Raw genomic sequence first — 72089 nt, forward strand, 5'->3', positions numbered from 1 at the left:
GTCATTTAAAACATACTTTATAAATAAAAAGAGAAATTAGCGTATTAAAAGTAGAAGAATTTTATCAACAAGATGCTAAACAAAACAGTATTATATTAATTATTACCTAAACATAAACAAAAAAGTGTTTTTTATATGGATTAATTTTATAACTTAATTAGAGTACTTTTTATTTATTTTGTTGTATGAAGATTTTTTTCTGATCTAAAAAATAGATAACAAAAAGTAGTTGTTAACAATACATTGTCAAATTGTTTTATTGTTTTTAGTGAAGTACAAAAAAGTGGAATGATTGGTCCACTTCAACTTTTAGTATGTATATTATATATTATGTTAAAACAGCACAGATTGATAATAAGAGTGACATAAATTTATTCGTAGGTGATGTTAAAATTTTTAGTAAGTTAAATAATACTAATGGTAACAATTATACCTTGGTAATATTTATCAATGGCTTAAGCAAAAAAAAGTCCTCATAAATGTTAAATTACTAATATTTACAAAAGCAAACCTAACTAGTAAGTATATTGAGCACAAAAAATTCAACGCTCAAATACTTTGGTCAAACAACCTAGTGTATAAAAAGACCTTTTCTGTCATTGAGCTATACAATAGCTGTTTTTTTGTCTACTTTGTGTCATAAAACAAACCAAATATGTATAATTTAGTATTGATACTGGTAATTATACAAAAACAAAATAAATAAAAATAAGAAAAATACACATCTATAAAAAAACAAAACACTATATGATATTTTTGGAAAATTTTTTTTTAGAATAACTTATCATGAAAAAAGAAAACAGTTATACAAACGGTGTTTTAATTCTAGGACAAATTTTGCATAGAACAATAGCTTAGGCTTATTGAATTGTTTTAAACTGTCTATAACTGTAAATATTTACCTATATTTATAGATTTAATTATAGATTATTCGAGTTATAGATTTAACTATAACAGCAAAAAAAACAAAAAACTAGTTAAGATACTTTAAATTTTTATTTTTACTGTAAATTTGTTAGTACTTCAACTATTTAACATTTTTAAAGCAGTTATATCAAATACTTTGTGTAACTGTATAGAAAAGTTAACGTATTAAATGAAACTTATTAGTAATCTAAATATAATTTTTAAAAAATTGGTAGGTGTCAGAAATGCATGATTGTCACTTCCGTACGAAGCGACTTTTTTGCACGCTGCGACACTTCTGCACTTTAGTTTAGTCAAAAAAGTCTAATTTAGAATAGCTATTGTTTATTTACTTTATTACCACGTTTTAAAGAAAAAGTCTAAAGTTATAAAAGTTCTCAATTACATTGATCTCTTAATTTTTTATACGAATGTACTATAGTCACAATATTTAAAATTTTTGGAAACTACAATATTAAAAAATTAAAAAGAAAACAATCAGAATAAAACAAAATAATTTGCATTATTATCGTCCCAACTAATATTAATACGTTATAATTGTTATAACAAATGTTCGTTTTAAGCTTGAGTTCAACACTCCTTTTTGGTCCTCAAATCTTAAAAAATATTCTACAAAAATTGAATCGAAATGATACGATAATTTACACGTTTAATATGCAATCGTTGCAATATATCTAACATATCATGTAAAGAAAGGTTGACTAAACTTGGCTTAAAGTCTCTGGAAATTAGAAAATGGAAATTTGAGGTGACAACTTTTTTTAAAACTATAGATGGTATATATGATGTTTTTTTTAGATTTTTTCACAGAAGTATGTATTTAGAATAAACAATAATCAAATAAAACGTAAAAATTATTTAAAAAAGTTTTTTATTTTACAGAACAATAATTTTTTTCGAATAAGTTAATAAAAGATTTAAATTCGTTTTAAAGGGTAGAGCATTTTCGTTCAATGCTTAAAAAACATTGATCTGTAAAAAAAAGATTTCTGTAAAATTGGATAAAAACTAAATGTGAAGTTATAAAGTCCTCAATAACAAACTAGCATTAGATATTCTGGGGTTTAAAATAAAGATCAGCAAAAAATGCAGCTTTAAACTTGGGGTGAACAGACTTTTTTCTATTTTAGTATGCACAAGTTTTAATTACCGCGAAGACCATTGCACCAAATACTCTTTGGTTTGTATTAAAGATTAAAAAAGTCTGAGGTGTGATTAAGGGGGAATAAGAAACTTACTAATTTCTTCGAAAAGCGGGCGAATACAAAAATGAATTTGGAATACCCTGTTTTAGAGACTATCTCCAGCATTAAGAGTGTATATATTAACCAAAGTTTTTAATAAAAAAACTAGATTTTTTTTACTTGATAAAGCTAAAAAGAGCATTAACAACAATCTCAAACTTAAACTGACATTGTCGGAAGACGCTGAGTTGTGATGATATTTTTGCGGTAAGCTTTCCGATTTTAATAAAAAACAGATTGTTTAGTGCTGAAGTACTAAATCCTGCTTACTTAGACAAATACAACGGTTCAATGTGACGACGTCTACCTTTTGAATCCTTATTAGGACAAATCAAGGTTGCATATTGTTACTTAAAAGGTTTTCAATGGTCATACACTTCAGTTTAATGCGAATAAAACAACAAAATTTAGAAAGTACTAACTTACAGTGCATAAACTATTAACAACACACGAAAAACTTAAATAATAAACATAACAAAAGTAAACAAAATTTTTAATAGTTTTTGACAAACAAATTGTTTGCTTAATACTCTATTGCAAAAATTTAAGAAAAAAGAAGTTATCATTAGAAAATATTTATTAGTTTTTTGTTACAAATACTACTATTTTTGTGCGCAAATACTTTATGTAACTAACGACTTTTTATTACCCAAAAGTATGAACAGCTTTACGGGGATTTAAAAAATACTATTACTCTTTTAAGAGTTACTCGAATATTACATTTAAAGAACTTAAGATGTATATACCTTGTTTCATAGTTTTTTTATTCTTTTTTAAAACTTTGCTTAGTAATATAATTTATTTTGTATTTTGTTTAAACTTATTCTTAACATAACTTTAATATTCAATGCAACCTTAAAGCTTTCTTAAACTGGCTTTTTTTTTTCTTTTCTTCAAAAAACAAACATTTGTCTTTTAGTTTTATATAGTTATTAAATTGCGCTGACTTAGATATAATTTTCAAGTTATAATAGTAAAAAATGATGTAGTTATTAGTTCGTGAAAAAAAAACTATTTAAATTAAAATAACTACAATATATTATTAAAATAAAAACATTTTTTAAAAACGATTCAAAAATATAATCATCGATATGCTTAATTGTTCTTCTTTTTAGACCATTTTTCTTAAGCATGATTTCTTTTCAACAATTTATTTTAGAATACTAATTATTTTTTAACCAGATATGGTTTCTACTTATAATAAAATATCAAACGGCCATGTTTAGCTTAAGTTGTTTGAAAAATTTTTAAGTGGAAATTTTTCAATATTTTTATACGTACATATTAAAACTTTAGTTTTATTTATTTATATGATTCTAGTCACAAGTGTACTATTAGTAGTTAGCAGTGAACTTATGATAAACATGAACTTATAAAAAGTCAAGCTTAACAATAAAAATAAATTAAAACAGTTAGTTTATAAACTTTTTGGTCTTTCTTTGATAAAAACTTAGTATCATTAGTCTATTAATGTGTAATATTAGGATACATCTACATAATTTAAAAGGAACTGTTTTAGTTGCTATTTTAGTCTTGTTTTGACAAGACTATGAAAACTTAATAATAAGATTTTTAAGTACAAGCTAAGTAACTTAAGGGAAGTATGTTAACAAGCAAAATTTTCGACAGATTTTTAAAATAAAAAAAGAAAAATATTAGGTAAAAAATTCAGAATCTTATTATATAAAATAGAAAAAGTAATTACAAATACTTTTTTAGATGAAAATTTAACAGAAAAATTACAACAGTTAAATTATAAGACAATTAAAAAAAAAACTTAAATGTACATCTTTAGCACAACTTTTTGAAATTAGTTATAAAAAATAGTATTAATTAATTTTTGTATTTCAGCATTTAATAAGTGACTAAATATATTTATTAAGTTTATATAAATTTTTTTGAACGCAAACAAATTAAAATATCATTCTATATAAAAAGTTTTACTGCTAGCTAATTAAGTACAAATGTTTAATATTAATGAACATTTTGTTTACAAAGATATTTACCGATTTAAAATGAAACTTAGTTTTAAGATCTACTTCTAAACTAAGTGTATGAAATATTACCAAGTTAATAATAAGAATAATGAACTTTTTTCCCTAATAAACTTATGAAGGTTGTAAAAGTTATTTTAAATTAAAGTTAAACATCTTTTTGAGTCATAAATGTTATTTTTACTCTAAATTGATTTTAAAAATAAAGTGGTAACAAACGCAAGCTTAAAAAACCATTCAATAAAAGTTTTATATCAATTGTATTAGCAGGCTGATAAGAATAACACAATTTTGTCACGTGACTTAATCTAAATGACGTACAAAAAACCCTTTGAGATTAATAAGATGAGAAAGTCTACTTTAGTAATTTCTATATTATTATTGAGCTACTGAAATCTGTGCATTTGCTAGCCAAAACTTATACGTACGTGCATTTATAGAACAAGTTTAATATTTTTTTTTGATTTTTAGTATCAAATGATTTTTTTTGTTGTGGACCAATGAAATCACTTATATACTAAAAGAAATAATCTGTTTGCTACATTAAAAAAAATTAAGTTTATGTTAGATAGTTTTTGTTTAAATATAAAGGGAAAAATCTGTTGTTTGTCACTTATCGATTGATATTTTATGTAATATATTAAATTTTTTTCAAAATAGAAGAACTTTTTTTTTGTCGAAATCGAGTAAATTCTTTTAAGAATACTTTAAACATCTTGTTAAATATGTAAAACAAGATTAAAATACAAGATAAACTTAAACTATCACACAATAAGAAAAAAACATTACCTTTTAAAAAAAACTATCTAATTTATTTTATAAATCAGAAATCTTTTTACAAGCAATACTTAAAGTAAAGTTTTGTTAGTTTTTTAAACAAAAGTTTCAAATTCATGGTATTATTGAACTGTTTTTATAGCTCACTAATAATAAAAGCTAAGTATAAAAATTATAAAACTAGGTACCTAACTAATGTTTTCCAATTATAAAAAAGAAAGTTTTACTTAATCAGTTTTTGTAGTTTTTGTAATTCTTGTTATTTAGTTTATTTATTGTACTTATAAAATAAAAACAAATTTTGTTATGCAAAAATGCGCACAGAAAACATTATTAAAAAAGTTTTCTTTAACTTCCAGTTACTTATCACTAAACTAAAATAGTTTTATTGAATTTTTTATGTAGTGAAAAATTAAAAAATTACATATTTTATAATCGAAGTGCTTTTTTAATTTTTTATAACTAACAGTTTTTAACTATTATAAACATTTAAATTACTGAAATACAACAGAGAAACTTATATAATTCTAGATTAATACGCTAAGTAAAATGTTTTTTAAACTTTTTAGCAAAGCCTAGAAAAACTTTTTTGAAAATTTTATGGCAATAGTAGTTTTTATGAAACAAAATTTATGGTATAGATTGTTCTAAAAAAAGTACAATGGATGCAATGAGGCTGATAAAAACTCCGGGAGGAAATGAAAACTCCACTGAAGAAATAGAAAACATCCTTTCATGTCCAATTTGTTTGGAAGTTTTCACGAAACCGGTTGTAATTTTGCCTTGTCAGCACAACTTGTGCCGACAATGCGCCCAGGACATGTTTCAAAGTCGAGGAAGTACCCTCGGAAACGGTGGGAGGTTCAAGTAAGTTAACTATAGCTTTGTATTTTTTGAAAAAATTGTAATAAGAGTAACCAGTAATTCTGAAGTGTTATATTAAGTAATAAATAAAAACTTTTATAAAGTATGTTTTTAATTAAATTTGTATATGTGTGTATATTAGGGTGCATCTGTTGCCCCGACCTTGGAGTTAAGCTTAGGGCAACTTTTTATGCGTGGCAAACCATATAAAAAACAGCACAAAGTAAATTAGCTTCCTAGCTTTTACAATATTTGCGTTTTTTAAATTTTTCTGTAAAAAACCCGTATTTAAATTGTATGGAACCTTAAAAGTTTAATCTTCAAGTTTATGGCTAAAAATTTTTGTACATGTAGCAATTATCAAAAAAAAAAGTATTATAAGCGTTTTAAGACGATTTAAATAAAATTTCATGAAGATTTTTTTTGATTTTCTGTACTTTTTATCATGTTTTGTTAATTTTAAGTATTTTTATAAAATCAAGAAGTGCCTACCTAAAAATTTCTTTAAATTGTCTTAAAACGCGTAGAATAAGTTTTTGAGATGATTGCTACATGTACAAAAAATTTTAGCCAAAACTTGAAGGTTGAATTTTTAAGGTCCCACACAATTTTCATAAGGGTTGTTTTCAGAAAAATGTAAAAAGCGCAAATATTTTAAAAGTTAGGAAGCTAATTTTTTCTGTACTGTCCTTTTATGTTATTTGCCACGCACAAAAAGTTGCACTAAGCTAATTACTTAAAAGTTGATATGAAAAATAGTTGTTAATAAAACTAATTGCAATACATTTTTTTTTAAGGTGTCCAACATGCAGATACGAAGTTTTGTTGGACAGGCACGGTGTTTATGGATTACAAAGAAATCTTCTTGTTGAAAATATAATTGATATGTATCATGCTTCACAAAACACTTCTACAATTGACCAAATAAAAAACAGAAAATCTAATGTTAGTTGTATGCTTGTCGTGAACGTTGGTTTTTTGTTTTTAATAAAACACCTGTATATTAAAAAAAAAAAATTTTTAACATACTTCATTTTTTAAGTTCTAAACTGAAAAATATGACAGGATGAAATAATGTGTACCGAGCATACAGAGGAGAAAGTAAACATTTACTGCGTAACTTGTCAGAAACCTATTTGTTCTTTGTGCAAAATTTTTGGTAGCTGTATGAACTGTGAAGTTTCCACATTCAAAGAAATGCACAGCACACTAAAAGTCTGTTTGTAATTTGTATTCATCTTTAATATTTTGTTTTTTTAATAACATAATATAAAGAGTGACAAACAAACTTTTACGCTTTAGATAAGTTAATTTTTAATTAATATTTACTGTGTATAGATAATAAATTATTTTTACTAAGAAAATAAAAAAGTATTGGGAAGTAACTATTTTCGAGGTTATTAAAATAAACTGTATATAAAGCTAAAAACTTAGTTTTATTTTAACAGGCTGAGTTGTCAGAATCAATCAACAAACTAGTAACTTCAAATGACCAGCTTTCTGCCGCTTTATCGCAAACGGAAGAAATATACAAAGTAACAGAGGTTCGTTTTTCTAACTTTTTTGTATTTAAAACTATTCTGAACCCAAACTTTTGTTTAGATGAACGGTGAGGCGGTAAAAAACAAAATAAATGCAGCATTTGATAAACTTAAAGCATTGTTGGAAGAAAGAAGGAAGTTTATGATCGGAATTGTTAATAAAGATTTAAAAAAGAAAAAAGATGTAAGTGGAAAGTGACAGGATTTACTTAAATTAGCTAACAAATCATTAAACATATACAATTTTAAAATAACAAAAAAACTGAAAAGCGAAGTTAAAAATTTAAAAGGTATCTAAAAAAAGTTTTTGATACCGATTGTCTACATTGTTTTTTATATATAATCAATGTGTACAAAACTTTACTTTAGTTCAAGATACAAAGGTCTCTCCACAAAAATTTAAAAATGTATTTGATTAAAAAACGTTTGAGCTAGACTAATAATCATATGACAACTAATAGTAGTTTAAATAATTTTCGGTCATAAGACTGTGTGAAAGTTAAGCTTTTACGTGTTAAAATATCGTTCAATACAAAAATTTCAACAAAAATAACAGTATTCAGATCGCATTACAAGAGGCCTAAAATCTCAACAAAACGTTGCAGGAGAGATTATGGATGCTTCTCTTAACCTTGTTGACGTAAAAGATTCTGCTTATTTTCTTGAACAAGCAAGACTTCTTATTGATAAGTAATTATTCATTATTTAATTAAACATATGTATGCATAAACTTTTTAAAATAAGTTTTTACAAATTTTAGAACTATTACAAACACTTTTATTAAGCGTTAGCAATAAATCTCTATAGTTAAAAAAACAAAAAATATTACTAAGAGCTTAGAAAATATTTTTTTTTGTACGTTAAGCAGTTTATTTTTTATTTAGTTTTAATAAATACTTTGTTTTAAATATTGATCATTTTGTTTTAATAAATAAACATCAAAAAATTGTAAACAAAAATAAGTATATTAGTGAAAAATACTAAACAAATTAAATTGTGGAAGAATCAAACTTACTTTATAATTTTATATAGAGTTGAAGACAATGTTGAAGTGACATATGACAATGACACCTGTATGGACTTGAAGAACATGGATAGATTCAAGTTTAATTTTCATCAAGAAGAAGAAGTCATTAACATTATTAACTTTTTAGCTTTTAAAGGTAAAATATGTTTATTAAGCTAATTTAATTTGTTTACTATTAATATTAAATTAGTTATGATTAATTTGTATCTAAAATAGTTTCTAATCTAAAACTATAGATTCAAAATACTTTAATTAATTAACTCTTTAATCTAAAAAAACTATTTATTACTTATGATAAACTAAATTTAAAGTTATAAAATTTTTCTTAGCTTCGTTAAAATAAAACATGTAAAGCAAACTTCAGTATGCATTTATTTATTTGAAAGCATTTATAAATTCTTAAGCTAACTAAGTTTATAAATAGTTCTTTCACAGTACGGATTGTACTTTAGAGTTTAAAAAGCCTAACTTTACATAAAATTTTTGTTTAAATATTTTCTGAATAAGATGAGATAATGTTTTTAACATTTATTGAAAAACTACACAAATGGGAAAAAGAAGAGTAATTACAATCAGATAAGTTTTATAAAACGGGAAATAGAAAATAAAAGTTTTCAAAGTTTTGTTATGAGGTATTTATAAGCTACACATAGTTTTTTCTGAGTTTTTCTACTTATTAGTAATCACTTGTTACGTTTTGCTTATATTTTACGAGAAAAAAAATTAATCACTTCATGTTAGTTAAACTAAAAAACAGGGGTTTCAAATATGAAAAATAGTTTTTATTTGACAAATGGTTAACAGAAACAAATTTTATGATAAAAAAATTATAAAACATACAAAAATGTATGTTTAATAATAAAACTCTTAAGTGTAGTAAAGTTTTAAATTTAATATAATAAACTTATTTAAAATTTGATAAAAGCAAACTAAATAGCATTTAATCTTCGTTTATCAAACTGTTTTTTTTAACAAAATATTTTTACACGTTCGTTTACTAAAACACTTTTGTTATGTATGTTCGTTTTTTTGCCACAAATTAATTTTGTTACTGTTTATTAATTTATTTTTAAGTAGAGTATATAAAGATTATCTAAACTATCTACTTGCTTAATTCTTAAATATTTGATTGAAAGTTAACAGCTTTACTGTTTTAATACAAAAGAATGTACGAAAAGTTAAGATACATAAGGAAATACACAATGTCATTTTAATTAATTTTTTTTTGTTATTCCTTGAAACTAAATATCTTAATTTGAAAAACAAAAAACATTTTAATGAAAACAGTTACCGATGTACCGTCGACGTCTAAAGATCTGCAGCCCTGCGTACAGTATCCCTGGGACGCCCAGGACACGGATGATGACGATAACAGTTCTTCTGAAAGCGAAGAAGAAAAAGAAGAGTCTGCCGAAGAAGAAGTTAAAAATTACGAGGAGGAAAAGTCGCAGCAGGAAGAAAACAAAAACGAAAGCTCAAGTAGCTCAGAGGAGTCGTCTTCTGAGGAAGAAGAGGAATCAACTCCACAGAAGTATTCGTGGCAATCAAGGAATTTCAGATCACCAATTTATTTATCTTCCCCTTCTCCAACAAGTAACGAAGCAGCTTCTAGTTCTAGAAGCCCAGAGGTAAGTTTGCGTAAATTTTTGAGCTTAACTGGCTTAAAATGTTTTACAACTTACATAGTTTTTATAATTATACTGTAAGTTACATAAATTACGTCGTAACGTTTTTATGACTAACCCTAAACTTTATAAATATTTAACTTCTAATTTTATTTATTTTTATGTTGATATAACATTTCTAAACAGATTAGTTTACCAGTATCTAAACCTCGAGCGTCTGTGAGAGTTAAAATCGACCCGCCTAAACCGATGACTTACCAACGACCTTCGTACAAACCCAAGCACGCTGTTCGTTTCGCAAATCTCGAACCGCTACTCGATTCCGACGACGACTTGATCCTGTCTTCCAGAAGAAGACTCAAAAACCGATACTCGAGTTCTGGTAAATACTTGCCGGGAACTGCTTTGGCAGATTTAGGTCTTGAAGCAGGAACATCTTCGCGAAGCAACTCTGCGTCTCCAAACCTTGATGATTCGGTGGTTGAACTCAGCGGAGGAAGGAAAAGGTCTAGCGGTCGGGATTACTGCACACACAAGAGACGTACATGGTCGCATTTGCTTGATAAAAAACCGTGAGAGTTAAAAGGTGATTTGGAAGTAATTTTTAGTAATGAATGATATGAAACAGTTATGAGCTACTTAAAGTATTTAAACAAGCATTATGCTTATTTCTATTTATCGAGAATGTTTTATTCACGTCAAAGTAGTACTTAAAAGTTTCTAGGAATGGTTTTAATAAATCATCATTTTACTAAAGTTTAAATGTTTAGAGTAAAAAAAAACAAAATTTTATTACAAGAATAATTATCAATTTTTAAAAGCATTTAATATAATCGAGTAATACGTAATACCTTAAAAACAATTTATTTCTTAACATGGTATGTTAAATCTAAGAATAAAAATAAATTAAATGTAAATGCAAAAGTAATAACAAATTAGAAAGTGTGTGACGCATATTCTATAAATATGTGAAATAACGCAGACATGTCTAGCAAAGTAGTCTATTATGTTTGCCTTGTTTTTGTTTTTTAAAGCTATCGTTTTAACAAATTTAATAAATGTAAAACAGTTTTGTTGAATTGAAACATATTTAAAATGTATTAAAACTAAGTTATTTTATTAAGTTTGACGTTTTTAATTAAAAACTTCAATAACAAAATTATTAAAATAACATATGTATTGATATGCGGTATACTACTACCAATATCTTATGTATTTCTATTTAAGTATATTATAAAATTAAATTTAGCGATGTATATATTTGTTTTAGTATATATTACCCTACTTGAATGTTTAGTTGGTCATTAATACTTTCTTAACATTATTTAAACTGTTAAAAAACTGTCATTGTATTATGTTTTCGCTTAACATATTTAAAACCAATACCGATAAAATTTAATAAAATACTGTTCAAGATGTTGTTTTTAAAGTTTTCTCCTAATAAAATACCATTATCAAAAGACGTAACCTTTACTACTTTTGATTTAGAGCAACTCATATACCTTATTGAATTTATTTGGATATTACTCATCTTTAACAAAGTAAAATAAACTGTTGTATGAATTTCAAATGTTATTTTAAAAATATTGTTTAAGTTAAAAAAAAGGACAAAAGCCTTCCTAATTTTTTTATTGATATTCTTATACAACCTTAATTGTAGTTTTGATCTAAAATAGTAAAGTTATTTTAAAAACTTTAATGTAATTGTAAGAAGAACGAAATTTTGTAAACAATAACTTTGCTTTAATAAAAAAACCGTTTTAATACTTTATTGTTCATTGTCATTGATTTAAAAAGGTTTATATCGAAATTAAAACAGTTAAAAACATAGTAAACATCTAATAAATAAACAGAAAAAAAAACTGTTAAAGTTTAAAAAAAAATTAAAATGTAAATCAAAAAACTTATTAAGACAACAAGATTTAAATTTTACTATAACTTTTCGAGTACTTTTTTAGTGATTAGGAAGTAAATATAGACAATTTTGTTTTTACTTAATACCTTTAAAATACATACAAAATCTTGAACTTACCTTTATTTGATAAATTTAAGTTCCAACACTTAATACGTTTTATTTGTTTAGTTCATATATTTATCTATGAGACTAGTATTAAATTTAAACCAATATTTTTTTTAAATGTAATATACTGTAAATGACAAAAAGTATTATCTATTTGGTAAAGTTATGAATACTTAGTTAATAAAAATATATAGGTATACATATCTTTAAATCCAATTTGTATGTTAAAATTTTATAGAACAAATAATTTGTTGTTTCATTAATTGAAAATACATAAACTGTTCATTTTTTTCTAAGATTTAAAAATTTTAGACCTTGTTTGTCTGTGTTTACAATATATTCTCTTAACACGTTTGACTTAACACATTGTTTATTGAAGATAAGTTAAAGTTTGTTTATTAGTTTTACTTAATCTTGTCTGGTTTGTTGATAAATGCCGTAGTTATATTTTTTAAAACTCATAACTCTTTGTTTTCCCGACTAATTTAGTGAAAGCTTGCGACAGAAATAATATTTCACTTCGATTTTAATCAATAAATTTGTTCATGCCCATATTCTTTGCAACCGCCATAGTCAAATACTATTATTTGTCAGCATCTTTTATAAATATTTATTTTTGAAATTGAGTCTACTTTGATGTTTCAAATCTAAGTCTGGTAGTATACAATAATTAAAAAAATAATTACAGTCTTAAGCTACAGTATTTTTTAAATAAGTATACATCTAAATTACTATTCTATATTTAAGACAAGTAGAAATATTATTAGACTAAAAAAAGAGTTATTACTTAACCTGGATTTTTTTTTTTCAGGAATAATGTAAAGAAGCCCTAAAGTTTTAGTGTTTGAGGAACAAATCAAATTACTCAATTCGTGTAAAGAGTTTTGTTTTGTGTTTGAGTATAACAACTAACTTTTTTAGTTAAAAGTTCGAATTAAAAAATCATTGGTTTTTTAAAAAAGTATGTGAGTTTTATCGAATTTTTATATAAAAGGATACAAACTTATATATAGTTTTTAACCAATAATGATAGTGTTATAATAAACTAACTTTTATAGTTTAAATTTAAAAGAGAATAGCATTTGAAGAATAAATTTTACCTAAATGTTATAAATTTAAAATTTTTATTTTGTTTAACAAATTTTTAATGTACAAGTATTTATAAACGTATAATTTAAGAAACTTATTTTTCATATTATTTTAAAAAATGTTTTGATATTTTAGGATAAGTGTTCTTTTTTATAACAACTCAAAGAATAAATGCTTTTATAAGTCTGGTTGTTGTTGATTTATAAGCTGTTTACTTTTTGTATTTGCTAAATTATTTTTTACTCAAATAAACTACACTAATTGTAATATTTTTAAACTCATTTTTTCAATAACCGATAATACAAATTTCAAAATAGTATACTGCCCATTAAATGCTTTTTTAGCTTTGTAAGTTACTTTAATTGAACTTAATATATTTTCAAAGCATATTAACATACATTAGTAGTATTACTTGTTATCTTGTTTTCCCAATGGAATTTGTGTTTATAGGTTTATCATACTTTTTGACTAGTTTTCAATAATTAATTTCCGAATTAGAAAAATAAACATGTTTGTTTTAACAATTAATTAATCAAATTTGTTTTATATGTATAATGATCACTAGTAAAAGCTGTTTTTAAGTAGAATTCAATAATAATTACGTTTTGCAAGATTAACACTTCTCAGTTCTAATCAGTGGCGTCGCGTGGTATTTTTGTTAGAGGATGCTACAGATGCATGTTAGATGTCAAGTTTGAAGCATTTAATTCCGACTTTGAGGTATTTAAATGAAAAAAATAAATGGTAATAAAAAAATAGTCAAACTTTTAAGCAAAATGATCTTTTAGATATTAGTTTAAGTACATCTTACATAAAATATAAATATAATTATACTAAAAAAAAATATCATTACCCTTTACTGATTCGAGTTGCCCAGCTCGAGTTGCCTCTGCTCGAGTTGCTTCTGCTCGAGTTGCCTCTGTTCGATTTCACCTGCTCGAGTTTTTCCTGCTTGAGTTTCAACTACTCAAGTTTCTTCTACTTGAGTTGTTCCAGCTCGAGTTGCCTCTGGTCGAGTTTCCCTCCTCGAGTTTCTTCTGCTCGAGTTCAACTTGTCTTATTGTTCTCGCGTTGTAGTAAATTTCAAACAACGATCATGATTTAATTCACATGGTGCTGAAGGTTCATGCAGCTCCAGAATTCAACTTTTCAACATTTTTCTTTTTGTATTGAAAACTTGTAAACCTTTAAGATGCAGCTGACACAGGTTGAGCTTGCAGCTCTAATTTTACTAACATTATGAACGTCATTTTAAACACATTTAGCTGTAATTTTTGTACAACTACATGATAACATATTGTTTTTTGTTTTTTAAGCTATCATAAACATTTTTACATCATTTTAAAGCTCAATTTCTAAGCTTTAACATTAAGTTATTTTGATGTAGTTTAGGGTTGTACAGCTGAAGCAGGGTCCCATTTAAAACAGCGTGTTTAAAAGCTTAAACTCTAAAACTTAAACTTTTTGTACGCTTTATTTTTCATTTTTTAGGTGGAGCAGCAGCTCCAGCGTTCCACCCCACGCGGCGCCCCTGGTTCTAATGAATATTTATTTCATAAGTTTCAGAAGTTCTGAATCAAAAATTTTTATGATAAAACTTTTACTTTTTTTTTGCTTAATTTATGTGACTTTTTTTTAAAGTCCGTTGGTATCAACAACGTACAAATGAAAATTAGCACACTTTTTAACAATTGTTAACACTCTTAAAGGCAGCAATCTAAATAGCGGGATAAAGTTAAAAGAACGTTAAAATCCAGCTAAGAGTTATAAATCTAAGCGGTATTAAAACATATGATATAATATTTAATACTTTCTTATAAATTGCTTTAAAAATTCTGTCTTGAAAGCAGTATTTAGGCTTGTTTTAAACAGAATAAACAAGTAATCACTTCAAATTTATTATTTCTTAGATTTTTGTTTTCACTACCATGAATTCTTTCATAATGATTGTTATTTTACAAGCCATCTATTCATGATTTTATTAGTTTCAAATATATAAAAGTAAACTTGTTATCGAAAAACCTTTTTTTGTATATTTTAATGTAATCTTATCTATAGAATTATTTCAGAAACTTTTTTTTTATATTTTTTTAAATAAAAAGACTAGCATTTTATATCTAAGTTACATTTAGAAAATACTACATCTAGCATACAAAAAAATTTAAACTTAAAAAAATGTAAACAACTAAAATAGATGATTTATCGCTGAATTTTATCACAGATAGAAATGTTATAAATTAAGTAGTAAACACGATAAAAAACTTTTTGTGTAAACATAATTAAATGATGTATACGTAATTGTTTTTATATAACTATGTAATAGCTATTAACTATGTAAGTTATTAATAAAACTTAATTAAAAGTAACGTCATGAGTATTTTCGTGTTCTTAAATGTATTAGTTTTCGTAATTCACTATGTTTAAAATAATTCTTCATTTTTGTATATATATTTTTAAATTGCAATATTTAACAATAATTTAAATACAGAGTTCAATAAAAAAAAAACTAGTAAACTTTCACCTCGAAATTATGTAAAGGAATTTGACAAAAAGTTCTAACTACAATACTATTAGCTAATCAAATTAAATGTTCAATAAGTTATTTATTAAACAATCTAAATCAGCGTAAAATTTAAAGTTTATACTTTACGAAAATATAAGTATGACTTAAATATAATTTAAAATAGTTTAACGAAATAGCTTTTAATTCACTTAAAAAATTTAAATAACAAAAAAATTTAAGTAGTTTGTGGTATCCTTTTATTTAAAAGTTTTTAGTAAAGGTTGTTTACTACTTAATAATTATACATTAGTTTTAGTTATAATATCCGATCTATTTGTAGTGGTATACGACTCGATAACCGAAAGGTTCCTTTGTACACCAGGTCCTTAGACTAAATTTTTTGAGCGCTTTTTTTATCGCTCAATAAAGAATATATTTTAACTTATTTTAAATGCAAACATATACGTATGACTTTTAACAGCCAACTTTTAAGCAGTAATTCAAAACTCAATCATAAGGGCATTATAGACAATTATACCTGATTGATTGTATGAACGTAATAAGTATGTAAACGATAATTTTATAATTTAACGAGTTAACAATACACAAAAGTCCTTTTTTCGTTGAGTTTTCGCCTTTCACAAAAGGTGAGAATATTACACTACACAGAAAAAAAAGGCTATTTTAAAACACAGTTATCTTTTATTAAAGTTTAAAATATAAATTTACTCTTTCAAGACTTTATTTTACAAACTAAGTTTCGGTCAAAGACCTCTTCAGTGCTAAAATAAATCTTATTCATTTATTTGAATTCAAATATATTAAATAAGATTTAGTACTTAAGTTCAATTATGCTTGGCATTAACGACCATGAGTTATACTCGTGGTCGTACGCTTCAACAGAATTTAAAAAGTCATCCCCACCTGAAACCACCACTGTTTCTTGGATCACTGTGCTTGCGTGGTGATACCTTGGCACTTTCATTTTACCAATTTCGTAAAAATGCATCAATACGCATTTTCTGGTGTCTAACGCAAAACATTCGTCTACACTCTACAGATTTTTCAGTATCATTGTCACATCCCCCGATAAAAAATATTTTATCCATAATAACACAGATTTTTTCATAACAATTGTCAAAACTGGCTACAAAGTTCCAAGCTTCAGTACTTATGAATTATTTTTTCAAAACCTTCACTATCTATTTTATCACAAACCACGTGAAGCTCGCAATTAATATAAGCAACATCGTAGAAGGCGTCCATTTCATGGGAGAGTTCACCAATTTTTTTATCATTTTTGAAATCTGTACGTTTCACCTGGCTTAAAAAATATATTTCTCTCCGTTTTGTATACCGCCTACGAATAAAAAAATAAATTTTTGCTGTACCTACAAGTATAGTAGCAGTCAGACTTTTGAAGATAAAGTTCGCCATTGTTGCACAAAATTACGTTGATGACTGCGAGGGAATCTTTAGTTTTACCAAGCCAAGAAAGCAAAGAGAATTTATTTGAACTCTTTTAGAGAGACCTGCAAAACCGTAATTATTTTACTAGAAGGTTCTCCGTGCACTAAGTCCTAGGACCAAATATTTTGTGCACTTTTTTGTCGTTCAACAAACAATAATATCATTGAACATTTTTTAAGTAAAACTTTATTTTATAGTTTTAAGATATTGTATTACCAAAATTTATCTACTTACAGTTACACAGGCATTATTTATTAAAAACTTATTCTTTTTTAAATGTGCTCTCATAAGTTTTAACTTAAGTAATTATTAGAAATTTAGAGATTAAACATAGTAAAAGCTTTTTAAAGGCTGCTTTCTCAAACAAACACACTTGTGCTAATATTTATTTAATGTTATGCATGCATTTTAGTAATCAGTGTGTAAATTAACATTCAACATTAAAAAGTTAGTTAGAAATAACAAACATGCTTAATAGTATAATTGAAGTTTCTGACTTAAAAACTTTCGACCAACAATCAAAACTTTATTTATTCCTTAAAAACAAAGGGTAGCACAGGATCTAGGAAATAAATCAAGAGTTAACCCTAAATGGTAATTTTTTTAAATAATTACCAACAATTTTACTTAACTTTTTCAATAAGTGTTAAGTAGTTAACTGTATTCATAATTTTTACATTTTACAGTTGTATTAGTTTAGAAATATTTAATAATTTCTAAGCTTTAACCGTAACTATTGTTCAATAAGCTCATAAAAAAATTGTCTCTATTGTTTTGTTGAATCTTAATTTTGAAGGGTAGGTAAGTTTATAGTTGGAAGTTTTTTTTTTTTAATTCGAGCTAAGTAAAAATTGATAAAAAAACTCATTTTTTCTAAGGGGCCCAACATTAAAAGTCAAGCCCCAAACCAATGGATTGTTTTTTATATTAAGCACAAAGGACCGTTCTCTAGAATAAAAAAAAAGTTTTTATTTAGCTATTAAGATAAGGAAAATAATTGGATCTAAAGTTTGGACATTTTTTAAAAATTCTTGAAAATGTTACCAAGCTAATTTCACACTTAATAAGTATTGCAATATTTTGTATAAGAGCTTTCATTTTATTTTTATAATAAATAAACTGCCTGTTAAATATTTAATGTGGTTATATAGCTTAAAAAGGTGGTTAATTAGCTCAATACAACAGTTTCAACCTAGGGGAACTAAGACACAGTGAACGAAATGAAGCGTTTGCTAATTAGTTTATTTTGTTCCTCTTAAGTAATCAGTCACTTGTAAAACACTTAATAGGAGGAGTAAGGAATGAAGTTTCAAGAACTGTAGTAGAGCATAATCTGGCGGTTGTAAATGTTGTATTGCATTAAACTAGTCAATCGCCTAGTCTTGTCAAATTAGGGTCAAAAAACAAAAAGTTTTAGAACAACTAATTTTAACTGAACTTTATTTATAACTGCTCTGCTGTGAAATAATGTCTATGAAAATATCTCCAGAACTATTTAAAATGATTCTTTCTGGCAAGTACGATTTATCGGGATTTTAAATTTGATTAGCAATTACTAATGTTAATTAAGCTTACTTTATTCTATCAGAAATACTTTGAAAAATCAGGTATACAACTTTTATAAAACAAATTAGCTTAAAACTATTTTTTTATCATTCTTGATGTATTCATTATTTGAACTTTAAATATCATATTGATTTATAAAGTGAGAGAATAATCTACAATATAAATATATTTGTAAGTACTTTTTTTAATAGAAAAAAATGTGTATAGAATAAGTTTATAACAATTTTTGGATTAAAAATTATCACAAAAAAGTAGTTTTTTATACTTTAGCGTATAAAATGTAGACAAAGAATATATATATTGATAAATAAGGATGCTATGTTAAAGTTTCAGAACGTAAAAGATAACAGCGCATGAGTATTATTTAGCAACTAGCAATTAACTTAATAATAAAGGATGTGTGTTCAGTATGAGATACTTCAGAAAGCAATATAATTCATAGTGTTGACATAGAATATTTAAATAATAAAAGATAAATACTTTAATTAGGAGATTTTTCTTTAGAGAATGCTTATATCTTAAAAAGGCGAAAACTAAAGAAGTTTTTATACAACAATTTAAGCATTAAATTTATCTAATCACTGCGTTGCAATAAAAACATTAGATAAAATAGGAATACAAAAATTAAACTTTATTATGTTAGAATTAAGTTTTGTTAACTGATGTTAATTCATAATAAAATAAAACAAAAAAAATGTTTACGACATTTTACCACTGATTTTTAATTTAATTTAAACTGTTTGAAAAGTTGACACGATAATTTATATTGTACAAACTTTGATAAAAGTATATTAGATTGGTACTACTTCAAACTTTGCTTTTTCATCACACTGACCACCGTTTTTTGTATCCAGTAAAAATACTTTAAGAAATCTTTTTTCGATTGAAAGAACCAGACCAAGATCTTCAGAATCGTGCTCTTTTATAAAACCATGCACTTTCACACCATCTTTAGGTTCATTTTTTAAACTAACAGTTGCAAACGCACGTTGCAAGCAAAATACATTGCTCACTCCGTACGTCAGTACATTTGCAGCATCCAACAGAGTAGTTGTGGAGAACCAGAAACTTTCATCACCTTGCTTGGTCAGTCTGAATATATGTAGAGTTTCAAGGTTGCTGAGGCAAGCTAGAAAACGACTGTCCATTGAAAAAACCAGCTGTTTTATGACTGCGCACTGCAGCAAACCTCGCCGCAGCTCATGCGTCTTCGATGCTTCAGAATCGAATATTCTTATTATAGTGCCTTTTGTAGACGAAGTTGCAACGAGAGAAGCGTCTGAGTTGAAAGACACGCAATTCACGCTGCTGTTATGAGCTTTGACTGTCCAATCTGTAACATCTGCTTTTCCTTCACTTACCTTCCAAATTTTGATCGATTCATTTTCGTTCCAGTCAGGGCAAATAACCATTAACGATTGTTTTTTGTTTTCTTTCATTATGTCCACGTTTTTCGAGTTGAGACTGCAAAGGTTAGTAATTTCCGAACAAAGTCGTATTCCAGAGGCACACTTGGGATCTATAATTTTGTAAACACGTACTTTTGTATTCATTACAACGGCAACAAAATCTTCACGGACTTTTACAGCTTTTATTTCTTCGCTAAAACTAAAAAAAAAATTATATGTATAATTTTGAATTTTTTGTTAAATTTAACAATAAAATGTGTCAAACCGTTTGCAAAAGTGTTATATTCTTTACTTCCTGTTCATTGTTAGACTAAGTTAAAAGTTATTATCTATATTAATAATTATTTGTTAAAAATTACAACATTTATACCACAGTTGCAAACAAAAAAAATTATATTCTATATTGCGGAAAAGGTATTAAAAAAAAGATTTTAAAATCTTAAATTGATGTATTTAAAATAATTTGTTTTTAAAATGTTATTCAAAAAAATAACATAAAAAGCAGGGTACAGTTATTAAAAATTATATATTAACTTAAGTCTATAAATGTTTACCGATATCGAAAGCTTATAAACTTAAAACAAAATTTGGCTAAAACTTTTTTTCAATATAAATTTAAACGGTAAAGTAATTATTCTTGTTTTGAATAACGGTTAAAGTTGTATTTAGTGTTTATTGTTTATAAATGTTATTTCTTTCAAGTATTAATTTAAGATATTTTAAATTTAATTGAAATACAGTAAATAGTTTGAATAAAAAACTAAGGTTTTGTTTTATGTTTATACTTAATAAAAAAAGCTTTAACAACTTGATAAATAAAAAGTGTTTAAAATTTTAGAGTCATAAGTTTGTAAATATTATAGGTACATTTTAAAGTACAAGTTTACAATCTAAAAAAATAAGTTATTATCATTTTTTATTTTAGCTCCACATAAAAGCAAATCGAGTAAGTACAAAGAAAAAATCTTTTTTATAAATAAAACAAGAGTTTAAAAAACAAATAATGCCAAACACAACTTTAGATGTATTTACGAAATACTATTAACAAAAAAAAATCTCTAAGATGTCTTCAAAAACAAGTAAAAAACTTTAAAATTTAAATTATGCTTTAATACCAAAAAATTTTATATGTTATTTTAATTTTTTTTAGTTAAATATAATATAAATTTTTTTTTTTTAAACTAATAAAGCTATTTTAAAAAATCATGCAAAAATAAGCAAAAGTAACTTATTTAAAAATACGTTCACTTTTGAAGTGAGTTACTTTATTGTGCTATAAGATTAATTTTAAGTATTTAAAAAATTTTAGTTTAATGAAAATTTAACAAAAGTACTCACTGTACTTTTTTCACCAGTCTACACGATGATTTTTCCCTAAAATAGATGATGTTATTGTGTTGACACAATACTATGATTGCTAAAAACTCTGTTATTTCCATCATTATAACTTTTTCTTGAATAAAAGGATAATGCTTCTGTAAAAGTTTTTTTTTACTATAAAAAGTATCTAATTTTCAATAAGTGGTCCAATCTTATTAAAACGATTTTTTTTAAGTATTTAATTTTAAAAACAAAAACAACTTTTATTTGCAATTTCCAAGACTCATTTTTCATTTCTATTTTCATTTTTCCCATTAAATGCTTTTTGGTGATGTGTAACTCACTAGCATCTTTGTGTTGAGAAAATAAGTAAGTATAGTTCTCTTCTGACATATCTACTGTGTATTATGCTAAGTGATTTTAGTTATGAATATTTTAAACTAGTTTTCGAAAATTCAAGGTGTAAATAAAAAAAATTTCAACAGCACATAAAAAAGTTTAATATTCAATTAAAAAGTATTCATCAATATTTTTAATCAATTTATGTTCTAAATAAGTGTTTGTTTAGCTAATTCGTTCAAATTAACTACAAACATACAAAAAAGAATAAGTTTTAATTTGTAACAACAAGTTAAAGTCAGTGATAAAATAGTCACATTGAAAATACTTTCGTAAATTTTTGAACAGAAGACTTTTGTACAAACATTTACAACTCAAAGTTTTAATTTTTACAGTATTTTGTTCAAAAATAAGTTTACAACGACATATTTTGTAGTTTAACTCGTTAGTTATAAAAGTTTTTATTAGTGAACAGAACAATTGTATACAAATACATATAATAAAATCAACAAAACCACAAAACTATTTCCATAAACTGACGAAAAGTTCGATACTTAAGTAATGCAAACAATATATTTGTTTTGTAGTTTTTACGCAATTTCAATACTTAAGTATTACAAAAACAAAAAGTCCATAAAAGAAATAAGAAACTAATTAAAAAATAATAATCTAGTCTTTTTTGTTAAACAAATCATAGGATTGAATAAAGTTGAAATCTGTGACGTGTTTTGACACTGCTATGATGAACAACAAAAAACGTTGTTTTATTAAAACATACCACGAGTCTAAAACAGTTTATAAACTCAAAAACTAGTTTAGTTATCAACTTCTTTTTTATTAGTTTTTAAAATACTTAAAAAACGAACAAGATATACGATTTAAAAGTAACAATGTAATTGCTTTCTAATTAGAATATCAGAATCAGATTATGAAAAGTTATTTAGTTGTAATTTTGATAAAATAAAACCTTGTATAAATATATAAACTGTTTATAATCATATTTATCACAAGATCAATCTTACTAGTTCGTTGAAGGCTTATATTAACAAAATTTAATTAAGAAAGTAAAAATCAGATTGTGTATAAATATAAACAACTTCCTTCAAAAATTCGCGACAGATTACTGTTTAAAAAACAACTAAATTCAAAGTTGTTATGAGAACAAAATCTAGATTGGTAGTGTTTTAATTGCTTTTAAAATATATTAAAAATCAAATAAAAACTTTTGTACCACTTTAAATTTTATTACCACTAACATATTTTATGAAGCTTTTAAAATTTATGTAAGTATGCACCGTTTTAGTTTTATTAATAAACTTTACTTAGAGTTTTATCTAACAAGTTAGAATATATTCATAAGTACTCAAACTTGTTCATGAACCTAACATAGACCATTTTGAAAAATACTCCAAGATAAATTGTACCTTTATGGTACTTAAAAAAATGTATCAGCCTAAAACAGGAGATCGGCAGGAATTTGGTGGTTGTAGACTAAAGTTCAGAAACATAAATAAGTTGTTAAAGTTTTAGACAATTTGGAAAATAAATATTTTATTAGATTGAAAAAATTGAACATAATAAAAAGGTTTTTATAAAATTATAGAGTAAGTGAATACCATACTTCCTGTAAATTCTTCAATATAAGACTAAAATATTAAAGTTTAAAAAATATTACAAAGCTGCAATACGTACAATGTACATATGCTTAGATTATTATAAAAAGTAAATTTAAAGTTTTAACATTCAAAAAAAAAAGTTATTAAAAAAAAGTTTGGACAATACCAACTAAAAATACATATTAGTTATAAAATTTTTCAATTAAATCGTATAAATTTTTTATTTTATTTTCACTTAGTACAAAAAAATTTTTTATTTCTATATTTTTGATATCGCAGTACTTATCCTTAATAAACTCTACAGTAAAATATATAAACCAGTAATTTTTTTAGTAAAAAGTTACTACAATTTATTTATATAATCTGACTTTTAAATTTATTTTTTACATAAAAATTAAGTACCAAAATCTATTTATTAATAAATTATCATGCTTATCTGCAATTAAGCATTTTTGTACGTTTTTGATACGTTTATAAGATTTAATTTAACTTATAAAAATTAAATTAGATAAATAGAGGTTGGTGATTTAGAACAAAAAAAGGGTTGAAAAAGTGAAACTGTTTTTGCCTATAAGTATTTACGTCAGCTTAGTAGTCTAAGTTTTTTAAAATAGTCATCTATTAGAACTAAACAAAACTATGAGTAAGAAAAATGTGTGTTAATCTTTTTCATTGAAGCCCTATCGGCTACCCAATATTTCGAATTTTGATAATTTGCAAATCGAAATTTTAAGTTTTGATAAATCTGAATGATTTTGAATTAACTATTTTTTTCTTAAATATTTGTTTACCATTGTATTCTATATCAGTTTGACCTTCAGGTAGTTTTATAAATGTTAAATTAATATTTTAGATTCTGCCACCTTAAAATCTTGAAATGAACTATCGTAATTTTATTTTCATGTAACGTCCTTATCAAAATTTTTTAAAAAACAACAAAAACAATATCTCAATAACATTAGGTAATACTAATGCAAACTGAAAATTAATTAGGTTCACAATATATTTGTAGTTGGATTGCTTGTATTTTGCTCATTTTAAGGCATAGAAAAATCTTAATATAATGAGTATCTCAAAAAAAATCACAAAACTTCGAATCACAACACAGACTAGCACACAGTTGCTTCTAATTTTACATAAGTTCTAAATAAGATATATAAAAATTAATTATAGATGCTATATAAAAAGTATTCAGTTAAAAATTCTCTTCTGAAACATAAATAATTAATTCAAAAGTTCCATTTTATCGATTTCTGCTAGAATGTTCTGAACAAACTTTATAAAATACGCTTATATACTTGTTAACTTTATTTCTAATTAACTAACTATAAAGAATTTATCGATATTTTTAAGGCTATATGTGTTTTATTTTTTGTCAAAGTTTTTGAATTACTCGTTCATGTAAACTAAATTTATTAATAAAATATTTTTCAAAGCATTTAAAGTTTTTATCATGATTTTTTTCTAACTTTTTATTCAAAAATAAGTTGTAACACATAACTTTTGAAATATGAAATTGCTGACAGCTTTAATTTTTATTCACATCTATAAAAAAGAAAGCACTGAAACACGTTCTATTACAAGTCTTCATGGTAGGGCGGGTGATCCTCGATTGACAGCTTGGCATCTTTGTAAACTTCCTTCACTTTGGAGATGGCCTCTTCGACTCTCTTCCTGCAGTCCACGTCTCCATCAGGACAGTTGAGAGCTATTTTCTTTGGAGGGGAGTTATCTGTTATTTTAAGGAAGTTATAACTTTTTTTTATTTGCTATTGAAGGAAAAAATATTAAAGTGAAAAATCTAAGTAGTGTTTATTTAAAGTATTATTTTAAAAAATAGTTTCATGACTTTAAAAATAGTATATTAAATTATAAATATCTGAAATAAGTTCACATACACAAGAATTTCAAAGTCCAGATTCTAATTTAAAACTACCTGATAAAAAATAGTCTCATAGTTTATCAAAAATTTCTACTTAAATGTGAAAATTTAAGTAGTTTGTTTTTCTTTATTACTTTGAAATTGATTATAATAAATAAAATTAACACAAATTAGTTTCTATTTTAATTAAAATTAATTCAAAATTTTTCAGTTTTTAAGCTAATATGTTGTTTATTGAACGACAAAAAACGCTCAAAAAGTTTGGTCCAAGAACCTGGTGCACGAAAAAACATTTCGGTCATCGAATCATACACCAGAACAGTTTAACGTCATGTCCAGGACAAGTCATGACTAATAACGTCATAATTAATAATATATTTAAATCATAAAATTTATTTTGTTATATTATTCCGATTAGTAAGTATAAAAGCAACTAAATTGTAAGAAAATCCTTGTTAAAACTGTACAAAGTTACTTTATATAAATCCGGTCTAATATAATAATTTTATTGCAAAATAATCTAAGCTGCTAAGTTCTATAACAAATCTATATTCTGAATTATTCAGTAAAAAGATACATTTTTTTCTAAAAATTTAATGAAAATGCGATGAAATACCACAATTTTTTTTTTGTAAAAAGTTGTCGACTTCTATCCTAATATAAAAATACTGGTAATGAACTTAACAGAAATAACGTTAATTTATGTTGATAACAATTCTTTTTATTAAGAAACTTATGATTGAACGACTGTAAGCTGAAACAGATTAGGATAGAAAAGATAAAAATTAGATTATAATGTTTTATAAAGATAACTTTTATGTATTTTATCTAATCGTCATGTCGAATACCCTGTTTTTAAATAAAGTGAAACTTAAACAATTAAACAAACTATTTAAAATTTTATGTCTAAAGATCTTTTAAAATTTCACTTGCTTTAGCTAAAGCTAAAAAGTAACTAAATGAAAACGTACAAAAGATTTCAATTTTTTACATGGTTTTGTACTTTAACAGTAGACATATCATACTACCTATAAAAAAACTTTTTTAGTTATATAAAAAGAAACTCAAGCAAAGCAAGAGAAACGAAATGGTTAACTTTTTTATCTATAATAAAGTGATCAGAATATTAAAATAAATGTAACTTATAACCATTTCTAAAAATAAATCTCTTATGCTAACACTTCTTTTTTAAAGCTATAGTGATAAAATTTATAGCTCTACTGGTAAAAATGTTTTAAAGTAAACTTAGATTTATATTAAACTACTACTATAAGTTTTCACCTTTTTCGCTGTACACAAAAGATAAGAAAAGAAGCAAAATAAAAGTTACAACAACTTTTGCTCTAATTTTCATTATTTGACCAAGTTTTATAATAAATATTCAAATTAAATTGCTTCGTATTTTAATACTTAAAACTCTTCTTGTTTTCTGAAGTAAAATTCTTTATGAGTAAAACTGGTTTACATGCTGTATAAATACAACTTTTTTCTTTCATTCTACTTTCGTGTTGACCTATAGTGTAAAGAAAATTAGTCAAGCAAAAAATTTCTTTTGTATCGAAAAAAAGTAATAGAGAAAAAACCTGCTGTGTAATATTTACAAGTTATTGTACTTAATGAATTTTCGAACTAAAAATAGTATAAACAGCTTTACAAAGTAGTTTTTAAAGTAACATTTTAAAGAAAGTTAGTTGTTCATTACTTAAGCACAATAAGTCTCATTAAAATTATCGGAATAACTAAACTTCTAAAACAAAACTTTTTAGTTGAAAATAAAAAATATTAAAATAAAACTTTTTTCAATCACAAATCCTTTTTTAAGGTGAAAACTAAGCCTTTAACTTAATTTGTATTTACAAAGTTAAAATAAAGTTAAATAGGAAATTATAAAACTTTACAAAATTAAATTCTTTAGCGACAAATACATGTAAGTTAAATTTTATAAAATGGTGTATAAACAATGTTATAATATATTTAGAAATTATGTTAAAATGTCTGAGTATATACTATTAGGCTGATTAACTAGTAAAAAGTTATTTTCCAGTAAAAATAAAAATTGATTCATACACTACGTTCTCTTTTTCTTAGGTAAATATTTATGTAATTTGTTTTAAGTCCAAGATTTTACAATAAAAATTTGTTTACTTTTGTATATCTCAAAACGGTTATCTTAAACGAGTCATGTGTAGCTCGATGACAGAAACATATTCTTTCACGCCAGGTGTCACTTATGGTTTACTGTTTGAGTATAAAAAACTAGTATTATTATTTCGAATTTCTTTAAGGCTAGACTCGGCCCGTATCCAAGTACCGTTGTTTTTATCAAATACCAAAGAAGTTATCTGGCTTACACGGATACATAACATCGATAACTACATAATATCTAGTATTAAATAATAATCTTTATTTGGACACCTACTTATGCTAAAAACGCATATCCTTGACTCTAAGTAACTTTTTTATTAATTTTAAAACTCATAAATCTTAATCCCTAATGACAGAAAAGAGCAAAACTGTTATCCATGAAAATCTTATGCGATCCTAAGTACCATAACTTGTTGTCGCTATTGCAGTTTTATACTTCTTCGCTTTTTTTTTTTGAAAACTTTTCTTGACGGTATCATTTTTATTACTTTTTATTTCTTTACTTTTTCCTTAACTAAATTAAATGTTTGTAAACTTAAGACTTATTAGAAAACACCTTAAGCTACTATAACCTATTTTCTTTATAAAAGTTTCTCAAAGCTCCCATGTTTACGGCTTAATTAATTTTGAATACATTTAGTCAACTTTAACAGATATTTATTGCTTCATTATATACCTCCTTAATGTAGTAGGCTAAGCAACATTATAAGTAGTTTTGTACTATACTTTCTAAAAAAACATTTGCTTAGTGGCCTTAACATTTGATATTTTTAATATTTTTACTGTTTAATTTAATATCAACATTTTTAAAGTGCTTAGTTTTGGCACAAAATTTGTCAAAAATTTAGAATATCTATCAGAAGAAAAGTAGTTGTTCATATTTTTTTTACTGTCGCAATATACTTACTAACTTACTGTAAATAAAGCACTTGGTTATCATTTACATTATTAGAAATTTTATAAAAAAAAACAAATAATTTAAAAAAACAAAATAGAATTTAAATACAGTTAAGGTTACTTTGTTTAAGCATAAATGCTTAAGTAATTAATTAAAAATTGTCAAATTATTCTTTAATTACGAATTGTAAATAAAAACAGCGATCATTTTAGTAACAACTAAAGTACTTTTAACCCGTGGTTTTAGTAAACTTTTATGTCAAAACTTTACAAAAAATAGTTTTTTATTCATTATAGATAATATTTTATAAATTGAAAAGGTTTATCTTTATTTTATGGTATTCTATATACGGTTGGTAAAATAAATTATCATAACTGATTTATCAAGACAAAAAAAAATTAATCAAATACTTTAAATCTTTATGTTTTATAAAATACTAAGTCTTTTTTCTGATTCTAGTTACAAAATAATTCATGTTTTTATAATAAGTCAAATTGTAAAAAATTACATTAGTATGACAATTAAAAATTAAAAAAAAGTAATAAACTATTGTCTAGCTTTAGCGTTCTTTTCTTATTATTCAAAATATCGAAAGGTTATAGTACAAAAATTTTCTACTATATTAAATCTGTAGGAGCTAGAAAGTTTGTTTTTTAATCTGTTTGGTTGGTATTAGATAAAGAAAAAAAATTGTTATTGTAAAGTAAATGGTACTTATTAAAATATATTTTTAAATGTTTAAGTTTTTTTATATTTAGTTATTATGATTGCATTTCTTGATCGAAACAAGTACAGTAATGTTTTGAATACTTTTAAAATGTGATGTGGACAGCCAATCTTAATTAATATAAGTGCTTAAACAGCTAAAAAGATTATTTGAAAATAAAATGATAGTCTAAGAAACGTGAATTAAATAAAAAATAAAGTTGAAAAGTTAATAATTTTAGTTTTGTTTGTATGGTTTTAAAATTATAGAAAATACTAAATTTAAGATGTAGAAAAATAGTATCCTATCAATTATTTGCAGTTAAAATAAATAAATACATTTGCTATTTAGCGTGAAAAGATACTTAAATTAAAATCAAAAAATTTAACTGTAGAAAGGAAAACTGAATTTTTTAACACTTATAGAACTTTATTTAAAACTTAAAATGGAGCAGCCTGCCAACTTTTTTGCTAAACACTTAAACCCAGCATCAACATTTAGTCACAGTTTCAGTGCTCCTTTTCAACCGATTAAAGAAAATTTAGTTGAAAACAAAAAAGCATCTAGAAAAAGGCAGATGAACTCAATACGCAAGCTGCGATGGGAAGTTGAAAATAACGAAATAGAAGATGCCAGATACAAGTTGAAGCTGATGCCGGAGGACGACATTGATTTTGATGTAATCAAACTAGCTGTTTTAAAAACTCAACTGAAAGGTAAACCTTTTCTGAAAAATATTTTGAAGGTGTTCAGAGTCGAGGAAATAAGTAAAGGACTCAAGCTGAGCCAATATAAAAACAGACTACTGTTCCACGGTACTTCTGTTAAAAATATATGTGAAATTTTAAAAGTAGGGTTTAGAATTTATAATAACCACGGAAGTCGGGAACATGGGGCCAGATTTGGTAGGGGATTTTACTTGTCCCCTAGCAGCACGGTTGCCATGCATTACTCCGCATCGTCAACGCTAAAAAGTCAGCCTTCGAATGACGGCGTGGAATATTTAGTTATTTCTGAAGTCAGGCAATTCAAAAATCGCTGCGTGACAAATCCAAAAAATCACAGAGATTCGGTCAACCTATACCAAGCCGTCCACGGCGTCCATTTTAAACACGATGGTAAGGATAGCAAAGGCAGAGTTATATGTCAAGGTCCTTTGAAAAAGCGACGAAGAAATAATGAAAATGTCACCGGATGGAATGTAGATGAATATGTTGTACGAAACTCTGAGCTGCTGCAGCCAGCTTATATAGTAAAGGTAGAAACTACTGAACACATAAATCGATAAACTGTGCTAGTCTTAAATGGTGCTTTTGTGTTTTTAGAATATTTTGTTTTCAGGTAAATTTTGTTGTTCTTTTAGTTTGAGTTGTTATAAGTTAATAAATCGTGTATATTATTTTGTATTGAAAACATTTCATGCAAATTTCACAAATCAGTAGATACTCAAAATGAATTCGTAAACTAACATAAAAAGTGACTAAATCTAATGAAAAATTTCACTTATTGATAAACTAGTCATACGTATAATACTATATAGTATTAGTTACGATATATTTTTTTGTAGAAAGTAGTTAAGTATTAGAAGTATGACTAGAAAATTTTTATTAAACTACCGTAATTTTTTTTTTAAGTAAGCTAAAATCGCAGTTGTATCTAAAAAAATTTTTTTTATGGATATACAATGCTCATAAGACAAAAATATTAATAAAAAACATTTGAATATTCCTTAAAATAGTTTAGTTTTTCTCATAATTTAGTAAATATGGTATCAAAAATTCATAACTGGATTATACTAATACTATTTGTATAAAAAATACTTAATGAAATTTAGTAATGTATTAGAATTAAGTTTTTGTCTGCTCATTTATAAATAAATTAAAGATATAAACAAGTTTATTTGAGTATACATGTCCTGAAAAAGACGTGAAAAGGTATCCAGGTGGTGTGCAACTTAATAACCGATAGGTTCTAGGACTAAATATCTTGAGCGTTTTTTCTTTTGATGTTTATAAACAGCATAATAATTAGATGTTGATGCAGTTATCAAAAATAAAATATTTCTACTTTTAGTCTTTTTAATCGATTTTGTTTATAATTTAATGTTTTGTTTTTTTTAAGAAAATATAGTCTAATTTATCTGCATCATTTTTTTTCGTAGTAGTTGTATGTTTTTATTTAAGTAAGAATAACTTAAAACAATTCGTTTAGCTGTTTGTTACTGTCATTATTTTATCAAGTTATAAACTTTCAACTACCATTTGTTTAAACATAATTTGAAATATGTTTAGAATAAGATTATCTAAAAAAAATAAATAATGACTTAAAGCCATCAGCTTAGAAAAAAATTATGTAGGAAAAAAAGCTCTAAATTAACGCTAACACAAACTAAATAAGCTTAAAAGTATTTACTAATAACTGTTCTTTATTTAAATGAAACAACTATAAATTAGGAGCTTAACCTTCTTTTAGATACTAAATGCCTCGTAAATCTTTGTTTTTTTTACGCAATAAAATATTCAATAGAAAAACTACTTTATCTTTGTTTAAATTAAAAAATATTAATATAAAACTATAAGAAAGGGTTTTAGAAAGTTCTTTATTAATTTTGTTATATACTAGTGCTTTAATTTATTTTACTGTACGTAAGGTAAAAGTAATCGTATGACCTATAAAAACTTTTAAAAGAATTTTTTTACGAAAATAAAACTTCATTTAGGACATAATTAAAGCTTTTTTTTTAGCAATTGCTTTCTATTTTTATATAAGTACTAAGTAGCTTATGCCTTATGGCTTAATTACAGAAAAGTATTTTTTTAGACAAGGTCCATAGCTTTATTTATGACTATTTTAATTTTCTTTTTTTAGTTAAAAATAAATAATCGGATCAAAAAAAATTTTTGTTAAAAAAACTGTTGAACTATGTTAACGAAAATCTATCATTACTTTAACAAAACCATTAAACAATTAATCGGAAAAGAAAAAATAATGAAGGATTTTGTGTTCTTAAAATACTTAATGTTGTGTATTAAATATTAAACTACTTTATCTTTGTTTAAATTAAAGAAATATTAATAAAAAACTATAAGAAAGGGTTTTAGAAAGTTCTTTATTAATTTTGTTATATACAAGTGCTTTTATTTATTTTACTGTACGTAAGGTAAAAGTAATCGTATGACCTATAAAAACTTTTAAAAGAATTTTTTTACGAAAATAAAACTTCATTTAGGACATAATTAAAGCTTTTTTTTTAGCAATTGCTTTCTATTTTTATATAAGTACTAAGTAGCTTATGCCTTATGGCTTAATTACAGAAAAGTATTTTTTTAGACAAGGTCCTTAACTTTATTTATGAGCATTTTAATTTTCTTTTTTTAGTTAAAAATAAATAATCGGATCAAAATAAATTTTTTTTAAAAAAATTTTGAACTATGTTGACGAAAATCTATCATTACTTTAACAAAACCATTAAATAATTAATCGAAAAAGAAAAAATAATGAAGGATTTTGTGTTCTTAGAATACTTAATGTTGTGTATTAAATATTAAACTACTTTATCTTTGTTTAAATTAAAGAAATATTAATAAAAAACTATAAGAAAGGGTTTTAGAAAGTTCTTTATTAATTTTGTTATATACAAGTGCTTTTATTTATTTTACTGTACGTAAGGTAAAAGTAATCGTATGACCTATAAAAACTTTTAAAAGAATTTTTTTACGAAAATAAAACTTCATTTAGGACATAATTAAAGCTTTTTTTTTAGCAATTGCTTTCTATTTTTATATAAGTACTAAGTAGCTTATGCCTTATGGCTTAATTACAGAAAAGTATTTTTTTAGACAAGGTCCTTAACTTTATTTATGAGCATTTTAATTTTCTTTTTTTAGTTAAAAATAAATAATCGGATCAAAAGAAATTTTTTTTAAAAAAATTTTGAACTATGTTGACGAAAATCTATCATTACTTTAACAAAACCATTAAATAATTAATCGAAAAAGAAAAAATAATGAAGGATTTTGTGTTCTTAGAATACTTAATGTTGTGTATTAAATATTAAACTACTTTATCTTTGTTTAAATTAAAGAAATATTAATAAAAAACTATAAGAAAGGGTTTTAGAAAGTTCTTTATTAATTTTGTTATATACAAGTGCTTTTATTTATTTTACTGTACGTAAGGTAAAAGTAATCGTATGACCTATAAAAACTTTTAAAAGAATTTTTTTACGAAAATAAAACTTCATTTAGGACATAATTAAAAGCTTTTTTTTTAGCAATTGCTTTCTATTTTTATATAAGTACTAAGTAGCTTATGCCTTATGGCTTAATTACAGAAAAGTATTTTTAGACAAGGTCCTTAACTTTATTTATGAGCATTTTAATTTTCTTTTTTTAGTTAAAAATAAATAATCGGATCAAAAGAAATTTTTTTTAAAAAAATTTTGAACTATGTTGACGAAAATCTATCATTACTTTAACAAAACCATTAAATAATTAATCGAAAAAGAAAAAATAATGAAGGATTTTGTGTTCTTAGAATACTTAATATTGTTTACAACGTTTTAGCGTATCATCTCTATAAAATTTTTACCGAATCAAATTGCAATAAAAGGATAAGCTAGTTCGCAATATCACCATGTGTTTATTAAGTTGTTAATGTAAACAAGCTAAATTACGTCATAGTAATTAAAACTTTGTTTTAGTTCTTGTTTGATATAACTTAGTACTGGTTACCTACTGATATACAGTTGTACTTTGCTAATCAAAAATCACTTTTAATTATAATTTTTTGGTACTACAACAGATGGTGAGTATATAAATAACCGATTAATGGTTTCATACAAATGTATTTTGTATTAATTAGTTGAAATTAATATTACAAGTAAGTAAAATTCTCACTTTTGCAATTAAATTTGTTTGTTTCTTTTCTGTTTTTAAAGCGCCAACTAGTTCTTTATAAAAAGTAATAAGAAATCTTTAAACAGTAAGTCTTGGAAAGTTTTTAGCAATAATTAAATAAAACTAAGCTTTTTGCAAACTTGGTTTCAAAAAAGTCAATAAAAGAAATCATAGAAAACCACACTAAAAGTAAGATATCACTGAAAAAGTGAAAAATTTTAAGTGCATTGTGGGAGGGGGTGGGTAAGATTTTTTTTACAAAATATTAAAATTTTATTAAAATTTAAATATAAAATATAATTCAGTTATATAGTATAAAATTTTCAATTAACCTTTTAACTAAAGATATTTTTAATAAGTTTTTGATAAAAATGTATAAATTGCAATTTTGATCTTTTTAAATTTTCTCAGAAATTTAAAACACCTAAAATATTTATCTTATCTTTGTTTTTTTATGCTAAAGACTAAATTTTATTAAATATTTTTAATGTGACAAAAAAACAGAAGTGATAAAAGTTCTGCATAAAAGGACTTAAGTATTAGTAGACTTACTGTAAAAATTTATAGAAGATTATTAAAAAAATGAAAAAGATATATTTTTTTGAAATAGTATTTTTTTCATTGGTTTGCCTTCCATCAGGAACTTTTTGAGCTCACTGACTTTGATGGTTATTTTTCAAAAATTACTTTGATTTTTGTTAAGTGGTTGAAAATGTCTGACAGCTTATTTAAAACCCTACAAAATAAATTCAACTTGTAAAAAACAAGGTGAACCACACTCTATGCCCTTTACCTATAACATATTTCTTACTATAGCTAAAATCTAAACAGGTGCAAAATAGAGGTTGTGTTAGTTAAGTTAGCAGTAAAAACTAAATGTTTTAGTAAAAAAAATATATTGTTAATAAAACTACTGTACGAATTTTTACAGATCCGTTTAAAATTTAAATTTAAACTAAATAATAAACATTAAAAAAATTAGATGTTGTCACTTCACAGTAGACTCCAACTAAGATGAACAGGAGTTAAAGACTAGTATTTAAAAAAAATCAAAATTTTCAAAGTTTTTCAAAACTTTTACTTTTAGGTAGCCTAAGACTTTATTCAAAAATGTTAATTGTAATAAAAAATAGTTTCCAAGCTAAAAGAAAATTATTTTTGTGATATAGAAGTTTTAAGATGTCTACCGTTGAAGAAAATTGAAGATTTTTTGGTTAAAAAGTATTTTTCTTGATCTAATAAAAAAAGTACAAGAGTTTTTCTAACTAATCTTGAAAGATAAAAATTTCACATCCGTTTTATAAGATTTGTAAAGATTAAACTGAGAAAGTTTGAGAAGTATTGCTTGAAAACTGCAGGAGTAGATAGATTTTTATTGGTAATTTTTTTCTACTTTATTAGTTTGCCCTTGCATAAGGATCTTACTCAACTCTCCAACTTTGTCCCCTTATGTCTCAAAAGCTATTTTTTGTTATAAGAAACAGTAAAAAGCAACTGTTAGTTAACGTGATGATCTTATAATAATATCAAGTAACAAGATAACATGTGAAAAAAAATCTTTACCCCCCCACATACCCTTAATTTACCTCAAATGTTGTTGTTTATATATAAAAACATGCTATTAAGTTTAAAAATACAATAAAATCAGTACATACAAATATGAGAGAGATAAATGTGGTTTTGTTATTTAAAGTTGCTTTGCTTCTCTTTGTAATTGTTTCATCATGTCTTATCACAGTTAACTATTATTAATGACAAGGTCCTGGACAAGACGTTAAAAGGTTTTTTGTGCATTAGATTCTAGGACTAAATATTTTGAACACTTTTTTTTGTTGTTTAATAATCAATTATATGAACTACAAGTTTAACTTTGTTTTATAAGTTTTTAAGTCCCTAGTACATGTGAGGCTTATACAAACATTACTAAACTTTAAAAAATATAAGCGCAGTAAATCTTTAAAGAATAAAAAAAATATTATTTAGTAATGTTTTTTGTCCACAAGCTACTTATTTTATAGTTAAAAATATTGCTTACACAAAAATTTTTTAGGCATCAGTCTACTGAAAGCTTGTGGTCTAATGACTTAAGTGGTGTCAACTAAACTTTATGTTAACTTGAGAGTTTGTATCTTGAAAAGATCTGAAAATTGTGTCTTTATGCACATTAAAGTCCAGGACTTGGCTCTATAGATTTTTACTGATGTTTTCTTTGATTATATCAAAAACAAGCATACATCTGTCCTGCCATGTTGACAATGTATTAAACGTTACATGGCATTTAGACAAGGCTGATTTAATGATTATACCAGCAAACGATGGCTGTATGGAAAAATATGATAAACCGTTTGTAGAATAAAAACTGCATTTTTTTTGGTTGCAACTGACTGCAAGCTTCAATAAAAACAAAACCTAAGTCTCAGTCTACTAAAAGCTTGTGGATTAAATTTGTTTTCTACAATAAATATTTTTGTCTGAACAAGTACTTTCACCTTTCTTTGTGCCAGATTTCAAAAAAAATCAATGAAAGCTAGCTCTTTCAGCTCTCTGCTGTTATTAAAGGACAGCAAGATACTGACTCTTTCTTAGTTTTAAAGGAGTGAGCTTGTGATTTGTTTTTACAATTGTCCTCATTGATTTTGGATCCATTTAAAAATCCATTTTAGTTTTATGGATAATTTTAGCAAATATGAATTATCTCTTTATATATAGTTTTTTCTTTTATCATTATAGTCTTTTTAATTAACATTTGGCACATTTTTATCTATTTAATTTCCAAGTTTTTCTTTGAGGCCTTAAAAAGTTTTATAGAAATTTTAATTTTGGTAATTTGAACTGTTTACATTGTTTTGGATTGTTCTTAACAACAAGTTTGATGATACCGCTTTCACTACCATACCAAAAACTTAAGGTAAAAATTGATTTTTGTTTTACTGAAATTCATCAGTAAGTTTTACCAAATAAAGAAAACAAACGGTAGCTTAAGTTAAAACATGACAACTATTTGTAGAATAAGACTACAGCTTTCTTTAGTCACAGACTGACTGAAGAATTTCAATAAAAACAAAACTAGATCTCAGCCTAACAACAGCTTGTGGTCTGATGATTAAAAATATAAGATCAAAACTTGTTCTTAAAACTAAAATTTATCATAAATAAAAATTCAAATGTTAAAAATTATCAGAGTCAAAACCCGGACTTTTGTAGGCCATGATAGAAGTTTGAAATTGGTTTACATAAAGTTTTGTCCTTGACAAGACGATAAAAGATATCCAAGTGGTGTGCAACTTGATAACCAAAAGGTTTTTTTTGTGTCCCAGGTCCTAAAACCAAATATTTTGGGCGCTTTTTTTTGTTCAATTAACAATAACACAAGCTCTTGGTATACTAAATTCGATTTTTTTGTATAGAAATCAGTCTGTAACTAAAGAAAGCTATAGTCTTTATTCTGGTTTTGAATAGATTATATACATTTTTTACATTTATAAAAATACATGTTAACTCTTAATTCTAATAGAATTCTATTTGAATAAGATTTGTTTACAACAACTGAGGATCTCTTATATGCAAGTATAGGAGTGAAACATTGTTTTGTTAGTAATAAACTGTTAAAATAATATTGGATAAAAATCTTATTTAAGGCATTTAAGACAAGAACTTTAACTTGTTTAATTTAAAACAAGTTACAATATTATAACTATATTTATCTATAATTAACTATTGTTTATAGCAACATTTATAAAATCACTAAAAGAGTCATACCACAAAATTAAAAAGACACATTAAAAAAAATTTTTACTTATTAAATCAGTGTTTGATATTTGTTCCTATATTTATTTAGGTAGGACAGTCTTACAAGAATATTAACCAATCAGTAGAAGTTAAGCCTCATATATTTAAGTTCAAAGAATGGTATTCTTTTTCGGATATGGATAATTTTGACTCAGACTATTTGATATCTATACTTACAATAAAGGTTAGTGTTAGTTAACAAGCTACATTAAAAATATGTAATGCCCCTTTTATATTTCATTAAAGTATCGTAATAACTGTGACTATAAATAAGATTTAACTTATGAAAATCCAATTTTTGGATTGGCAAACCATACCTTGCAGCTGGCTTAGCTTTTCTAACAAAGTACCTACCCGCAACTTATCAACAAAACTTGTGCAAAACAGTATTTTTTTTTTGATTTATATATTTTATTTTAATTGCAAGTCAAACTATGCTAGTATTTTCCCCTTTTTTTTCTACATAGTTAATTTATTTTTTAATTTTTAGTAACAAAAAAAAAGAGGGAACTGTAACAAAATATGCATTTTGTTGTTTTTTAAATGACCGCCAGGGGGTGTTAGACAATTGTTTATCAAATCAACACACAATAAAACTTAAAATATGTCTGTTATTACGCTCAGTTAAGCCATAAGACCGTGCAAGACGCACACGAATTAATTATAAGAACTTTTTTATTTTTGTTCTATAAGATCTTGATGGTTATTTGCGTTATTTGTGCTTAGTTTGGCCATTGTTGTGCATGAAGCACGATATATATTAAGACTCTGTATTATTAGTACTTTTATTAGTAAGAACTATTTTAGTATTTAAGATTTTAAACACTTTAAGAACATTTCTATTTGTAGAACTTTGTGTTTATTTATTGTGTTTATATTCACAGTTTTATTCAACTGATTTATTAGCTGCTTTATCATTTCTACTTCCTAATTTTCACATTAACATCACGTTTTTAATAAACTCACTTTATTAAAGAAATTATATATATTAAGTTTATTACATACTTATTAATTACTAAGTTAAACCTAATGAGTAAGGTAAATTCAGTAAAAACCTCAAGAGCTAAACAAGCTAAGTGTTTAGCACAAAAAAAGGGACTTACCCCAATTAAAGGTAGTTCCTACCTCAGGCCCTGTAGGACTACAAATGGTGACCCTGTGTTTAATACGAGTTTGCAACCTTCTGATGCTGCTGAAGTAGATATACTAAATTCTTTAAATTTAAGAAATGCCAATAGTACCATGATGGCTGACCAAATACCACCACAACATATTCCTTCTAGAAAACCATCTCGTTACACAGAAACGCTAAAGTGTGCAACCAGTCTAAAAGACCACAACACCTTGCGACACAGAATGTTTCAAACGGAAAATTATAACATTGATTATAACTCTTACTCAAAATCAATTGATTATGGAGACAGTAGACTTAAATGGCTGAAGTCATTTAAATTTGATATTGATGATTCAAAGGCACAATTTATTTATTTCGAAGAACGCTTAGTTGACCATGGCATCATTGAAAATGCTGAAAAATACTGGGTGATTCGTGAATTTTGGCCATACAAAGACATGTCAATCTATAATTTGTGTACAGCGCCTAAAGATAGAAACTTTGGAAGTTTACGTAAGTATCTCCTGGAAAAAGATGGAGTTTTGCCACATGTTTTAATGCCAAAGAAAGAATTTAAGTCTGTTAGTGGGTACAACCTGAACACTGAAGTAAGTAGGTGTTTACTCGACTTGAAAAACGAAGAGGTATTGCAAAAATTTTTATACTTGCCCCTATTACCAAACCATTTGAAAAACAGGGTGTCCAGTAGCCTTTCACAAGGATTAGCAGATTTCAAAAGGTATATGATGCACATTTGTGATATGGATTTAAGGCAAACAATAGATAAAGAAAAAAATGTAAGTTATAGTTTTAAAAGATTTAATAAAGAACGATCTAAATCAAATTAGTATGTTAACAACCAAAGAAATATTAGTCAAAATAATGAATACAACAGCATAATTGAAAATGACAACCATCCTATAAATACCTACACTCAAAACCAAAGCATTTCCGTACTTAAAGATAATGACAAAATTGTAAAACACTGTTCGTCTGCTACCAGAAAAACTCCTTTAGTTAGTACATTTAAAACGTTTAAAACAGCTAGACATAAAAATTTAAACGCTAAAAAGACTTTAGAATCTGGAATTACTGGCCAAGTGGTGTGGTTCAATGTTCGCAAAGGCTACGGATTTATTCATCGTGACTATCAAAACACTGATATTTTTGTCCATCAAACTTCCATTACCAAAAACAACCCAAATAAATTATTAAGATCAGTCGCACAAGGCGAATTTGTCCAGTTCGATATTGTTATGGGTAATAAGAATATGCCTGAGGCCTCAAACGTATCAGGTCCGAACGGCAAACCTGTCCAGGGGTCCAAGTATACCCCAAACATATGGCCAAGCTATAGCCAGCAAAGGCCTCAACAAAACAACTATATAAGTAATGGTTATTGCAAAGTAAGAAACTATCATCAGTATAAGAGAAGACCAAGCAACTACAGAAGAAGATACACATACAAGCGTGATCCTAGAGTAACAAATAAATATTATGAAATGTACGAACAAAACTCCGGCTGCTACGAATCTTCTGAAAACAGTGAATCTGGATATGATTTAGATACCAACAATTTATTTTACAACTATGCAGAAAGTATAGATTCCAAAAACTGTTAGTCTCAAAAGCTTAAATATTGTAAATAATGTTTTTTATCAGGCAAGCAACCTTAAAATATTTTTAAATCTATTAAAAAACTTTTAGAAAAACAGGATAAAAATTTCGAGAAACACCCATTAGAACGTTTGACTGAATTTCATTAAAATCAATTAAACAATATTCTATATGAATTTAAACAAGTGATATAGCAGCAAATTTGTTGGTTGTGACATTATGTTGTATTAAGTAATTATCCAAAGATTTATTTAAATTTATAACTTCTGTTGCTTTAAAGCTTTAGTCTTGTTTGAACAAAAAGCTTAAATAATTAAACTTGATAATTTAAATGTTTTTTGACATTAGTCAACTTAACTGTAAACTGTAAAATTTCTGTAGCTTAAAAACTTTTTTACGCAACCTTTATAAGTTCAATGTGACTAAATGTAAAAAACTTTTAAACAAAAGATTCGAAATTGTTTATTATTTTGAATAATCAAATTTGAATTTTTTAGGTATTTTTCAAAAAATAACTTTATTAAGAAAAACATAATCAGTTTAAAATAAAATTAAGATTTGTTAAAATATTTTTTAATTTAATGTATTTTTAAGATTCTATGTAGATTTTTTGTTAAACATTTTTATATTTTATGGTTATAAGTTTTATAATTTCTTGTGGTGAGAGGTTTTAAAGAGATTTTAATTTTGAATTTTGTATGTATTTGATCAAGTTTATTTTTGAAAAGAACGTGAAAAAAAAACGGTATGTAAAGTCAGTTTTGAATTTTGTTTTAACTAAAAAGTTTATTATTGCTTAAAGTGCGAGTAATAATGGCAGCTGATAAAAAGTTTTCAAAAAGTTTTCCACTAAGATTTAAAAAAATAGCAACTCGGTTTGAAAAGTAAAACGGCTTGTGAAAATGTGTTTTGAGTGTAATATAGGTCAAATTTTACGACCATAAATGAAAAGCTTTTTCAAGCTATTTAAAGAACCAAATTAAGTTCAATAGTGTGTTTTTCTTAAAAAAATACATCTTTTACCTAATTAAACTTTGGCCTTTTAATGTTTAAGTCAATTTTTACAGCTTTTGATAAAAAAACATGTGTAAAATTATATTAATCACTAAATTAACTTGTTCTCTTAAACCAATATCTTTTTGACCTATAAAATTTAAAATGATTTAATACAATATTCAAACTTTGTTGCTATAACTTGCTTAAAATTGTTTCGTAAAGTGTTACTTTAAAAGTTTTTAAAGCTAATTGATTTTTTTGCTTAGCAGACTGGAAAGACGTAAAAGTTTTACAATTGGCTAATCACGTATTTTAAACTCGGGTAATTAAACTTAACTTATAGCAAATTTTTACGGAAAGCATTTGCGATTTAAGAAAAAATAATGTTGTTTATTTTGCATTATGCATAGAGATTAAAATTATTAACTTTACCACAATTAGAATTTGAATTGCTTTCACACATTGTTTTTAAAAATTGTTTTTTATTAATTCGTTTATTTTAATAGTTAACATTTAAATCACTTTAAGAGGTTTACTGTATTATGTTCTAATAAGTAACTTTAATAACTTTTTTTTTTTGACAACTAAAATTTTAATAACGTTGTTTTTGAGCAAAGCTATTTACTATAAGAAATTGAAAAAAATATTAACACCTTTTTTCCAAATTAACCCCAACCGAGTTTTGAAACATTAAAAGCTAACCTTTTTATCGATATCGCTATTAATGTTCTTTTATTGCTTGCCTTGTGTATATATAAAAAGACTTTTGTATTTGATTTTTTTGTAATTAATGGCTGAGCAAGAAAATCTGTTGGATACACATGATTATGTTATATATTAATCAAAAAAATTGATTAAAAATGTACAAACCGTCTCATAACGATGCTAGTAAGCCAGACAGTTTATATACGCAAGACGCAAATACTTGCTCTTGTGCACAGCCAAACGGAGAAAACACCAAATACGTCATCAGATAGTTGAAGAGACGCAAAGCAATGTTTCTGAAGTGTGAAGTCATTTGTAGCGGTTACACAAAACTTCTGATGTTACAAACAGATCGAACCGAGTTGAAGAGAGGTATACAACGGACAGACAGGCTTAGCGCCTAAAAGTGGTCAGATTGGAGAGGCAGGCAGAAAACGCAGCAGCTGACGGCCGCTGATGGAGTGAACACTTATTAAAATTTTTGACAGACAGTATTATCTACTTTTCACTATTCTATAAGCACTTGTAAGAACCACTTGAACTTAAAAATAATACTATCTAACGATTTTGTACATTTTGAATATTAATACTCTAAAATTATGCAATAATAATTGTAAGAAACACTTAAAAACGTTGCAAGACCCCATCAAAAGACTTCAATTGAGGACTTTTAGGTGGGATAATGTAACAAAATATGCGTTTTGTTGTTTTTTAAATGACCGCCAGGGGGCGTTAGACAATTGTTTATCAAATCAACACACAATAAAACTTAAAATATGTCTGTTATTACGCTCAGTTAAGCCATAAGACCGTGCGAGACGCACACGAATTAATTATAAGAACTTTTTTATTTTTGTTCTATAAGATCTTGATGCTTATTTGCGTTATCGTATTATATTGTGCTTAGTTTAGCCATCGTTGTACATGAAGCACGATATATATTAAGACTCTGTATTATTAGTACTTTTATTAGTAAGAACTATTTTAGTATTTAAGATTTTAAACACTTTAAGAACATTTCTATTTGTAGAACTTCGTGTTTATTTATTGTGTTTATATTCGCAGTTTTATTCAACTGATTTATTAGCTGCTTTATCATTTCTACTTACTAATTTTCACATTAACATCACGTTTTTAATAAACTCACTTCATTAAAGAAATTATTATATTAAGTTTATTACATACTTATTAATTACTAATTTAAACCTAATGAGTAAGGTAAATTCAGTAAAAACCTCAAGAGCTAAACGCGCTAAGTGTTTAGCACAAAAAAGGGGACTTCCCCCGATTAAAGGTAGGTCCTACCTCAGGCCCTGTAGGACTACAGGAACAAGTCTAAAATGCACGAATCAAAATTGCACAAGGGAACAAAATTACACGAAGACAATTTTGCATGGGTCAATTTTGCATGAGTTGCGTTTTTGCACGAGAGTAAAAAAAATAAGATAATTTAATAAAAAAAAAGTTACTGACCGAGGGTAGGGTTACGGGTAACATTGATAGTAAAATAAAGATAAAAAAATAACTAATAAAAATTATTACAACAAAAAAAGCTACCGACCGAGGGTAAGGGTTAGGAGTAACAGTGATAGTAAAAAAAAAAAAAAAATTAATAAAAAATTTACCAAATAAATAAATCAAATTTAACCCGTGCAAAATTTTCTGCTTGTGCAAAAGTATCTTTGTGCTATTTTATCTTTGTGCAATTTTGTCCCCTCGTGCAATTTTGTACGCCTGTAAATTTAACAGCTACCCAAAAAGAGAATGTTAGTGTCTAAAAAAAGTTTTTTTTCATACATTTAGCCATCAAAATTTTTTATCAGAAATCTGTTTGACAAAAGCTGACCCTTGTAAAAAGTTTAAAAGTTTTACCTTTAATTTTTTATTAACATATTATCAAAAAATAGTTCATACTTGCATCATATATTTAATTTAGCTACAATTGTTAGCCAAGTCTAAATTTATTTTTAAAGCAGAGCGGTTATAAATCAGGTTCTTAATTCTAGACGTTCCAAGTCATAACTTCTTGCACTTAACTTGTCAAGACTAGACACATTACGATCTAATTATAATAAGTATTGAACTTTACTACACCATCAACAACAACAGCAATACGAGACAACCTACAACTAGTTTCATCCTAGGTTGTCAATGGAAAAACAAAAATAATAATAGTTATGATAATAATAAAAATAGTTTGTATATTGGTTCGACACAAGGTATTTTAAAGATAGGTACACTGGGCATAAGTATACTTTTAAGCATGTAAATAAAAAGAATAGCACAAAATTGTCAGATTTCGTTTGGAAGTATATTGACAGTTATGGTACCAAACCAGAAATGGAATGGAGCATCCTTCACCACGCCAACAATAACATCAGTAGCAAGATCTGCTGAATTTGCAACCTTGAACGAATGGCAATTATAGCAGAAGTTATAAACAATTATTAAATAAAAAACGTTATATTTCAAACAACGGTGTACACAACCGACTGTTCTTCTTCAAATAACACCTTGGCGCTTTCTCACCTTTCATTTACCTTTACATAAACACACACTCACTTAATATATATTAATATAGTTATATATCCTAAATAACAATATAGTTTTATTTATTTATTTTTATATATTTGTTTCACACATGTTACTTTCTATTCTTCGACTACAATTCTTCATTTTTATGTGTTAACTTCCAAGTTTAATTGGAAACCTGTATTCAAATCACAGATAAACAGTGCTTTTTTACCTACTACGCCCAACAGAACGGCTAGAGGTCTTTTAACTTAGCATGTTGGCCCTTTTACCTTAAGAAACATAGAATGATAAATCTTTTACGTATTTTATCTTATTTTATGACTAATTAATTTTTTTATAAAATAAAATAAAAACTTTTTTTTTCACAGTTCTTAATTTTACCAGCTATATTTTTTACAATACAGGGTGTAGATGGTCTACCATTTTTGTGGTCAAAACTAAAGTCTGAAGAAACAAACACAAAAACTCTCATTACTTTAGAAGGTCAGAAGCAATGTCTTGAACTTTACTTAATTTTTTAGTAACTCAAATTTTTTTTTTAATATTTGTTTTTGAAATGCTAAGAAATGTATTTTAGCTCTTAGTGGTATAGAAATTCTATAAAATATTTTACAAGGTTCCTACTACACTGATAAAGTAGTAAAAAAACGTTCTAACAATAAATAATGTACAACAATTTTAAACGTTTTATAAAAAAAGAAAAGCACAGGATTTAACTTTTTTTTATTGCTTAATAATGAGTAGAAAACATGTTTAAAAAAATTAAATACCCTACTCATTAACGTTACTGTATACAGTGAAAACTTTGAGAAACACTTGTTAGCCACAAATTGACGGAAGAATGCTTAAATTGATTATTTACTCATTTATACAGAAACTAGCAGCACCTTATAGCGGAAAGCTATTTTTTTTCTAAGGTTGCCTTGAAAAACAGTACCTAGTTTTTTTTCTATCACATCACTTTTGAAAATTCATTTGTAAAAGCTGGTTTATTTTAGTTTTTAAAGAACTCATTCATCTTAAAAATTATATTTTAAGTTATTTTTTGAACCATCTAAGCCAGGGTTTCCCTAACTTTTTTTCATAAGGACCTTTTTGAAGAAATATAAAAAAGCTATGGCTCCCTCCGACAAGATTAAAAAAAAAATTACCATTAGATACTTAAATACGCTAGAGACCTTTTTTTGCTCTTCATCAATAACTCTGGAATATCTAGTTTAAGTTTCAAATTATTGCTTTGTGGCTCCCCCTTTTACAGCTTATGGCCCCCTGAATAGCTGAAAATTTTCCATAATATTTAGTATAAGTTTTAAAATTACTGTTAAGTACGCCTTAGACCTTTTTTGCACTTCATCACCAACTCCAGAATATCTAGTATAAGTTTCAAGTTATGGCCTCATGACCCCTCTGTGATCCCTTTGCTGCTTATGACCTACTTTGGGAAACCCTGACCTTAGCAGTTTAAATTTACTACCTTCTGAACTTATTTGAAAAATAAAACAATTTAAGATTTTTAAACCGGAATACTAATAATTGAAATTTATATATATTTTTTTAAATTCTAGTAATAAGTTAAAATTAGTTTTAGAAGAAAGATTGCTAAAATACTAAATAAAACTTTACTTTTTAAAATAATCATATTAATATATAATTTAAGTTTTTACTTATTAAACGTTAATATTTAAAACCACATCAAACTTTATGACACCTCGGGATATTTTTTAGCTTAAAAATTTATCTCTAATCAAATTAAACTGAGCAACTGTATATCTGTGCTAAGTAATTAAAGCTCGCTTTTTTTTTAGCTAGAAATATAATTGTGTTAAAATTGTTAAAACATTAACCTCTAATAAAAAAGTAATTTAATTTTAAACTATTTTTGAGTTTCATCAATTTAAAATACCTCAGTATTTTGATTTTTTTTTTGCCTAAAAGGTAATTAAAAATTAGTTTAAAAATATAGGTTGTTTTATATTAGAGATAGCATAATGTAGCATTAAATCCTAAAGATCCAGAAAAGCAAAACTTGTCTAAGTAAATCAAAACAACTTTTTTTTAAGCATATATTTTATTCCACTAACGACGTTTTGCGGCCTTCAAGTTATGAACAGCTATACTGCGTCTTAGTAACAAGTATTATCTTTAACAGTATGAATTGGCAAGTACTTACTTGGTATTTAGGCTCTATAGAACTGTCTATTTTTTATAGGTAGCGAAATCTGTTAATCGAGTAAAGTGTTTGCTCACAAAAATAAGTTGTTAGGTTGTAAAAATAGTTTTTCTGTGTCTAAATATCTAGTTAGCTTGACTATTTAGAATAATTCAATCAGACTCAATTATTTTCAGATTTTAAAACGGTTTACTTAAAAATGTTTAAAAAATTTTGTCCGCCAATTTAATATAATTATTTTGGAACATTGCCTGCAAAAAGTTTAAATAATAAAATAGTATGGTATTATTAGTAACATTTTTTACTTAAGAAGTCTAATGATATTATTTAGTTTACTATTTACATACTTTACTTTTTAACTTTTTTAATTTTTATAAAAAACTTTTGTATATTTTTTTACGGTAGTATATATTTCGATATATTACACAAACTAAAATTATTTTTTCAAATAAAGTAGGCATGTATGAATAATGTTATATTTAATTTGAGGTACTAAAAATAAGTTAAAAATTAAAGTAGTTGGATAAAAATATGTTCAATTACGTTAAAATTATCTATTGACGGATTGTAATGATCTTTGAAAAAAAATGTTAAACTTTTTTTTGTGTTTCTTCAAACATTAGTAACAATTTTTAATAAACTTAAATTGCTGTTATAATACATTAATTTGCAATCTTACCAAAAACTGATTAATTATAGCAAGAAAGCAAGCAGAAGCAATATTTAACTTAAGTCAACTAATGTTCGCTTTATATCATGGTTCAGTCACAGCATGCACTTTCTGTGACCTTCAGTTTAACCGTGCTCCTCGCGATATTCGTCAAAGTGGATTCTGTAAACTTAGTTAGTAAATTTGTACTTATTTTTTTCAACTTATTTATGTTACTTTTGTAAGGGACTTGATTACAGTTTTTGCCTAATAGACTTTTTACTGGTCGTTTGGCTTTTCATTAGAAAAATTATTAAAAAGTTTTATTTCTATGTATGTTCAAGTGAAATTATAAGTTTATTATTAGATAGAACAAGATAATTGTATTTAGTTGTAAAAAATGTTTTTTAGTTTGTTCATTAGTTTCACCTAAAAATTTTAATTTAATTAGTCCTTTAGACAAAAAAATAAATACATAAATTAATTTTGAGTGTTAATTTTTTTTTTCTTCTTTAGATAGTCTTTTCAAATATCTTATGTATTAAATATTTTTTTTTACACAACTATTAGTACATGATCGTCATAGTACTTAATATTTTACTTAGTGTTTTCTACTAACATAGTTTAAGTTTGTTTAAAAAATGACCTTTGTATTACCTATACTTCTTTTAATGAACTTCTTTAAGTTGTTAGTTGTTTTAGAATTTAAAAAAAATGTAACTAACATTTAGTAATTTTAAAAACGAATGTAATATGTTTAATTATAAAAGTTAAAACGAATTTAAGATCGAGGGACCAAGAATAACAATAAACAATTTAGACATAAAAGTTAACTATTTTTTCTTAACTTAACTTTGAAAGGGTGTTTTTAATTAATCGCTTATTTTCAGTAAGTAGTGGTACAATCGTTTTTAGTTTGTATCCTTGATATGATAATATTAGTAAATTAAGATTCACGAACACAATTAAAGTTTAATTTATAAGTCAACTAACTTTAGATATTTATACAAATATATAAAATAATACAAAAATACTTATTGCCACAGGAGATGTGAATTCATACACAGGGACGGTATTTAGAAAGGCGCTTCATTCTTTATGTTGGGATATTGCGGAAAAAGGAGGATTGCCTGTTATTTTTTCTATGATGAGGGTTTGATTTGTATTTTTTATTAATATTTGCAGTTTCTTTATTATAACGTATAACATTTTCAGAATCCATGTTTACCTATAATTCGGCAAAAGTGTTTAGACGCATTGACCAATATTTTGTGTGTTGATAATATAGAAAAGGTTAGACAATAATTAAAACAATTTTTTAATACTTGCAAATTTTTAAAAATAGTTTTTTAAATGTTTTTTATATATTACTGTTGTTTAATATCATGCAAAAAATTTCAAACACAAGACGCTCATAATTCAGTTTTTAAGGTACAAAGTAAAATATGTTTTGGCTAAATTTTACAATTACAACTACTAGCAACTAAATAAAAGTAAATTGTGGGCAACATAGTTATAATAACATTAATATTAATAAAGTTAATAATTAAAAAACAATATTAAAATTAACAATCAGTTACAATGACTAACAATTTTAGTTAAGCATAAGTTACAATGTCTTTTTATTGATAAAATAAGCAAACACTTTACAATAGTTTATACAGATTAGATTAATGATCAAATAGTTGTTTACATAATTTAGTCTTGAACGTTTTTATAAATAAAAACTCTAAAACACATAAGGGATACAAGTTACGTGCTTTACATAAAATAGAAAAACGATTATCATTATAATTACTAGCACAATCAAAATAATTCAATAAATGTTCTGCAATAGCAAGTGTCAGTCCATTTTCTAAGTGCTTTCAAAGTATGTTGGCCTCTTCTTAAATTAAGCGTTGTGATGTACGTTCGATAATTATATAGACACTTTCACAGTGACATTTAAATTAAAAATTATGTTGCTTTTTTTTTATCGGATCTGACATATTTATAAGAACCATTTAATAATTTTCTTGTGACTTGACTAATTCTTAGTTCAACCGCTCAAAAGGTTTTGTCAACTGTGCTTCTCAATTTTTTTTTCCAGAACTTTTGCATCATTACCAAAATAAGGCAATTTCAAATCGATAGGAAATTTTTCGGGTCCTTGTATAACTGGTATATTCAACTTAAAGATAGTGTTATTAATCGTGTTGAAGATAATATGTGCAGGTTAACACAGAGTACCAAACATATATTTGATGTTATTTAACTTGTTTTTTAGTTTGTTTTTGAACAAACTTTGAAAGCTCTGTAGACCAATTTTTTGATATATAGAGCAAAACGATTGCTAAGGGATGTATTTTAAGTTGGTTTTCGATAAATCGAAGTGATATTTTCATTAGGTTTGCGCTTTAACCAGGCATCTAGAAATAGTAAATAGTTATCTGTTCCTTTTTCAATTGTAAACTGAGGTAGGATGTAAAACTGAAGTATTAATGAACAACTCGTTGATGTTGTAACCATTCTGTACGATACAAAAATATCCTCGACTTATCTGAAATAATCTGCTCGTTTTTCAAACTGAGAGAATATCTTCGCTTGAAAATAACCAACAAAAATGTTGGCTAAAATAGAACCAAGTGGACTCCCCATGGCCACTCCATCAATCTGTCTGTAAATGATATTATTGAAACTTAACTTAAATTTTTTGCTGCTATGTTTTTTAGACTATAACGAACATTTTAAAAAGAATAAGAGTAATAAGATCGGAGTTATAGCGTTTAATCATAAAAAAAAGTTTTATCACCGTTTCTGAAAAGGCATTTAATGTCAAAAGAAAACATTTTACTTGGTATAAACAAATTATTGCGGATAACTTTAACAAAGGAAAATCGGTTTTTTTAAAACAAGTAGAAAACTTCTCAGAAACTTGTTTGATGATATCAATCAAGTTATAACCAATTTAACAAGTTTAATGTAAAATATAGTAATTTTGACAAGTTAGTTTTTAGAACTCAAACATTCCACTGTATCCATTCAAAATCTATCAAACTATCATTTATTTTGAAAAATAAATTACTCAAATATGTTTAGTTTTTTGCAAAAATGTGTTTTATAGTTAATAAATGTAAGTTAAAATAAAAAAGATTGCAAAAGTTTAATGGATTAATTGTAAACTAGTTTGTTAACTTTAGCCTTAATGTATCGAAATTTAAAGTTCCGTCTCGTTTCTACTTGGTTTAAATCATTATTAACGCGTAAAAAGTTAATTAATTTTTTTTCTCAGTTATTGAACAATAAGCTATCGTAATTAATATTTCTAGCTGTGCTAATAGATACGTAACATTGCAAATTATTATGTGTAAATAGTTATTGTACCATATGTTATAATTATTATATAAGCCTAATTAGACCTATCTAAGCTAAAACTTGTCTAAATAATTTACTTATTTTGATTTAAATTACGTACTTTATGTGATTGTTATATTTAACTGTTTTTATTGTAGTTGATTTTTTAACACATAAATATAATTTGAATTTATCTGTATAAAATTTCCATTCTTATTAATTGTTAAACCAAAGAGACTACTGTTTTAATTAAGTTTGACGTGAATTGTAAATTTATAAGTTTAATTAACGAATGGTATTTAGTATTAAAGGAAATACAAACAATTTATGTGTTTAAATAGCTTGAAAAATTTATCGTAAATGTTTAAGATCAGCGTGACCAAACATTAAAAAGAAATTAGTATATGTTCTTATATAATATCTAAAAGTATAAACTGTTATCTACTTTTTGTATATATTTAATTTATTGTTTGAGATGTTGCCGTTTTGTAAAAAAAAAAATTGTTTACAATCATATGTGCCATAATTTTTTCATCATTAGTTTCTTTATAAAAAATATTAATTTGTAATATTTCTCCTCCTAGGATTTGAAAACTAAGACTTATTTTTTTCTAAGAAACATTCTTTAAATGGTTTAAGACTCTGATGTATTAAGATAATAAAAATGTTTTGAATATAAACCAAAATTCTAATGACATCTACATTTTAAATAATAAAATTTTCAAAAAAAAAATTGAACACAAATTGTTTTAAGTTTAATTAAACTAGTTGTAAAAGTAAAAAAAAAGTCTTGAAAATATTTTGTCTCCTTTTTAGTTTGCAACTTCAATACGTAACCTTTTGAATTTACGAGCTTCAATCCTTTATGTCTCAAGTACCATTTTAGACTTTATTAAGCTATAAAAAGTGTCTAAGAGTTAAAATTAATATATTAACTGATTTAAGAACAATCAACTAAAATAATAATTTGCGTTAAAAAACTAACCTTTAAGAGTTTTCTCACCGTGACTTCTTATTTTGTGTTTCCTGTATTGTTTGATTTTATAAACAGTTTAGTGTGTATGAAGTCTTTCTTACAAATAATCAATAAACGATAAAATTTATGAAGTACAATAATCAAATATAGGTTTAACATATACAAAATTTACCTTAGTTGTATGCAGTGGCGTCGCGTGGTATTTTTCTTAGGTGATGCAGAAAAAAAAAAATCTGAGTTGAAGGTGATCGGTTTGCCCCTGCTCGAGTTGCTTCTTCTCGAGTTGCTTCTTCTCGAGTTGCCTCTTCTCGAGTTGCTTCTTCTCGAGTTTCCTCTTCTCGAGTTGCCTCTTTTCGAGTGGCTTCTTCTCGAGTTGCCTCTTCTCGAGTTGTCTCTTCTCGAGTTGCTTCTTCTCGAGTTGACTCTTCTCGAGTTGCCTCTTCTCGAGTTGCTTCTTCTTGAAATGCCTCTTCTCGAGTTGCCTCTTCTCGAGTTGCCTCTTCTCGAGTTGCTTCTTCTCGAGTTGCCTATTCTCTAGTTGCTACTTCTCGAGTTGCTTCTTCTCGAGTTGCTTCTTTTCGAGTTGCTTCTTCTCGAGTTAACTATTCTCGAGTTGCCTCTTCTCGAGTGGCTTCTTCTCGAGTTGCTTCTTCTCGAGTTGAATATTCTCGAGTTGCCTCTTCTAGAGTGGCTTCTTCTCGAGTTGCTTCTTCTCGAGTTGCCTCTGCTTGAAATGCTTTTGCTTAAATTGCCTGTGCTCTGTTTAGCTTTGTTTTCATTTTTTGTTTACAATCGCTTGCGGAATGATACTTAAGCATGTACTGTAACAGGGAATTTTCAACTTAGCTTATTTACCGCAAGATATTTATTTTGCGGTAATTCTTGAATAAATTTTGCTGTTTTGAGTTCATTTGCGGCAGTCAGCTAAGAGTTTGCGGCAGTGAAGTGAGCAACATGGTCGTTTTCTAAATTGGAGTTTTATAAGCGATTTTGTTCTAAAAAATAACGAAAACGTTATAGATACTTAATTTTTTCTCACAAAATTTTAAGGTGGTGCAGTTGCGGCAGTGCAACACCCCACGCGACGCCCCTGGTTGTATGGTAATACATCAATTAAACGCTCATTATTAACTTTTAACAATCAATTAAACTCGTCTTTCTGTTAAGCTAAATCCCCGGTTTAAAAAGTCTACAATAAAAGAATACAAAAATGTGTTGCAATCTAATTTTACGAGTTGTACAGTAAGTAGTGAAAAATACTATGAAAACTTTTTATTTTTATCAATGCTTATAAATTAGCTATGTTTTATTTTTGTAAATAGGTTAAATTTTAGATAAATAAACAAAAAGTTCAGCATTTACATGTTAGAAAAATCAGAACAACGTCTTTAACAATTCTGTTTTATTGTTGATTTAGTGTATTACGTTTAACTAGTATACTAAATTTTTTAAACTTTTAAAAGATAATATGAATCTATTAAAATATATACTACTAAGATTGGCCCCCATATGGTCTTGATTATGTTCAACATTTGCTTTTGTTATTATAAAAATACAATTTTCTTTTAACTAACATCCTGAATAGCTTTATTTTTTGGCATTTATTGAATAGTTTTTCATTTAAAACCTATTCCGTGTATTTGTATGTATTTGTTTTATTTACAACTTAAAGTAATTTAAACAGATAGTTTTAGAAAAGCAACCGTGGTTTTTAGATGCTTTAATATCAATGGTTGAGAAAGGAGATCTGCAATGTGATATGGTTCCTGCAATTAGTGTATTAGATCGATTGGTTGTTGTCATTTTATCCGAAAAGTTAATTTTAAACAACCTTAACTCAAACTTTTTCAACAACTTATTATTTAGTTATATTTTTCATTTAGAATGAAAGTCCCTTACGAACAATTAATGAGAAGAAACTTTTTGAAAATTTGTTTGAATCGTTTAAACTCGAATGACTACAGATCTCAGTCAATTTATCTGCACTTTATAAAGTTTCAGACAATCGCTATGCAGGTTTGAAAATTTTGTATATTTTTTTAAGTTTCTTTTACTTGTTTTATATTTGCCTTCATAAAGTTTTTAATTAGAGCTTGCTTTTGGTACGAAAATAAAGGTATTGTATTTTTCTAAAAAGTTATAGATTTATCTTTAAAATAACTGAATTTCTTTAGAACAAATATAGTTAAATGTTTTAATAAAGTTAAGTACCGCAGAAGTTTATTAGAATAAAAATTGAAAAGTTTTTGAAATATTTTTATTGTTTTGGTTTGTTAACCTCAAATAAAATAAAAATATAGACCAAATATTAGTATTAAGTCAAAAATTTCGTTTCAAATATTAAATAATTTAATTTTATGTTTTTCCTAAAGTTTTCGTTTTAGTTAAAAAAAGTATTATACTTGTATTAACCTCTTTATAGTCATCATTGGTATGTAATTGAAACTTAAGTGAGTTCGTTTTAAACTGTACATATTATTTTATAATTAAAAACGGTTGTTTATTTAGGCAGTGGCCCTTTTATGCGCAGACGAACAGTCAGTACATTGGCCTGAAACGTTAAAAGAAGAAATATTTTCGTATGCTTACAAATCAGTGTTGACGTGGAACACAGAAACCCCACCTTCTGATCCGGTTTGGCACCAGTCGGAAAGTTTTTACAGAACCATGAGTTTTAGCAGCAGTGCCCTTTTGTTTTCATTCGTAATTCTACTTCATTCTATATTAAAATGGTAACTTTATGCTTTTATTACATGAAAAGTCGTACTAGTTTTTTATTTAATTTTACGTATTATATGTTTTGGTTTTAAGAAAACAAATAGAGAGATCTCAACTACTGGATGAGAAATAATTTTAGTATATATTACTTATATTTTATACAAATCAATTTACAAATTACAAATTAATTTTCAAATTTTTACAAATTAATTTTACGTATAATAATATAAGTTGGTATTCACTCGTTTATTAATAATAATACAATAATATTACAATTATTTTGTTTAACACTGATGGAATTAAATAAAAGTTTTAAACTAAAGTACTGTAAGTAAACGAAATACTTCAAGAAGTAAAAGAGTATACAGAGGAGTAATCTGTAATTGTCTGTTTTATAATTATAAACTAAAATGTAAACCAATCATATGTTTAAATAAAATAAGAATTATATTTTATAAAATCTTTAAAAAGAGTCATTAAAACCAAACTCGTATTTTTCATTATTAATTATGATGCCAATAAATTTGAAAATAACTAAAAGTTTTGGACTTTAAAAAAACCTATTAAGATATTTTTGTAAAATGTTAACTTATTTTACTTATGAGAAATAAAAAAAAGACTTGCTCTGAAGTCTACTTAAAGATTTCAAATAACTTTTTGAAGTATAAACTTATGTTAATAGAAAATCATCTTAAAATAACAATAAGAACCGTGCATGTTGTTTGACTATCAATTTCTCAACATTTTTGATAATTTGTTTAATTGGATAATCTTTCATTTACTGAAAACAAGGTTGTTAATTCACTATAATGTACGTATATAGTGGAAGACTCGATAACCAAAAGATTTTTTCGTACACCAGGTCGTTAGACTAAAGTTTTTGAGAACTTTTTTATCGTTCAACAAACAATATATATTAGATAGAAATAATTCTAGGTTGTATTTACTTTTGTTCTACAAAAATAAGTTAAGTAATATAATAAAATCAACAAGAGGTAAAAACGTTATTTAAAAATAGAAAAAAAAATATCATGAAGTTTACTACAAACTTTACAATAACTAAATAAGTATTCCTATAGTAGTTTGTAGTTTTTAATGTGTTATTTACATTATAAACATGAGAACAAAAAGCTTTATACTGTAAATAAGTTGAGACTAAGTATCTAAAATTATTTTTAAAACATAAAACTTTTTATTGTTTTTCAAGCAAGATGGAGGAGTGCATTTCACTAACTCTAACGATTATAATTTATAAAGTGTACTACTAAACGACTGCATAAGCTTTAATCAGATAAATAAACTCCATTTTTTAACTTTAAATATTAAAGTAAGTTTAATGAAAAAATTAAAATGTGATTTAATAATTCCACAGTTTTTTTTGTTTGTATAATAAAAATAATACGGGCTTTGCATTGTTGTTTTTATTTGTAAATATGAACTATGTTTATACCTTTAGATATAAAAGACGTTTCTAATAGTTTATATAATTAATACCTCTAAAATTAGAATCAGTTTGTTTGATTATACGTTACAAACTAACAAAATCAAACTCACTCCATAAGTGTCTGTGTTAGATTTTTTATTAACACTTTGAATATTTTTAGGCCAAACAAGTCGAAGTATTTAAAAGAACAAGCTTTAGTTTTCAAATATCAGCTTTCAAGGTTAATGACGCTTCAAGGATTTTCTTCAAAGTAAGTAAATATTAAATTCTTCGTTTCTTATTTGTTATTCAATGAAATAAGTAGTATATAGAATAAATTTTCAAACTATCAGCTAACTATTAACATGTCATGAACTTTTCTGAGTAGTTTGTTTAGTTTAAAAATATATAAATCAATTGTAGCTCTGGTGATGTAAACCACCCAGTTATACTAAACACAATCGGTTGGATTTGGAACGAGCTGTACACAAAAGATGAGCCAGAAAATCGATTTGGTTAGAACTTTGTGTACATAATCTTTAAAAAACATCAAATGTATTCGTTTAAAAGAAGTTAATCCATCTCTTTATTTTTTATTTATTCAACTATTAATTGTTTATATCAGTTTAATATTTATGGTTTATATGTAATTTATTTATGAATCAATTGTTTGTATAACTTGACTTCGCCTTATGTAAATGTATTCTATTTAAACATTATAATGAATAAAATTTATACAGTAGGTCGATAAAATAGGCTGTTTACAGAAAAAATAAACTTATTTTTACTTAATGTTTTACAAATTTTATTGACGAAAATTATTCTTTTTGTATAACATTATTAAACAAAATAAACTATTAACAATTGAAAATTAATAAAACTACTTTTTTTAAATAATAAAGTAATTGCTTTTTTATTGATACATCTAAAAAGCTGCGATCAACTTTTATATTTTTCATATCTGTTTTTGTATTTTTATAAATGCTTTACAACGTTAAGTTTATTTTTATTTTACAACTATTGTAGCATAAATTTTGAAGTAACTAAAAATTCTTTATATACTTGATAGATACAGACCGACTCTATCCATCAGTTATATGTCCACTTCCTGAGTTGTGTGAAAAAGTTTTACGCAAATGTTCAAACGAAAAGTGTAATAAAATAGAAAATTTAGTAAGTTTGTTTTAGAATATAAAGTTTTAAATTCAATCCCAAAACAAAATTTAAGTTAAATTTGTTAGAGATAATCTAACAATTTTTTTACTGTATTTACAATGTACAATATTTTGTATAAGTTATAAATAGTTTTATCTTTTTTTAATATAATACTGTTTTGCCTCTTATAGTTATAAATTTTGAAAAAAATTGTAAGTTTTTGAAACTTTGAAGGACAGTTTTATCAAAGTTGACATTTTAAAAGTTAGACATTTCTTACTTACAGGGTTTGCACACACCCAGGCTACTCAGAATTACTCAGGATAGTTTGAAATTTTTGAAAAACTCAGGACAACTTAGACTAGTATGAGCTACTTTGAAAAGCTCATGCTGACTCAGATGGAGGGTATAGATTAGTTTTAATTTTTACTTATTCTTTTAAAAGCTAGTTAAATCTCTGAACTTCAAAATCAAGTAACTGAATTTTGCAACATTTGTAATGTTAAAAGCTATTGTCAAAATATACAGTCTAAAAAGTTTGTAGCTTTTCTACGTTTTTAAGTTTTTTAGCTACTTATTACAGGTTGCATTAAACTTTTCATTTTAATGAACTTAACATATTTTGGTTGCGAAAAATTCAAAGTAATGGTGCTAAGTAAATTATATAAAATATGTTAGCTAAAATTTGACTCTTACTTAGACTTATGTAGATCTTAACAAACATAGTTGTTAACTATGATATATCTACAACTAATAATTTAATTCAAATTTTTACAGATTACTGAGTAATTAGTTTACATCAAAAATTTCACTGTATAGCAAAGTAAAGTTTAATGTGATTACACATGTTGATTGTAAACAGGACAAAATATATTTATATAATAAAAATATTTGAATTATTTTAAGCTGTTGATTAGTTGAAACAAAATTATTTAATTTAATGAAAGGGATAGCTGTTAAGTTTTTAAATCTTTTGATTTCTTTGTACGACATTTATCTGTGTGAATTTAATCACGCTGTTTTACTGAGCTTTAAAATTAAGGTTATTAAGAACCGCATGTCCATTGTTTGGACGCCCGGTAGCTTTAGCTGTAGTCTTAGTTGTAACGACATTTAGATTTGTTAATAGACTTAGTTTAGAATTAATATTTTCTTTTTTTTATATTAAATAAGTTTGCATAAAATCTTACTGTTGCAAAAATACTATACCTCGTAAATAAGAGTGTTTTTCAACATTGAAACTAATAACTCGCTCTAAAAATCCTCAAAAGATTCCTTTTTTAGTCAAAACTTGCTTTATAAAACTGAAAGTATAGTTTTTCTCTCTTTTAAAAACTCTGCGACCAGTCTTGAAAATTCTTTTGGTTTCTAGTTACAAAAGAGGCATGTTGGGTCATATTTGTCTTAACATTTTATGTTTTATTTTCTTCTTAGTATTATACTTTGAAATAAACTTCAACAGTTTTTCTTTTTTGTGTTATTTAGATCATGTGCCTTATTTGTGGACAAGTATTTAAATACGTTTTACGTATTTAGAGCTGTAACTGTTTGAATATTAAGTTGCTATTTATTTTCTAAAGTTTTTCTGATTAACAATCTAGAGCTTTGATTTAAAATTTGAAGTAGTATAATAAAAAGTTTGATGTTGACAAATTTTCAGCTTGTCTCAGAGCACATTAAAGTCCACCCTTCGGCTCTGATGACTTTCGTCTATTTTATTTTTTTTATTTTTTGTATTGATTTTACTACTTAGTTTTTAAATTTAAACATAAAACTGTTACTCTTAATTTTATAATAAAATAAACTCATTGCTTTATTTAATCAGCACTAAAACTCTGCTTAACAGTGAATAATAATGTTAAAGTTTGGCCGGTTTACTTTTTAACATACTTTTATTTCCTTTCAAAATTTAAAATTAACAATCATCACTACAAATACTTGTAAAACGAATTTATATTTATGTTATTCTAGTCTATTCAAAATTAATAAATAAACAATGATTAGAAAATAAAAACGTATTAGTTTTTTAAAATCCTCTTTTTGACAATAAATTAATCAGTTTATTAGAGCTTCTTAAATATTTTAATTTTTTATAATTTTTATTATTCGTTATATCAAAGTAAAATTTAATTAAGTCCAATCAGATATATACTTCGGTCCTTTAAAAAATAATATTTACACTAAATTATATTATTTTTGAAAATTTTAATGTTTATAAAACAACTCGCATTTTTATTTCGTTCAGCTAATAATTAAACTTGCCTTAATAAACCAGGTAGGCGAGTGGCAAGTTTGTCCCAATTGCAAATTGACGTGTTACTGCTCAAACGAATGCCGTATTAGCCATCAATCACAAACTCATACTGCCAATTTTTGCAAATTTCTTTCTATGCAGCACACTGATCAGTTCCAACTCTCTGTAGACAACAGTTCATCGTGAAACTACCTTAAAAAGCGCTCAAATACTTGCGATTCAATATTAGCCAAAAAAAGACTTTTTGTTTACCTACAGTCACTTTTTCTCGAATCATCGTAAGACAAATTTTATCAAGCCTTTAGCTACTGAAATTTTTTGATAGAAAAGTAACAAGCTTTATTATTTCAAAAAAAGTTCTAGTTCATCTGACTTGGAATAATAACTTTTGTAAGCTATCATAATAACTGTATAAAGATACAGCTTTAAGTACTAACGCATAAAAAAGCATATGTTATTTGCTTTTTTTTTTAAATTGAATTTCCCTTTTAACTTGCAGTTTTATTAAAGTATGTGTGTTTTTTTTTAATTTTTAGTAAGTAACATCTTTAGCTGTCTGGATTCAATTGCACATAATCTAAAATTGCTTAAACTTTTGACACATAATTTTAATAGGATACTTTAAAGATATAATTAAAATTACAATATTTCTTTTATAAAATATAAAATAATAAAAATTTTTAAAACATGTAGTTCATTAATTTATTCTAAAAAGTATATTATTAAAAAATGTAAAATATCATTATAGAAATTGTAAAGAACAAGTTTAAGAACTATTTTTTTACTTTAAATTTTAACTAAATTACACAACAAAATTTTGGTCACATTGAGTAACACAAATCTAAAATGTCTAAGTATGTTTTAAGCAGTTTATAATGAAAATTAAAATATATTTTCTTAAAATTAATGTCAATCCTAAAGATTTTTATCAATTGTTTTGTTAACGTTGCTTTTGTTCTACTGTGATTTGAGAAAGAAAGACTTAAAACCTCATTTTAAACTAGATACTGTGCAATACTTGTTTTTACTAAAGTGTACGAATAAATTACTAAAGTATCATAACTTTTATTTTACATGTTATTATTATTTAAGTAGTTATGATAAAATTAATAAGTTAAAACAAGATAAATTTTGAAGGTTTTGTCTTAGTAATAAACTTAAAATTAATTCAAAGTTCAATGATTGAGATAAAAATTAGTTTCACTTATATTTAAACTATATGTAAAATCTGTATTGCAATTTAATAAGTTAGACTAAAACATTTCGCAATAAGTTGTCTACTTATCTCATTTTTATTAAATAAGTTGTATAAAGTATTAGTAATATGGAATAGTTTAATAAACTCTATATGACAAATTATTAATTACACTACTTTTATAGAATGATTTTTTGTATATATGTCAACTAATGGGTTTCTATCTTGCAACATTCAACTCAGAGAGTTTTCAAAGCCGTTCTCAGGATTTCTACTTTATCAAGTCAAAATATGCATGAGAAAAAAAAACGTTAAGACATTAATAAAAATTAAAATGTTAATAAACTTTACTGTTATTTTTACAGAACTAATATTTTCTAAAGTTGTATTAGACGATTACTCCTTACGAAATTTCAAAAAAACTATTTATAAAAGCACAAAATATAATATCATACAATTACAAATTTGAATATTCTTCTAATTCAGTCTAACTAGACATTAGTATAACTTAAAATAAGAACAATAGTTTGCCAAGTACTTCATTTATTAAACACTAACGTCGTTTCTCCAAGTAAACCTAAAAACACAGTTTTGGAAAACTTAAGTTCTACAATGAATAGATGATAAGGAGTAGAATAAATTGTGTGTTTCCATATTTATTGGTAAACAAACTAATAACAATTACAATAAACATTAATTATAAAACAGTATAAGTTTATAACAGTGATCGGAAAAATGCATTACGCGGGCCACTTAAGGCTCTTAAAAAGCGGCCTGCGATCATGATTTTGTTGTAAATGGGATGCGACCCGCTAAAGGTAATTGAAAACATGTAGGTTTTTGAAATTTTAATCGTAAATGAAGAGTAAAAGTTTTAAAAAAATCATTGGTCTAACTAACAGAAAATTGAAAAAAAAGGTGATATTGTAACTACAACTGCCGTCCGCAAATGTTTTTATTTTTTAAATTTGGCCCGCAATTACTAAATTCTGCCGATTCCAGGTATACAAACTTTAATTAATAAAATACAACTACAGTTTTATTAAATACTGTTTAATAGTTGTGTGATTGAACTTAAAGAAAATTACTAAAAATGTCTAAAACGATTTAAACTAGAGATAGCAGGTTTTTGATAAATTAAGTACTTTTTAAGTTGTTGTTGTTGTTATATTCCAACGAACTTATTGTGTTTGTATCTCTTTTAACAAGTATTGTAAGCAATTAATAAATTTAAACTCAAAACAGTGATAAAAATATGCTATATTAAGAGTACTGAAATTTTTTATACTAAATTCTTACAAGCATCCATAATTGTTATTTTTAAAACTTACTGGGTTCTCAGGTTAGTTTGCTTTCAAAGCAGAGTCGTTATTAACTAAGCTCTTATGAGTATAAAGTTTTAAAAACTAGTATTTATTTGCCAAGATAAGGTACATGCGAGACGGGTCACTTTTGCACGGAGCACCAAGCCAGCAGAAGGAACCGCTTACCGAACAAGGGTTAGGGGTAACAGAGATAAATAAATAATAAACCAAATTTCAAATAATAATTAATCAAATTATTAATAAATAATAAAATTAAAAGCTTAATCTTACCGACAAAGAGTAAGGTCTAACAGTGGTAGTATACAAAAAAATAATATAAAAACTAACCTTACAGACCAAGGGTCGAGGGTAACATTGATAGTATAATAAACAAATAAAAAAATAACTATAAAAACTAAATGAACAAAAATTAAAGAAAAATAATAAAATAAAAAAAATTTTAAACCCGTGCTAAACTGACGCCGTGTAAAAGTTTTAATCCGTGCTTAGTAACGCTGTGCAAAAGTTGGTCCTTCTTGCAAAAGTGACTCTTCGTGAAAAAGTGTCCTTTCGTGTATTTCTGACACCTACCCAGGTACATGACGGTCTAAGTGTGACAAATCACAGTATATACATCTACTAGATTTACGAAAACTCAAGTTATTTTAAGTTTAAGCAATTTATTAATTACATTTAAAATAGTTTTATAAAGAACTTGCAAACAAAAAAAGTGTCTGCTAGAATCAAACGACAAGCTACTTTAAGAGATATGTTTTCAAGAGCATCTAGTGTTCATTATTTTCGTTAGATATTTAAGTTTTCGTACGCTTTTACATTTATGCTTTAAACACGGGGTAAGAAAATGTCAATTTCACTAGTCCTTATTTTCGTTTATCTAAGTTTTAATATGATTATCTAGAAACATTTTTTACTCTTATGTTTTAATTATCGGGTATGTCAATTGCATTTTTCATTGTAACGTTAATCATATAAACTGTAATATATTTGTTTTTAAAGTTTTATTTATTACAAAGGTTATGGTATGTGGTATAATTAATAATTTTATGTATAATTTGTCAGTTCATACTTTTTTCTGATTTATATAGTTTTCGTTTTATTTAAATTTAATACAAGATGTTTTTTTAACATTTTATTTCTCTAAACTCAAATTAGAAAATAAAAGCAATTTGAAGAAAGCGTGTTTTAGATGAAATCCGTACACAACCGGCAAGGTTATTGTAATTAGTTTGTTAACCTCTTAAGAATAGCTGTGAACATGTTTTGTAACATTTTAGTTTTTGCTCTGTTTATTTTTGTGTTGTTTCAAATGTGTTTAAACCTAATTACGTCATACTTGAATTTGTTTGAAATATTTTAATGATTTATAATTAGTTATTGGTGTAAAAGCAGTCCAATACTTTTTTACTGTAAACTGATTCACACACAAGGTAAGCCTTTTTGATTGTTTATAAATTTTGGTGTAAAATTAATAAAAACTTTAAAAAAAAATTATACTGGTAAACTAAAATAAAGGTAAATATGATTCTTAGAACTAGAAAACCTCATTATGTAAGTATTTTTTTCAAAGTTTCAATTACCAGCTAAATTTTTAGCTTAAGAAAAATTTATTGAAAAATTCTGACAGTTACCGAAGTTCACCATAAAGGCATAAATAGAATTCTATTCGAGTAAGAATCACAGTTTGAAAATCCGTTCACGGTGAAACTCATTAACTGTCTGAATTTTTCAGTAAATATTTTTTAGTAACTGAAATGTTAAATCTTTTTCAACCACATACTTAAATTGTCAGCTTTTCCAAACACTTTATTTTTTAAATTTCTTATGTAATACAATATCTAAAACTTGAAACGCTTATTTATCATTTAATTCCTTGATTTGGTGTATTTTTAATACAAATTTAAAGTTAGATATAACACTTTTTTTACTATAAAAATCTCCAAAATCGATCCAGGACACAGTCATTTTTTTAATAATTTCCAAGCATTGATCTAAATGAATAATTAATCAGAAGATATTTTATACAAATAATGTTTTTATAAACCATTTATTTTTTAAAGTTCCAAACACATCTATAAAACAGTTGCTTGAGTTTTATAAAACAATTTCAAAAATTTTCTACTTAATACTAAGATTAAACAACTTTAGTTTTATATTAGTGTTTATTAAACGACAAAAAAGCGCTCAAAATAACTGTCCCTAGGGCCTGGTGTACTAAAAAAACTTTTCGGTTGTTGAGCCGTATACCACTTGGATACAGTTTAAAGTCTCGTCCAAGACAAAATATTAGTCGTTGAAAAAGGACTTTTAGTTTAAAAATGTATGTTAAAAACTACTTTGTATAAATAATACTTTTTTAGTCATTTAACTTTGTACAGTTTATAAAAATTTTATAAAACATTGAAAAAGTTCAATTTATACTTTTACGCGGCTTAATAATCCATCATTATATTGATATCAGTACTTACACAATATTTTTCCAGATTTACTCATGATTTTGAACAACATTTAAAACAGCAGAGTGTAATACTTTAATTGAAATTGGTATATATTTTTTGTCAAGTTAAATTCAAATACTTATTTCTAATTTGTAATATTCGACAAAACTTTACTTTATCAGATACTTAAATCAACTCAGTTAAATATTTTATTATTTCAAAACTGTTTTTTATTAGAACAATTTTGATACTACTTAGCTTTTATGATTATGTTTTTTTAACCCCTTAAAATAGTTTGTGAAAAATAATCTTTGTAAACTTTTAATATAACTCAATTTAAAAATAGATTTTAAACAAAAAATAAAAGTTAATGTTTTCCTAAACTTTTTTATGTTGATGTGCAGTTATGTTAAACTATAAAGTTCACCTTAAAGTTGCAAGACTATGCTTATTCAGAAATTACTTAATGATTAAAGTTTTAGTTTATTAATTATTTTACTTTTTAACAGCTAAGTTTATATCATACAAACCGGTAATTAATTTTTATATAAAACTCGAACATTTATTTCCAAAAAACCTATTCTTTTTTCTATTGTCGGAAGAAATTTTGTTCTATTTAAACACATTATTAAACACATGTATTTTAAATTAATAAATAGAGTCGCAACATATGAAGGTATAGTGCAAAACAAACTTAGAAAATTTGAAAAACTCTGTCTAAAAGCTACAAAACTTAAATTGGAACATTTCGTTTGACTTTTGAAAAAGAATCAGAGATATAATTCGAAAAGCTTTAAGTTTTACAAATTTTTGAAAATTAAAAATATATTTTGTTAAGTTGCAATTGGTATTTAATTTTTTTTTTGTTTTGGAAATTTATTAGATGATGAATAATATTTGTATGTTATTTTGTAAACTCTATTTTAAACCTTGATTTTATATATGTTTTATTGTATTCAATTAAGAGCTAGATTACTAAAACAAACCTGATTACTTTATATCTACACACAGGCTGCAAATTACAGATGAGAAGCAAAACTTTCAAGGAACGTTTCACTTATCAGGACCGACAGAAAAAGTTCAGCAAGTTCAAAGAAATTTACCCGAAACGCGTTCCGGTTGTCCTGCAGCCGGAACAAAAGCACAACAACAGCAGCAGTTTGAAGCCGATGAAGAAAAATTTCTACTTATTTGGTGAAGACGTGTCATTTTGCAAAGTGCTGCAGTTCATAAGGAGCGAAATAAAAATCGGCAACGAAACAGCAGTGTGGCTGTTTGTCAACGGAATAATGCCGCAGATGACTTCAACGCTGAACAGTTTGTACGAAAATAACAAAGACAGCGACGGTTTCCTCTACATTGTGTACTGCGGTGAATTAACTTTTGGCTAAAATCAACTGTGATTCTCCAATGAAAAAAGTTGTAGTTTTAAAAATAAAAAGTGATGTTGTTACAAAACTTTGGGAACATTTTTAAATTAATACTTACTATTCTATTCAATAAGATATTTACTATAACTGAGGATCTCATTTATTTAGTGAAACATTTTGGCCGACTTTAAAAATATTACTTCTTAATTTATTAGACATCATAAATTTTTAGATTACATATATTGATCAAAGTTTTAGTAAAAGAGAGTTAATATAGTGAAGTATTCAGTTTTGTAAATATATTGTAATTAAATTGTTAAAAATAACTGAAAATTAGGTTTAAGAATTATCAACATGTCTGTAACTTTAATCGAATCTGATATGCATGAAGTTGAAACGCATACTCTAATCCAACTTGTTAATATTCGAAACAGTATTATTTTTTATTGGAAAGCTGAACTTTTGTTCATCAGATCATAGCTTATACTAGGAGTCGGCAAACTTCGCCCTGAGGACCAAGTACGGTGTAACTTTCAGGCGAAAATATGCTATAAAAATTAAAAAACGGATTTTTGTAGAAAAAGCTTACAATTAAGTTTTAATTTTGCTAGTTAATAGTTTCTAGTTCTTTATTATTGCTTATTTTATTATAATTTTGGTTTAAAATAGTATATTTTTACTGATTACTACAACTACTTTGATTAACTGTGGCTCACGGAAGACTTTTTGCTATGTAGTATGTCAAGCAACTCTTTCTAAGATTTTTTTTTCGTTACCTACAAAAGGCTGCTGACCCCTGGTTTAAATTAATTATTATCAACATGTTTAAAACCGTGCACATTAAACTACTTGGAAAAATTTTCTGTGCGCACTGCACACTAGAAATTTTTTATTTTTTCTCCTAAAACTTAATATTACGCTCTCATATATAACTACTTTTATTAAGCTATACAATATTAAAGTCAGGTATATTACGCATTTATTAATAACATTTTAACTATTTTAACTTAAAAATAATATCATGCCTACTACTGTATAAAGTGTATATATTAACTAAAATTACTTTTAAATACTTTATTTGGATAATTGAACCATAGTCATGAAGAAGAGTTTCTAGTTTGTCTTTTATTGCATGTAAACTATGAACAATACTTCGTACTTAATGAGACCCATAGATAGGTCATATTGTGTTGAAAGATTAAAGTTTTCGTTAGTTTGATTGGATAATAGATTTAATAATAATTTAGTTAAATCATTTTACAAGTAGTCATCCAGTCTTTTTTGCTGCGATAAGAATCCATTTACTTGAAAGAGCATAAGTAAAGTTTTATTCTTGTAAAAACAAAAGTCTATAAGTTAATAATAACCACACTAATTTTATAACAAAAAGTCTACGGAGTAGGCACAAGCACTACGCAAGCAAACTGTATTAGACAAAGTTTAAAGATAGAAATTGACCTATGTTTTAAAAATTTACAAACATTTTTTGTTGTGGAAATTACAAAGTATTTGAATTAAAAATAGTAATTTAGCTTACTTCTAATTAACACGTATCTTCATTAATTGGATCGATATAAGGTGATTGATTAGTTTTTAGTCACTTGATCTCTTTTTTTTTTCATGACACACCACTACTTATTTTTGCTTTTCAGATTTACAGTTATAAATTCTGGTGGAGTTTTCCTGAGTCAATCTTTTTGTACGTTATCTATTGTACTATAACAAAGTTGTTTTTTTTATAACAAATGAACCAGAACCTATCTATAGAACTTTATTTAACTATTAGCTAGAAAATTACAGGTAATAAACAAAAAAAATAACTACATTTGGATTGCATAATTAGATTCGGTTGGATCTGAATTAAAAACAAAAATCAGATTGTAATTTGTGGAACCGGTAGACCACAACTTTAAACTCACTATATCAGCAAGCTTTTTATATGATGAAAAAATATCAGTACGTTGTTTTTCTCTTTGCTACGAAAAAACCTTGTAGAAAAGAAGAAACATAGTTACATTGTATAAATTTATTCCACTCCTTTAATAACCAACACAATCAAAAGTAAGCTACATTTATAAATTGAAAACCCTTGGTTGAAAGTTATTTATTACACTCAGACAGTGCTCAATTATATAAAAATTAATCCAGTTTAATTTGCTACGTAACTTCAAGAGAGTTAGACTTGATAAACTGGTATAAAAATAAATTGTAAAATGTAAACTAATCAAATAAACGACTACACGATAGGACATCATTCTCTCTTAAAAAATTTATAATTACTTACAGAGTTACTTTACTATAAAAACTACTTATGTATTTTATTCAAGTTTGTTTAAACTAGTTATACTTGAAATTTTTTAGAGAACTTATAAGAAAAAGAGTCTAACTATATAATTTATTTTTTAACCAAATACATAACGTTTAGTTAATCTTGAATTTAACAAAAGAAACTTAATTTTTCTTAAATATTTTAAAGGTTATATTATTTCAAAGTCTTTAAAATAACTGACTTGTTTAAGACTTATTATACTTTATTCAAAAATTATTTCTAATGTATCTTCGTTAAATTTATAAGTAAAAGTTTGATGATATCTAAATTTTCCTTCATAGATTTTATTATTTTAAGAATAATATATTGCAATTTAAATCAACGTAAAGATACAAACTACTACTAATTTTAATAATTAATTACGCATTGTTACGTTACACAGTTTATTTCCGTGACAAGCAAATATGTCATCAAAACAATACGTTGTGTGGCAGCGTATAAAAGACGTAATAATACAACAAACACATAACTGGCAACAACTATTAATTGTGTTTTAGTAAAAAAGTTAACTTAAAAATAAAATTCACTCACATATATATTGAAAGTGGAACAAACAAAACAAAATGTAGTAGAATGTAATTTTCTTATTAAATACTAAAATAATAGTATATGTGCTTTACTCAAAGCAAAATCTTATATCTTTAAGGTCATCAAGTCTTAAGAACAGAAACTTCAAAGTCATCAGGATACAAAAGGATAACATATAGCTTAGCTTGAAATTAAAAACAGAAACCAAATGTATTTTCGCCACTATAAGCTACATACAAAAATCCGTCATCATCTTTATGATTACTATAAATTTCTCCTAAAGTTGCAGTGGAACTTGGAACTATCTTATTAACAAACAAAAATATAGCTTTTTCAGGAGTTAAATTAATTCGTTTTCGTACTATCCACATAAATTGAGCTACAGATATGTCAGCAGGAACCAAATATTTCCGCTTGTCTATGTCTTCTATGTTTGATTTTTCTGCTTTTTCCACAATAACAGGAATTCGATTGGGATACTTTTCTTTAATCTTTTGCGACTCTTTTTTTCTGTGCTCAAGAGTATGGTCTTCTTTAAATTGCCACTTCATTGTAGTATTTCACAATAGAACAAAAACAGTTATTTACAACACTGTAGATTAAAATTATAGGTTACCTTAAAATTACTAGTTTTTCATTTACTTAGTAATATGTTTATTTTTAAGTTTAAATTTATGTTTACAAAGGTTTCTAGAGTTTTTTTGGTTAAGACATAATCAGCTTCACACGTAATTTTTGAGCTTTATTGTTGTAAATGTACTAGAAAATGTACTTTATATTAAAAGAAGACAATTAAAAATTATAGAAAATATAATATAAACAACAACATAAAATATACTTAAATAGTTTCATGAATTCTTTTTTAATCTGCATGACTATTGTTGGGTTTTTTATTTAAAAAAAAATAATTAATCACCAAAAGTTTGAAACTAATCATTAAATAAATAAAAAGTTATATGGTTTTTGAAAAAAGTACAAATTCACAATAGTTTTTATATACCTATAGTATTTTACAAAATAATTAAATGCTGTACAAGTATAAATCTCAAATTTGTAAAAAACTATTTCAACCAACTTAAACTTAACACAGGTATACTAATAACTTAACAACAATAAAAGTAATTTTTCTTATATTGAATATATAAATGTAACCCAGCATGTTTAACTTTTTCAATGTTAAAGTTTGCTGAACTTTAAAAAAATCTAGGATTAATACTTATAAAATTGAATTTTGAACTGTTTTCTACTTGTTTGCATTTTTGACTAATTAATAGTTTATAAAATTTTTATAAAAAGTAAAACAATAGCTAGAAACCTAACTAATATAAAAATTTTAATACACAATTATTATGTAGAGTAAAAACTGTTTTAAACACATACTGCTCAAAAATTTATCTATTTATACAAATATAAACAGTGATTATTAGTGAGTCATTGTTTACCAACACAAAAGTGCAACAACAGTCGCTCACGTCACAAAATTTAAATAACCATATGACTTATACAATGACAAATATTTCTACATTTATAACTAAAACATAAAAATAAGCTACTAATTAAGAAATTTCATCATAGTTTTGTCTTGTGAGCAGCTACATATGTATTAGTAAAAACAACTATTGTTGTTTTAAAACTAAGCTTTCTTCAAAAAAAACAATTGTAAAGCTCCGAAATAAAATAATAATGCAAGAACTTAGGTAAATCAAACAGTGGTCTTTGAGAAAACAAGTTAGAACTTTACATGTTTACCTTATATATACTTTGAAATTTTTTTAAAACCTACTTACGCAAACACATACTAGTTTTTTTACTAAGTGTGAAAAACAATTATCATAAATTACAACTAAACATATGATTATAGTAAGATTATACTAAAATGGACTATAAACTATTTTGAAAGAACTATTTTACTAAAAAAATAAATATTATGTAATAAATTTTTAAATAAAAACTTTATTTGAAAAAAAAACTTTCTTAACAGTATATCTTTTAAACAACTATCAAATAATTATACAAATTACAGTATAAATAAGTAAGATGTACAAATCAAGTTAATATTGAAGCACTTAAAACAAAATTTGACTATGTTTAAAAAAATGAAATTTGTATCGTTAAAAACCTTAAAAATGTAAGCTTTCCAAAAACTAAATTTTATATGTTAGAAAAAAATCAATTATAACTCTAAGTCGGTTTTAAAAAAATAAAAATCATTTAAAAAACTTTAAAATTAAAAATACTAATAAAAGATGTTACAAAAACTCTAAATAATGTGTATTAAATTTCATGATAGCTTTTTTTAGTTAAGTATCTTTTTAAATGCCTAAAGTACTAAGGGCATAGGGGGTAAAACACTTTTTTCAAAATTTGATTTTATTTTATATAGTTTTTACTAAGCTACAAGATAATTTTTACAGGCTTTAAAAAATCAAAATAAATTTTTGAGATATAGCCGGTCAAAGTTGGGCGGCAATAGTAGGTTGCTTATGGGAGGCGCAAACTAAAACGGCAAAAATAGACTATTTCACTAAAAATCTATCTTCTCCTACATTTTTTGAGATAACTACCTCAAAATTTCAGGAAGTGTTCCTTGGTATATTTAGAAAATTCTGTCTGAAAAACTTTTTAATAAGTTAAAAAATTAATATGTTATATAAAAAAAAAACAAAAAAATAGTTTTTTTTTATAAAAATTTTATTTCTATTTTTTTTTAAATTCTGCTCTTACCAAATTTTCAGAATATTGCAAGGAACATTTCCTGAAATTTTGAGGTAGAAAAAACGTAGGAAAAGATATATTTTTAGTGATTTCTAGTTATTTGCGGTTTTAGTTTGCGCCTCCCATAAGGAACCTATTGTTTCCTCCGACTTTGACCAGCTATATCTCAAAAATTATTTTAATTTTTTTAAATCTGTAAAAAGCATTTTGTAGCTTAGTAAAAACTATATAAAATAAGATCAAGTTGTGAAAAAAGTGTTTTACCTGTTATTTAAGAATATGTTCAAAAAAATCCTGAAGTTGTAAGTACAAGTTGTTCAACTTTTTATTTTGTAAATAACTGAATAAATAAAATATAAAAAGAATTCAAGTGTATTAAAGGTTACTTTTTTTTAAAGTGAGTCTAACTTTTAACAATAATATCTAAGCTAACAGATATTTACAATTTTTACTTCAAATTCAAAGTAACTTTTGAAAGGTAAGGAATCAAAGTTAGATGGTTTAATAGGCTCTTTATTTTAAAAAACATCTAAAATGCAAAACAGATATATAACTAAAATTTTATCTTCTCCTACAGCTTTTGAGCAATTAAATTTAGACTTTTTTTCTAATGTTTAACAAAAAATTAACAGCTTGTAGAAAACAAATATTTTAACTTCAAATTTTTTTTAATTCAATTCCTACATCTGTTTGTAATAATGCAAAGGTCATTTACTAGAAGTTTAAAGTAAATTGCTCAAAAGTGAAGAAATTAACATAAAGGTTAGATCATACTACTTTGATCATCATACCACAAGCACTTGGTAGACTGGGACTAAAACTCGTCAGTCAGTGGCAACCAAAATCTTCCAATTGTCAATCTAATAACAGTTTATGTGTTTAACCATGAAGCTACCGC

General features: G+C 25.5%; 3 protein-coding genes, 1 long non-coding RNA gene and 1 pseudogene across 4 annotated transcripts; 2 read left to right on the forward strand and 3 right to left on the reverse strand.

Moving 5' to 3' along the window:
• Positions 1-5587: 5587 nt before the first annotated feature.
• Positions 5588-13296, forward strand: LOC145843810 (E3 ubiquitin-protein ligase TRIM63-like). Its single transcript, XM_082951045.1, has 10 exons — positions 5588-5809; positions 6604-6751; positions 6872-7021; positions 7255-7350; positions 7409-7531; positions 7904-8037; positions 8380-8510; positions 9662-10002; positions 10186-10585; positions 12831-13296. Exons 1-9 carry the CDS (start codon positions 5604-5606, stop codon positions 10573-10575), a joined length of 1719 nt encoding a protein of 572 aa, XP_082807171.1. The 5' UTR covers positions 5588-5603; the 3' UTR covers positions 10576-10585; positions 12831-13296.
• A 6142-nt stretch (positions 13297-19438) lies between these two features.
• LOC145844833 (WD repeat domain phosphoinositide-interacting protein 1-like) lies at positions 19439-20200 on the reverse strand. Its single transcript, XM_082952252.1, has one exon. The coding sequence runs from the start codon at positions 20198-20200 to the stop codon at positions 19439-19441; it is 762 nt and encodes a 253-aa protein (XP_082808378.1).
• Positions 20201-24840: 4640 nt separating this feature from the next.
• On the reverse strand, positions 24841-26644 carry LOC145844568 (uncharacterized). Its single transcript, XR_014370290.1, has 2 exons — positions 26495-26644; positions 24841-25063 (listed from the first exon to the last, which is right to left on the reverse strand). It is a non-coding gene; the product is annotated as an uncharacterized LOC145844568 (long non-coding RNA).
• A 38630-nt stretch (positions 26645-65274) lies between these two features.
• LOC145844834 (uncharacterized) lies at positions 65275-65640 on the forward strand (annotated as a pseudogene).
• A 3027-nt stretch (positions 65641-68667) lies between these two features.
• On the reverse strand, positions 68668-69027 carry LOC145844835 (gamma-aminobutyric acid receptor-associated protein-like 2). The gene has a single exon (XM_082952254.1). It carries the CDS (start codon positions 69025-69027, stop codon positions 68668-68670), a length of 360 nt encoding a protein of 119 aa, XP_082808380.1.
• Between the last annotated feature and the right edge of the window lie 3062 nt (positions 69028-72089).

The sequence above is a fragment of the Thalia democratica genome, chromosome 9 (genome assembly GCF_965202585.1).
Source record: "Thalia democratica chromosome 9, ktThaDemo2.hap1.1, whole genome shotgun sequence".
In the NCBI taxonomy this organism is placed as follows: Eukaryota; Metazoa; Chordata; class Thaliacea; order Salpida; family Salpidae; genus Thalia; species Thalia democratica.

What these genes read in the sequence shown, in the direction of transcription:
- LOC145843810 (XM_082951045.1), top strand. Translation starts at nt 5,604, where the DNA reads ATGGATGCAATGAGGCTGATAAAAACTCCGGGAGGAAATGAAAACTCC. An exon ending in TAAAAAACAGAAAATCTAAT is followed by an intron (nt 6,752 to 6,871) that starts GTTAGTTGTATG and finishes AAAATATGACAG; the next exon opens with GATGAAATAATGTGTACCGA. An exon ending in AAATGCACAGCACACTAAAA is followed by an intron (nt 7,022 to 7,254) that starts GTCTGTTTGTAA and finishes TTATTTTAACAG; the next exon opens with GCTGAGTTGTCAGAATCAAT.
- LOC145844833 (XM_082952252.1), bottom strand. Translation starts at nt 20,200, where the DNA reads ATGAATACAAAAGTACGTGTTTACAAAATTATAGATCCCAAGTGTGCC.
- LOC145844835 (XM_082952254.1), bottom strand. Translation starts at nt 69,027, where the DNA reads ATGAAGTGGCAATTTAAAGAAGACCATACTCTTGAGCACAGAAAAAAA.